Consider the following 72,089-nt stretch of genomic DNA (forward strand, 5'->3'; position numbering starts at 1 on the left):
ACAATGCACAACCCACCTTCACAAAAAGATGTGTTATTAAATTGTGAGTTCAGGCATACAGAACTTCACCTCTCCATCCTAAGCCTATGGGAAGATAGGCTGGAAACATATTACACAGCTTCCCCGTTCTGTCCTATAGGCAAGATGGCCTTTCAACAGTGAAAAAAACGAAATGGAGAGTATTTCACTGTCAGGACATGATACACACCTCAGAACATGTCCTACCTTTCACATACATTGCACCCTGCCCAGGGAGTACCCTGGACCTACCATAGGAGTGTCTGATGTGCATAAGTGCATAAAAAGGGAAGGGTAAGGCCTGGCAAGTGGGTGCACTTGTCAGGACAACAAGGCAGTTCAACAAACTGTGTGCAGGCACTGCATTGGCAGGCCTGAGTTCTCTCTTCAGGGCTACTTGTGTGGGTGGCACATTTAGTGCTGCAGGCCCACTAGTAGCATTTGCATTACTAGTCCTGGCACACATAGTGCACTTTACTAGTAAAACAAATATACCAATGATGGATAATTAATTACCATTATACTTTATACAGGGAGCACTTGCACTTTGACACTGATCAGCAGTGACCAAGTGCCCAAAGCATCTAAGTTGGCAACACCATGTCAGAAAAAGGTCTAGGGGGAAGGCAAAAGGTTTAGGGAACTTGAGCCAAAAAGGGCCAAGTCCAACAGGGGGGCTATACCCCATATCCCCTATGTGCTTGACAAATGCTCTGGGTTTGAACCTCACACTCACCTTTTGGTTACTGCAGTGATGGGGGGTTATACCGCATATCCCCTATGTGCTTGACAATGCAGGGGGTTTGAACTCCCACACTCACCTTTTGGTCACAACAGTGATGGGGGTTTAGGTACATCTTTTCTTTATGTGTCACTATTGCAGGCAGTTTACACACAAAACACAATCTTGGCATGACAGTTGTGGGGGAGTGTTCTGCCTCCAGCCCCTGTAGGGTGGACAATACTTGTACAGATGGACATCCACCCCCCATGGGGTAGACATTGCTGGTAAGGATAAACATCCACACCCTATGGGGCGGAGAGTGATATTAGGGATGGACATCCACCCCCTATGGGGTGGACAATGCTGGTAGGGATGGACTTCCATGCTGGTAGGGATGGACATCCACCCCCTATGGGATGGACAGTGCTGGTAGTGATGGACATCCACCCCTATGGGGTGGACAGTGCTGGTAAGGATGGACATCCACCTCTATGAGTGGACATTACTGGTAGGGATGGACATCCATCCCCTATGTGGAGGACATTGCTGGTGGGACTAGACATCCACCCACTACGGATGTCTTGCCTTTCACAGGATTGTGACTTTTTTGTGTGTGGTAGGTGTCTGACTTACCGTCTGTGACAAACGCGTCGGTCATGGTTGTTGATTCGACCATAGGTGTACAGTATATGGATGACCTGTGCGATCGGATACATGGCTGCCTCTTCTTGTACGCGGTGTTTGTGTTGTGGCGCGAATCAGAGCTGAAATACAGCTCTTCCGGATGCTGTGATATGCTGGAGGTGGCGACCTGTTTGGCACGTAGGAAGTACGCACCGTACTTGCCTGGCGTAAACTGCTTTAGAAATGGTCCCGGACGAGTCCATTCAGCGTTTTTGGAGCCGGCTCATATGGAAAATGTCACTGGATTCAGAGCGTGTGTGTCGCTCGGGAATTAGACATATTTGTGCATCATACGTTGTTGTTTGGATGGCCCAGCTCCCCCAACGAGTTGCTTGGAAGGTAAGGCTACGGATGGCTCTGGGAGGGCCATCCGAGTGAGATTGTTGTTTTTACCATGGACAGGGTCCGTAGCCCATTCTTGAGTGCAGGGTTCCACGCTGACAACTCAGCAGTGTTAACTTCTGAATGGGATGACTAAAACGGATGCTTCAAGGTACTGAAAGAATTGTGGCAATATATTTGACTTAATGCTTTGGTCGAATTATTGTAACTTTTTTAGTAAAAAGTAAAAAGAGAAAGTTGTCACTCTGTTGCTCAAGTTTCCAGTGGCCATTTACGGTTGCTGGCCATAAGTCAGCTTTTTGCCCTGCCGGGGAGGAGTGTGAGTGACTCCTGGGAAGGAACAAGAAGGGCCAGCCAAGGGAAGAGGTGCAAATCTCTTCCTGGCAGGAAATCCAAATAGGTTGTGAGCCCAAAAGGCAAGCTACAAAGAAGTCACCTTTGAAGGACAGAGTGTACACACATGAGGAGGGGCTGCTCTCTTGTTCCAGCAGTCAAAGTAGTGGTGGGGACAGAGAGGGGCCAACAGCTGCTAAACTTGTTTTTCCGTGAGCATGTAGCCTCCTGGGCGCTTCACCTTTATCAAGCTCCACACACCAAGGGAAGAGTTCCACCATCTTGGAGTGGGCAGAACATTGCACCCTAAGATTGCTATAGGCCACACATTGCAGGAAGTTGTCATCAGGCAGGAGAGGCCCAAGTAGCTCATTGGCTAGTGATCGCCATATCCAGAGGGTACTTTCAGGGCATAAATGTGACATTCATGGCACTCAGACTTAAGATCACATCTGGACAGGAGAGAGGACTGAACAAGGACAGCCCTGCTGTTCCAGGGACCTGGCAAAGAGAGGCTGCACTGAGTACAGCACTTGCTTATCCTTGGGCTATCAAAGAGAGGACTGCATCTGTGGTACCCAAGCCCTATACACAAGAGGGGCTCCAAATGTCATTTGACTGGCATTCTGTTCTCACCTACAGGGCCATAAAAGCTGAAGAAGCCAACCTTAGCTACTTAGAAGCCACAATCGCCTGATCGCCACTGAAGTTAATGTGCTCCCTGAAAGGCCGAGTCCTAATGCTCAAAAGTTGCATCAGAGTCGGCTAGCACCAAGATAGTCCACTGCATGCAGTTTGGTAGGCAAGAAGGACACTAGCCTCCAACAAAGGGAACTGATGGTTTTGTTGTGACTGGAGATCAGTAGTCCAGTGGCAACTGGACTTTTCCTGGACCCCATGAGGACTTCAAGGGACATCTATACCTGTGGCAAAAGTCTCCCTACAAAGACAGTGGGCTGAGGTACTGTCCCAGGAAGCCCCTAGTCGACCTCACAACATTCTCAGCATCCTACAGCATCCTCAGAAATATGTATCCCTTGTATTAGGACCACTCCATTGATGTATGTGTTGATTCACCTGCAGAGCCTGGAGTAGGACAATGTAACTGTTCTACAATTCTTCACTGGCCCCCTTGACTGGCTCCCTGCCAGAGTCTGTCACTCAAAGTAGACTGGAGATCCCAAACACAAGTTTATTTTTCACTTTATTATTTATTCGGCAAATGCTGCCTGTGATGGTTCCCCGCGGGTCGCGAGCCCCCTACTCACCCCACCACGAACATCACCCCTCCTCTCCTCTCCCTTCCAGTACACAGTGAGGAAGTGCCGCCCTCCGACTGACAGGCAAACCGAGCCCACAAGAACAGCGTCCGTGATAAAGGAACACCCACCTCCCTCTCTGGATCGGGACCCAATCAGAGGCGAAGACGGACCGGAAGGACCTCCTCCTGACCCCGGAAGTCCCGCCTCCCTGCTGACAGCAGGACACAGAAAAGACGGAAGACGAGAAGCAGCCAGGGTCGGAGTATCGTGGCAGGAGATTTCGACTGGCGTTGAGACGGAAGGAGAAGACGGGAGCGGAGAAGCCGAGGAGTGGTCGGAAGACTGGTGGAGTCCCACGGAGGTGGCTGAAGAGCGGCCGTAACTCGGAGGAGAGTTACGGCGGAGCGCGTGAGTACCAGCTTCCTTCCTTTAGCACGCTAGGTGCCTTGTATATAGTACGTCCCCCTCCCATGTAAATACCCCTTCTTCATAGACACGTCCACTGTAGTGATAATCCACATTGTATATAGAACACCGCACTGCGCACTGTACAAAGAACCCCCCCCTCACCGAGCCTTATCGAGCACCCTTCCTCTTTCCTCTGACTTCGTCGTCCCTCCCTCCCCCTTCCTCACGGTCATTTCTACCTCTACACTCTGGGTTACGGTGAATGGTGCCTGGCCTCTAGCCCCAGTAGGACTAACGGCTCCTTTCTTTTCTCTTACTGCCCTCCGAGGTGCCTTCCCGGTTATCTACGGACATCTACACCCAAGACCGGGAACACCGCTGGAACCCCGTTCTGTCCGGAGGCGACTGAAGAAGACGTCACAGCCCTTAAAAACCTGTACTTGTGTTCCTACTCCTGTATTAAAACCTTTTCGGTGCGCAATAAAAGAACACTATTGCCCACTATATCCGGCCTCCTCGCCTGATTATCCAGACCGCCGACAGCCCACGTTTAAACTGCCATAAAAGCACACATAAACACAGTTCACATGAACACTTTAAAACAATAAAATCTTTAAAGCCATGATAAAAGTCATTGATGGACATTTCTTGTATAGCAAATTGATGAAAAACAATACTAGCCATGGGATTTCACAGTGCTACTGAAGCCAATGACTGTACTTCTAGGTTCCAATACCACCTCATTAGATAGGGTCAATAAATTAGAGGGTAGGGACAGAACTGTGTACAGATCACCAGAGAGCAACAATAAATAATATAATACAGTATTCAAGGCCCAACACTACCCTGTCTGATTCTGCATACTCCCATTAAAAAACGGGATAGATCAAACACAGTCAATGGTGTTGTGTCGGATCTAAGGATTCAGGAGACAACACAGAAGTCCCTAATCCCCATACTCTGACAGAGTGAAAATATTCACTGCTTTCTGTTGTAAATAAAAGATTTCAAAGTTTCAAAAGTTTCCGCTAACTATGGCATTTACCAGTGCGTGTCTGTGTTTCTAATGAAAAGCTGTGATTTATTATTTGCCTAAATATTTATATCTCCGGAACCCTCCAGTCGATTTTTTTAATTTGGTGTCTAAAACGTCTTAAAAATAAGAGCTATTTTTTTTATAAATTGTTGTCGTAGTTTTGTGTGTGATTTTCTCATTTCGTTGTTTTCGTACTTCTAAAGGCTTTGCACTTGTTACTTTGTTTAAGCCAGACTGCTCAAAGTCACAGCTACCCACAGTTGAGCTAAGCTTTTACAAACTAACCTGATGGGACCCAATACGGTATTATGAGTGTATTAAATGTTGAGGTGCACAACCACACAATATAATATTATTTTACTCACTCACTCACTCACTCACTCACTCGCTCACTCTATCACTCACTCTATCACTCTCACTCTCTTTCTCTCTCATTCTCCCTCTTCTGGGATCTTCTCTCTAAAAGTGGCCAAGTATTTAACTATGAGTCTTGTCTTATGTCCCCAGGTGTTTCAAGTGTCAGGGGACCCACTCGGTGTTCCTTTTTCCCCATTTGGAGCCAGGAGTTTACCGCGGATAAATATAAGAAGAAAACACCGGTAAGTATAACGGAAGAGCCCTAGTGTCTCTCTTTTAAAATGTCTTCTCCCTTTATAACAACTCCTCTCTTGCATTATCTTTACATTTTCCTCTAAGATTCTAGAGTTCGTTTTTTGTTCTCTCCCATCTTTGGCTTTGTTAATAGTCAAAGAAACAAACAATTAGCAACCTAAAAAAGTAAATGAAGAACTCTGTATTTGATTTTATTGGTCAGTATTTATTTTTTAAGCTGTTTTTCTCCTCTATCCTTTTTCTTAGCGAATATTCTTTTCACTGTCATTTTCTTTCTCTTCTTTCGTTCTTCACACTCCTTCCTTTATTAGTTTATCTCTTCATTGTTTAATAGCCAATTTTCCACCCAGACTCCCTCATTACAATTTCAATAATCTACCTTGCGTTGTCCATTCTTTTCACTACTACAGAGGTTGAGCACAGCACTAGGTCCTGTTTTGCCATGGCTTCCAACTATGTCTCACTCTTCCTTCTCCATTGGTCTTTCCCTGTCTGCCACACAATTTTCTTCCTCTTCCCACAGGTCTTCTGAAGCATTTGCCTCTGCATCCTCTTCTCCTGCTGCGCCCATTGCTCTGGGTTTATTGCAGGTAATCTTGCAAGTATTCTTGTAGGTTGAGTATCCTGCATCTTCTTCCACTCCCCCTTTCTGGTTGACTATTTCCTCTTCTTCCTCTCTCTTTTCATGACATCCTTCTTCTCTTTTTAAAGGTTGACCTGGTCCTGGGTTACTGGAAGATGGGCACCGCTCATGAGGGTTTTGTCACCTGACGACCTTTATATCCATTGCACCAAGGGACCTTTTCCAAGATTTAAGTTTAGCATTTGCACTTTATTAATGTAAAAATAGATGATAGATAGATAGATAGATAGATAGATAGATAGATAGATAGATAGATAGATAGATAGATAGATAGATAGATAGATAGATAGATAGATAGATAGATAGATAGATAGATAGATAGATAGATAGATAGATATGGGAAGTGGGAGTGAGGGGAATATAGGGCCAGTTAATCATTAAGACACCTCTCACAGATGATTCTAAAAGAGTAAAGGGACAACACTCGTTCTTGCGAACCACACAACTCTGCAACCCTTCCCTAATGGATCTTCCCCTGCCTTTAGTGGATTGTGCTTTGCTGCATCAGGACGTGGAGCTCTGGGGGATATGTTTAAGTGGTTGGATCTTTTTGTGCGGCTATCTAATCCATAAATTAGGCACTAGTTCAGAATTTTTTTTGTTTTTAGGGATCAGAGGTAGCTCTCACTATTGAAAAGGTCGAGATCCCTAAATTAGACAGTAGCTCAGGACGTTTTTCATGTATCAGAAGTAGCTCTCACTATTGAATAATTTAAACTGTGTTAGACTGGCTTGCCTTGATTCTAAAGAGGTACAAAAGGGGGTGGTGATGGACGGAGCTTATGAACCAATCATACACTCACACCCAGTCAACAGATCTGGGTTTAATCCATCACCGTTCGTTAGCCCACTCTGCCACCCCAGTTCTGACATGGCCATATGCAAATCAGTCTGACCCTGTGCCTCATCGGAACAGTCCAGCCCGAACTGCCAAGCCATGCCTTCCCTGGACCGGAAACAAGCTTCCTAGGACCGGTTTCTGGCATTTCAGCCGTCTTCAGCCAGGCTTGCTTGAATCCAGTGGCAAAGTGAGCAAGGGACTCACGTCTGAGCATACCCTGCCAACTTATGATTCTAAAGAGGTACATTGACTTTGGAGGGAGTTTGGGAAACATTTTGAGGGCATTAGGCGACCAGTCAATGTACAAGGCAAATTGAGATAATGTTCACACCAAAAATAAAATTGCTTAAAAAATATACAGTAAATCCCACAATTCAGATGGAGTATAAAAAATGTTTTTATGATTTGAGGTAGGAAGATATAGGCTGCATTTCAGAAACCTGGCCCACTCCATCTTTTTTAGATCCCTTGCCTTCACCACTACAGTACACAAACACACAGCAGGGTTAACATTAGAAATCATAGAATGGTATTTTGAAGAGCTCGACATTACTGTGTGTGGATGGAAAAGCCATCTGCATAGTAAGAGACATGTATCCCTGCCCTGAATGCCCAACTCTAATGTTGTCTGAAACTCTAATTCTGATTTTTGGTCATATGCAAACAAGGTTCGTGCATGTGGGCTTTGTCAGGCCTGTCTCACAAAATTGCAGTTTTGTTAGACTGGGAGGGGTACCCAAAGTGCTACCCTCATAGTGGTAGAAGGCTAACACCTACACTAGGAGTTAAGCAGCACAAATGTGGTGGTGGTAGCATACTGTGTAGTGATCAGGAGTTGTGAACATGTTCTTTTTACCCTGTATCACTGAAGTGAGGCCTACATGAACATTCACATGTTCAAAGTTTCTCTGCTGTGTGCTTAACTCATCCTTTTCCTATATCAGAAAGAAGTGTAGGGCTGCGCAGCTCAGAAGTAGTGACTGTGACGGATGTATATGTGCCTGAAAGGGAACATTATAGGGATAGAGCAGGACTGTGCAGTATGTGTGTGGTTGTGTGCCTGTGAGAAATACCTAACATGAGAGATGTGGTGCTGTACAGTGTGTGAGCAATGAAAACATGTGCTGGGCGTATGTCTGCTTGTGAGAAGCACAACACATGAAGTGTGGAGTGTTGTGCAGTGCTCTCATAGTGAGTGTGTGTTTGCAAATAGCACACTAGTACAATACAGAAAAGCTATAGTACTGAATAGTGCACGCAGAGAGGATGTGTGTGTTGAATGCATGTGTGTCCTTTGTGCCACAATGCATGGAGGTAACAGAGTATATGTGCTGTGAAATTACACTGAGTGCAAGAGTGCCTGCAATAGTACATTAGATGGAGGACCCTCTGTTTATTTTTGGGAAGCCCAGGCCTGTCTGGTGAAGACAGAGGAGTAGAGGACTCCCTTCAGGAACAATTGCTTATTGCTACATTCCTGTAAACTGGGTGGGACATACTGGAGGAAGGGAGAGAAAGAAACTCCCCCTTTACACTACAAAAGGTTGATCTTTGATTCAGCTATATATTACAAGGCAGGGCCTGGACACATTTCAGAAAGGAGATGGGGCTGTTAAGGGAATCATAAAGAGTGGGGCTGGGAGCCCAGGATTACCCTTTTGATGCACAGATCACTGTGGTTGTCGTCCAGGTGTGAACTCTAGTCACTCTCATGGCCTGTGTTGTGGGACTATCAGTATCAGAGTCTCTCCTGCTCTGACAGACAGCCATTCAAGAGGAGAGAAGAGATGGAAAAGTGTATACTTCAAAAGAAGCCGAACCCAGATATAAAACTTCAAAGAATAAGGGCCTGATTTAGATCTTGGTGGACGAGTTACTCCATCACAACAGTGACGGGTATCCCGCCCGCTGAAATATAAATCCCAAAATCCTATAGGATTCATAGTTCGATGGATGGGAAATCAATCACCGTTGTGACAGAGTAATCTGTCCTCCAAGAAGTAAATCTGGCACTAAGACTCTAAATGATATTTGGTTTTAAAAATTTACTATTAGAATGGAATATTGAGACCCCAAAATATGAAGATGCATGCTTTCTTTACCTGTATGCCTTACCCTGGTAAGTAAGCAGAGACCTCCGCCCAGAATACAGGGTTCCTGTCTCCTTTATGGAGTTCTCCAATAACATAGAGAAATGGAGAAATCTAATACATGGGTGGATGAAATAGGAATAATAGAAAAAAACTGTGGTTTTCAAAGTATCTGTAGAATTTTACAAAATGTAAATTAAAACAAATCTATTAATTTATATTTAGAAGAGCATGTCTGCGATTATGAAGCTGTGTGAATGCAATCCTAAATTTCTTTGTCCATATACTATATGTGGAGTGTGAGGATAAGATTTGAAATTGATGTGTATGTGACTGATTAATCAAGCCATAAGATGGAATCTATGAATAAATGTGTGAGGGAGGGATGTGTTAATGAATGCATATCACATCGAGATGTACAAGTGTGGATGTAACATCATAGTGTAGCAACAGTAGTGTCTCAGGATGGCATATGTAGATGATGACATAGTCTACCATTCATCATTGATTCAACACTGCCCAGCAACTATATTGCAGCAACAACGCTAGCAGGTCATTAGAAAACTGAGGACACTCATCCGTCACACAGCTCCAAACCCTGACCTCTATTCTGTGTCATTAGATCAGAGGTAAGAAGTATATGTTATCCATTGTGCCTGGCAATGTTGTGCAACATGTTGTGTAATATGTAACAGGCTCCGGTAATCTTGCACAGTACTTCAGGGAAGCACTGGAGCAACCCTCTGTACTGTCAAGACATCTGAATTGCACTTTTAGGATATCAAAAGTGCTGTCAATGGTGTCTCACATACATGTGTGTGCTGTGTCACACCTCTGTTGAGATTGAATGTGACATCAGAAGGCAGATAGGAAATGGGGTGGGGAGAGAGGATATACCTAGTATCAGCTGCAGCAAAGAAATGCTGCATCATAACATGCGACATCATAACATAATATGTTTTGTTGTAATATGGTAACTTAGAGGATGACGCACGCAGGGCCCGATTTACAGAAGTAACTTAAGACAAAATCCTAAACGTACTACCATTTTGGTATTCACAAAAGGCACTTACTCATTTTGGTATTCACAGAAGACACTCACTCATTTTGGTATTCACAGAAGTTAGGAGTCCTAACTTTAGGACTCCTAAATGCCTTCTGTGAATACTGAAAGTCTTAAAGTTAGGATTTTTCTCAGTTTGGGAGTAGTAAAGTTGGAACTCCTAACTTTAGGACTCCTAAATTCCTTCTGTGAATAGCAAAAGTCTTAAAGTTAGAATTTTTCTCAGTTTAGGAGTAGTAAAGGTAGGACTCCTAACTTTAGGACTCCTAATGGTAGTAAGTTTAGGATTTTGTCTTAAGTTAGTTCTGTGAATCGGGTCCCCTGTGAATATATTCCTGTATTCACCTTTAGTGTTTTGGATATCTATTGTGATGGGGTGAAGGTATGAGTGAATGTGTTTGTGATGCCATTCTCAACATACACATGCAGTGTCATTGTGATTTGGGGAAACGTTCCTAGTAAGCATGTCACCAAAATACCCAGCAACCAATTGATATGCAAGAGGTAACTGCTCCACAAATCTAGGTGTCATGTGTACACCCAAGAAAAGCTATGAAGTCCCTGCTCTGGCAGACAGCAGACAGCTTACATGTTGATGCCATGAGCATCTGTTGTAGAAATTGTGTTCGTTATGTTGTATTGGCCAAAGTACTATCTGCATGTAAATGATAGCATTTAATACATAAGGGAAGTGGTTAATGGCATAAAATTCCTATGCCACTCAGTGCCTTCCCGACAGCCACTACTGCATTCGGCTGGTGATGCAGTGTGATTTGTTTGCCTGTGAGATAGATGCACACTGTGTCTCCACAGACATTGAGAGACGATCCACTTGCCAGGAAACGGAGTGCAGCTTGTATTTTGATTTGTGAAAGTATGGTATGGGAGCGTGCTGTAGGTGCTCCCTGTTTGCAGCCATGTCGGGATCACATCTGGAGAGAAGCGGTATCGTGCAATGACTGCTTTCTTGGCTATCACAAATGTGGTGGTCCTCTGCCTGTAAATCCGGAGGGGCAATGCAAAAAATATATTGACTGACACAGGTGACATTTTTTTTTACCTGTGGCTTCCTTATTCATGTGAGAAAGCTCTTTGTGATTGATGGATGTAGTAATAAATGTCATCTGTTGATGGGTGTCTTGTAGAGTCTTGACTGTACGTTCTTCCCCCCCTTGCAGTAGCAAGTCCGTTGAATGTGAAAGAAGTCTTCTTGTAATATGTGCTGTCTATTTCCTGAAGATAGACTTTCTAAAGAATATTTTTTAATCTAAATAATAAAATCAACATATATTTTCAACGTAAATATTTACTTTTGTGTTCCTATTTTCCTGTATGTGTTTTTAGTGGTACAAGCTATAGGTCATATGTTGGGGTGATTTATTATAGGTCCCAGTTGGAGCAGATTAGAATCTGTTATGTCTGTGGTACTACTGGAGTAAATGAGGGGTTATGTTTGGTGAATAGTAACAGGCTTTTAGTATTTGAACGTTCCTCCCTGAACCCCTTGTTTATTTTCCCATAATTCTACTGTGTAGAAGTAGATATTCTCTATTTACATACCACCAACACTTACCTCTCCCACGTTTACTCTTAAGCATGGAACTCCATGTGCACACGACTCTGCACTCCTGGCAGAGAGCTCTGCACATAAGAGATAAGGCAGGCTTAGGCAGAGATCTCCACCCAGATGTTAGTGAATAGCATTTGTGAGTATGTAAAGAAGCACCAGTGGAGTACTACATCATGCGCTCATATAGAATTTCATTATTAGGTCTCACTGTTTATTCATTGACTTTAGAATGCTACTCCCTTTTGATCCTCTGCAGTCTTTTATTAATAACTTATTTTTGCATTTGAACATGCCATACATAAGACCATTCAACATTTCAGAGTATTAACAACAGTGGAACATCTGCACAGTCTTGAACTGAGTCAATGTTCTTGATTATTCATTCATACTCATAACACAGAAACTGAATTCAACAGATAACTCAGTAGAGCCATGAATAATGGTTCTCTGAAATGTACTTTGCAGTTCACTTTCTTTCATTCTACCATTCAATTCAATTCAATTTCAACTTTATTCGGTTTCAACATATAAAACCATAAAAGTTATCAATACATCAAAATTTCATAAAATATAAACACAGTTCATCACAAACAAATTTCGATGGTCCATAATAATCCACCACATTAGGAGGTCAATTAGATACAAATAATCTTAACCCTTAATTTAAGAACCTGCCAGCAGTGTAAATTTATCTCAGGGCTTAATCGTAGTTGACATTTAATCAAGACAAGCCCTGGCCTTCACCACAGATTTCAGGTAACTAAGGACAAAAAAATTAATTCATCCTGCAGAAGTTGAAAATAAAGGAGAGCTGGGCAAGCATGCTTAAATATAATCCTCTTTAAAATCGGGGCAATAAAACACTTTTGAGGAACCTAATAAAATTTACAAAATAATACGCAGTGTAGCAGATCCTGTGGAGACTCACCGTCGCAGCCACAGGGTGCTAACAACTGGCCTCTACTACTCCCCCTAGGTATGGCGAGCAGGAGGTTAAAGAGACACAGGCAAAACCTGGTTAATAGAAAACTTTCATAAATAATTAAAAACCCCAGGAGTTAAGGCTCAGCAAGTGGTGCTGTCTTTAACATTAAACATTTATGGACGCTGGGTTTCCGCAATTCCAGCTCTTCCCTCTCCAGTTTCCTTAGACTGCTAAAGGACTCCCTTATTAACCCCACTTCATTTTTAGTTATTTGTTCAGGGTTGGAATATAATTTAACTTGTCCTAAACTTTCGAAGCTGCTCTTAATATATCTAAGCCAAGGTATACGGAAGGCATAGTCAAGGGTCTTGCACAACCATGAGGTACACACTTCAGTATACGCTTCAAAAATGTATTCTCGCATACCCCTGTTTTTTAAAAGGGCTTTATCTAAATCATTGATGTGAAGATCTAATAAAGAAGGAGCCAAGATACACTCTTGGCTCACACCTCTTCTTCTGACAAAGTTCCACGACACACGTAGCTCCTGGAATAATCAAACTTTGCCCTTGATTACACTGTATAGGTCTTCTAAAAAATGAACAATGTCCCTGTCTACCCCAATATCTATCATGGACTGCCACAGTTTAGCCCTATTCACGTGATCAAACATGGAAGACAAGTCCATAAATGCTAGATAAATGGTGCCAGAACGTGCAACCATATATTTGTTGAGAATCATGGTAAGGTTAAGGCATTGGGTCACGGTGGACCGGCCTGGGCGGAACCCGTACTGTACATTTGATAATATATAATTTTCCGCTGCCCAGCTGGTCAACCTGTCTAAAAGTATTCGCCCCAAAACCTTAACCACCAAATCCAACAAGTAAATTGGTCTATAGCAATGTGTTCTACCACGTCACCCTTTTTAAAAACTGTCACAATAGTCGAAGTAGCCCAGGATTTAGGGCATCTGTTCTTAGCCGCAGCATTAATTAAGTCAACAAGGACCAGGGCCCAAAAGGAAGGATCGGATTTGAAAAGGTCCGGAGGGATACCATCGAGTGCCGGGGCTTTCTTGCTTGCCAGCCCGGCGATACACTCCTCGACCTTCCCCAGTCCAAAAATCAGATCGGGAGTGACTTCCTCTCTACCTGCCTGACAATTTAGCTCAGGTGGGCTTTCAAACATAGTTTTAAAATGGAGCACCCATTCATCCTCAATGATATGTGCACCTACTGCTCTACCTTCATCGCGCCCTAAAAATGGGCTATTAATAATGCTCCAGAATCTAGAACTATTCCTCAGAGTGCTAGCCTCAATCAGCCCCTTCCACACTTCCTCCTTGAGAGCAGACTTGCGTTTGGCCAGTTTTAATTTGTAATCTTTACGACACGCTCCGATCAGGGTATGACTTCTTGGCCTGCTATTTAAGACTTCCTGCAGTTTTCTTGCCGCCAGCGAGCAAGAGGAGACAGACCATCTAGGGGTCTGAATGACTGTGCTATAGACCGGGACACTAAATAGGTCACCTACTTTAGTAGAAATAATATTAAAAGCACTGATAACCTCCCCCGGGGATGTATGCGGTGAGATACACAAGGCTAATTCACTGGCACATGTTTCTGTCACTGACTTATAAAAAGCATCCGGGGAAATCTGTGCCCACTTTAACCGTCTTCTGCCATCTGTTGGTCTCACTGTCCCATTGTGCTCAACTCCTCTTTTGCATGTTAGCAAGGGCCCACAAAATTCAACACACAGGAGGTTGTGGTCACTATGGGTGTAGGAAGGTGGATACCTGACTATGGTTACCCCAGATTTTTTGCCTTGTGTTTAGCTGGTTTTCGACTTAGTTGGCCTGGGATTCTGCTAACTAGGGCCCCAGGCTATCTGCTCTCTCTCTAAAATGGACTCCATGTACCTTAGGTACGTATCTAATTGGATTTGGGTCACTCTTATGAGTCCCTGTACAGTGTACTATAGGTACCAAGGGCATAGATGTACACAAGGCCTACCAGGGGCTGCAGCATATCTTTTGCAAACCCTGGCTGGCCATCCAAACTGACACAACTGGCTGATCACTCAGCTGGGGCAAGGTTGTGTAATCACCCCTTGCTTAGATATAGTATTCCTATGTCTAACCTTATAGCTAGACACAAATACACCTATAAGTCACTCCTATGGCAGGCCTTAACAATCCTGAAGGCAGAGTGCTTGATGTTATGTGAGGTGGTGCTCTAGCATGAGCTGAGCCTGTCTGCAGCTTTCGGAACCATGTCCTTATAGCTGTTCTAGGATATTGCCATACCATATACTCTTTAGTGCATTATGAGCCTCGCGGTCAGATGCTAACTTTGGTTTGGCTTTATTAAAACACGTCGTGTATTGTGCCATATGCTTTGGAATACTACCCCCTCGCCAGTTCTGGCGACGGGGGTAGCATTCCACCCTTCTAGAGGGGGAAGACATGTTACTTCCAATAATCCCGGTTAAAGTTAACCAGAGCCTCAGCATCACAAAATGGCTGCTGCTGCCACAGACACAAGTCTGACCTCCTGCTACTGGGAGTCCTTTCAGCGAGGGAGGCTTGGCCAATAGGTTTCCTGTCACAGGGAGGTGCTAGCACCACCCCAGACAGGCTATAGTGTATTGGGGCAGGGAGGGCTGAATGAAATGAGACACTGCCTGAGGCACACAAGGTGTCCCATGCATATTCCAGTTCAAACCGGTGCTGAGGCACTCCAGCCCCAGCTCTGGCATGAAACTGGACAAAGGGAAATGGGTGTAACCACCCCCTTCCTGGGTCCCACCCATAGGAGGGACCTAGCAGGTAATCCAGCCCCTAGATTTGGTATATAGGTAGGAGCTGAGTCCCAAGACTTTAGATTTATCCTGACTGAAACTCTGATATGAAACTCTGGACCTTCAACATCCTACTCAACGTAGAAGACTGAAGAATCTCCCTTGTGGTCAAGGAGTGACCACCCTCTGAAAGCAGGCACCATCAAGCGCTCAAAGGTTTGCTTTGTTGTTGCTCCCGCCAGAGCCCGAACACAGACCCTGACAAGACCCAGACTTCCAGACTTCCAGACTTCCAGACTTCCTTCAGCCCGATCCACAGCCACAGCAAAGCTGAGACCCGTGGAGGCGACGCGAGACGTGGGACCAGCCATCTTAAAAAGCCAGCAAAACGCTTTCCGTGCAGCTTCTGAGGCAACCCTCGAAGTTATGCATTGGGGGTTGAGAAGCCCCAGCCCGAGCATCAACTGCACCAAAGATCACTTCTCCACACTCATTGAGTGCTGCGTGGGGCCCTTTTGCATTTTCCTGCTCAACGCATCTGTCCGGTTACTTGCCCGTTGACTAGTGGCCTCTGTGACAACGAAACCCAAATTCTACACTGCTGGTCCAGTTGCTCCAAACTGGCCCTTGCTTCCCTGTGAAGGAGAAGCCCCTCAGTCCTTGCTGTCCTGAGTAAGAAGCCCACTTTGAATCCTGCATGGGTTGCCTTTGCCAATGCTTGTTGACTCCAATCCGGAAGCCGACACCGCCGACAGCGAGAGCCTTCGTGGGACAGTCTGTGCCCAGCTCCTGGTTGTTGTTGACACCTCCTGGTCCACGTGGCAGCAGAGATAAGCTTCACAACATCGCCTGATTGCTTCATGGTTCCATCCGAGTCACTGGCTACTGACCCAGACTCTGTCCCCTCTGCTTTCAGGTACTCCACATCCTCGATCCGCCCTTGGATCCAACCGGACTCTTCTCTCCTGGTCGCCTGCAGCATCTTTTCTCCACGGCTCCATAGGAATCCACGATGAAACCCGACACACTTTGGGACCTATGCACCCGCTTCCTGTGGGTGAGGTAATGCGACTACTTCGGTGCTCCTGTGAAGATTGACTATCCTAGTGTCCTAGTTTCAAGTGGTTAGTTCCTAGTCTAGTCGGAAGACTCCTAAATCTTTAACTTTCTAACTTTACCCACCCATTGACTCCTATGTGTGCACGCGTGTGCATTTAGACTCTGCACACGCATCCTGTGGGCCTCCTGCTTCCTAACTACTGTTAGTCCAGTATAGCCCCAGCAATTCCCAAAGCCCTAGGCCTTCCAACTGTTCGTGACATGGTTCTTATACCACTATTTTAGTATATGGTTTAGCGGGCCACAGGGGCCTATCCATATTGTGCAAATTACTGTATGTTATATTGAGTTACTTGTTATGCGCTTGTGCCTCTGACCTCATAAAGAGTTCAGAGGATTGATTTAGAAATAAATATATATATTTTGAATATATAACCTGTGTGGTGTCCTTTCATTTGGTATTAAAGGGATTGCATATGATAAAAAAGCTGGCTTCACATGCCCTCTTGAGTTTAGCCTAAGACTGCTTTTGCCCTTGCTACCACTAGGATACCTGGTCTATAAGGCTGACTTTACAACCATCACCATGAGGGTTGTCTGGACTGGTGCAAGGTGCTCACTAGAATAGTGAACATCATATACCAGGCCAACCTCTCACATTGGTGTGCAGCGGTTGGGATTTGAGCTTGCTGTTGTTTTACCAATTGTAATCTTGGAGATATCATTTGAAAGATCACATTAGGTACCATAGGTACATATAAAAAGACTTATAATGCATATGTTCTACTGAACTTAGTTGTTGTAGACCAAAGGGCCTAGCACACCCTGACTACAACTCCTTGAGAGGTTCTAGTAGAAAACACTTAGTGTAGGTAGGTGCACACACCACACCTCACTAGAATCATGTCTACCACAGGTGAGCCAAGTATGACTCTTCCTGCGGGGAGTGACCCTCCCAGGGCACCCTCTAGATATGAAATGCTCAACTTCCAAGAGATGAGACACTTGAGTACCTCAAGGAGATTGAAACAGGGTTCCAACCCTACCATTTCCCACCTAATAGAACTTCTAGAGAGGGCTGATGCTGAGAAGGCCTCTAGACAAGGTCCCTCAGTTCATAGAGAAGAGGTCTTACCCTCTACAGATGATGCATCAGACCCCACTGTCGTAGGTGAAGAAGGGGATGAACAAGAGGAAGATAGCCAGGTCCAAGTTGGGAGACTTAGCCAGTCTAACCTAAGCCTACATGGGGCTGAGATTGGGCTAGCCCCATACATACCTATTAGTAGACTTAACCAGGGGTATGAGAGGAGAAGGTCCCACTCCGGTGAGTCCCTCCACTCTAATGCCTCTAGGGGATCCAATACCCCTGCTCAGAGAAGGATGACCTCTCCTGAAAAGAGAGAACATCAGGCTAGGATGAGGGAAGCTAATCTAAGGATTGAGAGGCAAGAACTAGAAGTTGCCCTTCCCAAAGAGAAACTTGCCCTAGCTAGAGAGCAGAAATTGAGTGGGTCACAACCCACTGGTGGCAGCAATATCCCTAAGGATAGGGACAGGTCCTGTAGCAACAATAGACACCTGAGTAAGATAGTGCCCCCCCACAAAGTTGGGGATGACATCCACAAGTGGATAACTGCTTTGGAGAGGGCCTGCAAAGTACAGCAGGTACCCCAAAGTCAGTGGGCAGCTATCTTGTGGCTCTCCTTTGAAGAAAAAGGTAGAGACAAGCTCCTCACAGTTAGTGATGGGGATGCTAACAACTACACAGTCCTGAAGAGTGCTCCGATTGATGGGTTTGGCTTAACCACTGAACAGTACAGGTTGATGTTCAGGGATACCCAGAAGACACAGACTCAGGACTGAACTGATTTTGTAGATTGTGCTACTAAGGCTCTGGAGGGCTGGTTATTGGGCAGCAAAGTACATGACTATCAAGGATTGTATAATTTGATTATGAGGGAGCAGATCCTTAATAATTGTCAGAACCAGCTTCAACATCAACACCTGGTGGACTCTGATCTGATCTCTCCCCAAGAATTGGGTAAGAAGGCAGACAAATGGGTCAGAATCAGGGTTAGGCCTACAAATCAGGGTGGTGACCAGAAGAAAGATTCTACCAAGCCTCAAGAGAAAGGTGGGGATAAATCAAAAGACAAGTCCTCCACAGGGCCCCAAAACTCCAATGGCGGGGGTGGGTCCCAAAACACTTCCTCTAACCCTAAGAAACCTTATTGCCATGTCTGTAAACAGCCTGGCCACTGGAAAACTGATAGCAGTTGCCCAAGGGCCAACGATAAGGAAAACATTCCCCCAAGTAATACTCCCAAACCTCCTGTTACTATTAGTAGTAATCCCCCAGGTGGTGGTAGTGCCCCCAAGAATTTGGCTGGGTTTACTTTGGGAACTCATGTGGACTCTGGCCTAACCAGGTCCCCTTCCATAGCAACTCTTGTCTGTGAAAATGGCATGGGGTTTGCCAACTTCACTGCTTGTCCCAACACTTTGGGCAAGTACAGACAGGACCCCCTCATCAATGGTCAGAAAGTGGAGGCCTATAGAGAAACTGGGGCTAGCATCACTATGGTGACTGAGAGTCTAGTCCCCTCAAGGCAACTTTTACCTGGTGCCACATACCATGTGACCAACATTGATGGAGTACAGAAAGATCATCCCATGGCAGTAGTTAATCTCATCTGGGGAGTTGTCACTGGCCCCAAGAGAGTGGCAGTGTCTACAACCTTGCCTGTAGATTGACTACTGAGAAATGATCTAGAGATCTCAGCCTGGGCTGAGGTGGAACAAGAAACCCATTCTAAAATGGTAAATCTCCATGGAAAGGTTAGTGGGGCTGTGATGGCCACAGCCCCAGCTCAGGATATCCTCCCTGAAAAGGTTGGTAGGGCTGTGCTAGTCTCAGCCCAATCTCAAGCAGACTCCTTCACTAGACAGATTGACAGGGCTGTGATGGTAACAGCCCAAACCCAAACAGAGTCCCTTCCTGAAAAGGTTGGTGGGCTGTGATGGCCACAGCCCAACTCAGACAGATGTTAGTGTTGTGAAGCCTGAAACTATGGATCACTCCACTCAGACAGAGAGCATTGGGGAGGAAGACATGTCTCCCTCCCACCAGACATTAGGTGAGAGTCAGCCTCCTCAGGGAACTGACCCTACCCCTTGTGAAGGAACTGCCCCAGAGGTGGTCAGGCCTCGCCTGGCAGAGCATTTGAGAAAAACAAGGACCCCCTGAACACTGGTGTCAATGAACTCCTAGGGCAGGGATAACAATGTGTGAAAAAAAAACCCAGGCAGTCAACAAAATCAGCAAACAAGTAATATAAAGTGACAGCAAAAAAATCATACATAGAAAATTAAATTACAAATAATCATGATTTTAATGAACATAAATAAAAATCATACAAGTAACTGGTGTAACCATTACTGTATGACAATAAAAATCTGTTAAAAAACATACAATTCATACAATTATTATGTCATCATGTATAGAGCATTCCTACAAATTAATGTCATTAGTATCAAAAAGGAAACAACACTGTGGTGAATGAAACTCAACGCGCGTTTCGGCGTGGACAACGCCTTCTTCAGGAGACACACAGATATCTGAAACATATATCTAGAAAAATTCTATTACAATATTTTCCCAAATAATAACCCAAGACATATATCAACCACATATTAAAAAACATTCTATATGTAAATATAAAAAACACTTTTTATAAAAAAAAGGGAAACATTTTCGCTGGAAAAGGCAATTGAACGAAGAATTTTGGGTTAAAATTCTACATAAATCAAAGCAGAAGAACAGCTCTAGTTTTTGGAAGACCATCCACAGGCTTCAACAGCCAGACCACAACGGCATCAACTCTGAAATACCGGAATCCGACTGGGCTAACTATTTAACAATTCATTTTAACACAAGCAACCTTGCAATGAAGAAAGTTAAAGGGGCTGACTCGGAAGAGATAGCTCCCCATCAAATGGACATAACTGCCACACTCACCAATAATGCAAACCAGGTGCTCAAAAAGGAAACAACCGGGACACACACCTCAACAGAGGACGAAGCCAGTCCAGTGACAGCTAAGCCTAGAATAATCGAGAATGAACCATCAGACCAGGAAATAGCAGACACTATTCTTAAACAAATCACCAAGGGAAAACTTGAGGGGGCTCCAGGACCAAACGGGATCCCTCCGATACTATATAAACAGGACCCAGCTTTTTGGAGCATTACCTTGACTCCAGTATCCAATGAAGTAAGGGAAACAGGAAAAATACCAACATCTTGGAGAGGCTCGATAATTAGCCCAATATACAAAAAAGGCGCTAGGATCGACCCACGCAGCTATCGTCTGATTGCCCTGATTGACGTAGAGGCAAAGTACTACGCAGGCCTCATCCTGAAGGACCTAATAACATGGGCAACAGAAAAGAACATCATCCCAGCTACACAGACGGGCTTCCGGAGGGGTCAGGGCACCCTAACAAACATCATGGCGCTAACCCTATTGTTCGACGCAGCAAAAACGGTAAAAAGCTCCCTATTCGTGTGCTTCATTGATTACAGCGCCGCATTCGACCATGTAGATCGGCACAAACTATGGTGGAAGCTGAGCTCATGGGGAATCCCTGGACCCCTCCTACAGCAGTTGGTAATGTTACACACCGACACCTGGGTCCAAATGAAACTGGGATCAGGCACATATCTATCAAGAAAAATAAAGACCAGCAAAGGACTAAAACAGGGCTGCGTCCTAGCCCCAATGTTGTTCAACCTCTTCCTCGCGGATCTTCCCGAAGAGCTAATGACAGTTACATCACATGCACCTCGGCTAGGGAATATTACGCTCTACGCAGACGACCTGGTCCTCATCAGCCGGTCTCCTATTGGCCTCCAAAACCTTCTGGACAGAACCAACGCATTTTCAAAAGCAAATTCGCTAACAATCAATTTGAACAAAACCAAAGTCATTCCAATGAACCACAACAAAAAACGGAAACCTGCATGGTTCCTGGACAATCAAAGATTAGAACTGGTGACCTCATATAAATACCTAGGAGTTATAATAGATGGCAATGGCTCCTTCAAACAACAACTAGAGGCCATTCGCCGGAAGGGCATGACCTTTCAACTATCAACAAGGCCCCTGCAGAAAGCTCTCCCTGACAGGACATTAGCGCCACTCTTACAGGTAATAAAAGCTCGCCTACAGCCCATGCTCTCCTACAGCAGCGAATCAATGCGAGGCAAAGATGCAAGTACTCTAGACAATACAATTAGCCGTGCAAACAGAGCAATTTTCCATCTTCCTAAAAACTCTGAACCCGCTCAAATTCGTCTTGAATTTGGACTGCAGAAACAATCTGTGGAGAGGAAAGGCCAATATATAAAAAGCTGGCGCAAAATGAAAGAAGCGGAGCAAGGATCCTTAAACGCCAACTTATGGATTGAACTTACCGCCAAAGAAACTTCACCAGCAAGGGCCTACCTAACTAACTCACTGGAGAGTCTAGGACTAAAAACGCTCTGGGAAACAAGAACAGATTTTGGGACCTTTAAAAAAGCAGTGTCGAAAGTCATCAAACTGGTCTCCTCACTTGAGGATAGAGCCACCCTATCCAAGAGAGCGCATGGATGGGTTGTGCTAGAAGGGTACAGAACCACAAAGCCTCAAGAGTATCTATCAACGGGCCTCACACTAGTCTCATAGTATGTATTTTAATACCATATTGCCACGAGTGTGCGCGTTTAATGAGACAGAGGTATGGTTCAAAGGTATGATTTAAAATAAACCTGAGAAGTTTTAACGTGGTACCGTTATCGCTAAGCATAACAGTCATTTGTATCTACCATCACTAAGTTTCCCTGTACACAGATATAAAATCGTACGTCCACGTACCTGATATATAAGGAACGGAGTAAACGGTAAAGCCAAGGATCTGATGGTATCCACGGTACCGATAGGTTTTATATTAAGATTCCTACAGGGAAATTAAGGAACAACCTATTTAGGGCCAAATGAGCCTAAAGAAAATAAGAACATAACGCTGCCCTAGCGTGAGAGGGTATACCTTATAAAGTAGAGCCGTGTTCTTTATACATCAGCATACTACAGTCACACGTTAATTAATGGTTACAGAACATCGATCCTTTTAATGGCCTCCTCCAGGTGAACAAACTAAGCACAGGGGAATAAAGAAAGATGGAGGCCATAAGCCATGCATTTTTATTGAAGGGCAGAAAACAATTAAAGCGATAAAGGCTCGTGGACCGGGAATTATCTTAAAATCTTGCCACAATGTAAAAATCTCAACGATGCAGGCAAGAAATCGTCTCGCGGATCGCTTACCTTTGAATTTAAAATAAAGTCAGAGCAGGATAATGCTCTCAAAGTAGCAGAATCACGACGTGTAGATCCGTCACAGAAACGGAAGGGCGGAGAGATGATCAGAGTTGCCGTGCTCGACCGTTCGTTTAAATACTTCATCTAAAATTAGATAAATGTCTCCACCTGATGAGGTAATGGAAGTCGAAACGGGACTAATAGCCTCGATGTTATGGAGTTACTGGTGTTACTAAAAGACGGACATTTACTAATGTGGCAATAGATACAAAGGAGGGACCTTCCGATGTGTCCTCGGTAAGAATAAGGCTATTCCAATGGTCGTGTAATTGCCGAACAGATTGCAAAGCAAGTTGTAAAAACACATTGCTATGTATATAAGCAGTCAGTATTTGGAGAATATAAAAATATTCTATAATTCTATTCTATAATTCCGGAAAACGGGATTCAATGCTCAATCAAAAAGTCACCTTTTCAATTTAGAGGACTAGATCTAGTTAGGAGGACAGATCTAAAAGGTATTATTAATGTGACGACACAGAAGAGGGACTATCCAATGTAACCCTCGAGAAGAGAAGGCCACTTCAATAACTGATCAACAAGCCGAACGATTGAAAGGAACAATTAATAACGACAAATTATCATGTATACAAATAGTCGATGAATAGAAAATATTATATATATAAAGATGTCCTACGTTTCTAGAAAGGAGGATCAATACCCAGTCAGGAATTCACATTGTTTCTATTCAAAAAAGGGGCTAGATCCAGTTGAAAGGAAAAATCTAGTGAGTATTTTTTGATGACCTCGTACAAAATAAATAGAGGTCATGAATAGAGGTCAAGGATATCTTTCACTAGCATCTAGTAAATACACTACCGATTTACTAATATATATAGCTAATCCATTTCAACTAGAAAGAACAACGATTCAGAGTCATATGAAAAAGGCCCATATTATTCAGGTAAAGAGATACAAGTTAGAGAATTGCATTCTCCCACAGGATCTCACTATTTAACCCGTTTTTAAAGGTGCCCAAACTGAAAATCCAAAAGACTTCTCTCTTTTTTCGAACTTTACAGTCGCCTTTATTCTCTGAAAGCCTGATCTTTTCTATGATACGCCATTTAAAATCGTCAGGCTTATGTTGCTTTTCCTGAAAATGTTTAACTAGGGGTGCTGCAATTTTAATGGTACGTATTGCTGAACGATGTTCAGTCAGCCTTGTTTGGATTGATCTGGACGTTTCGCCAACATAGCCAGGATGACATGGGCATAGAATAAAATAGATGCAATTGGCAGTCTTACAGTTCCACTTATCATTAGCAACCATGCGACATCCATTGTGTTCGAAAGATTCACCTCCCAGGATTGTACTACATGATTTGCAAGATGAGCATTTTACAGTACCTTTGACTGGAAAATTACCAGACATTGTTCTTTGAACAAACTCAGACTGGATATTCTTGTTAGCAAAGCGTGAGTGCACTATCAGGTCTTTCAAATTCTTATTTCTCTTATAGGCAAATAGAGGCTTAGCCAACTTTCCATTTGCTGTGGGATTGGAATTGAGAATATGCCAGTTGGCATTAATGATTTGTTTTACTGTACTATCAAGAGTCGAATGTTTAGTAATGCAAACCAGTTGGTTATTCTCTTTAGGCGGTTTTGTTCTCAAAAGGTGATCGCGATCATAAAATCTGGCTCTCTTAAATGAGTCCCTAACCAACCTGTGTTGGTATCCTCTATTGAGGAATTTCTGTCTCATTATAAGGGCCTGTCGATCAAAATCTGCTAAGTTGGTGCAATTCCTCCTTACTCGTAAAAATTGGGAGAAGGGAATGCTTTGACGCTGACTCCGGGGGTGGAAACTATTAAAATGGAGTAGCGTATTGCGTGCTGAAGGTTTCACAAAAAGATCAACTATTAGATGGTTATCCTGATGTTTAATTAATAGGTCAAGAAATTCGACCTTGTTCTCATCAAATTGAGCTGTGAACTTTAAATTTATATCCGTCAGATTGATCCACTCTAAGAAATCCACAAGGGAGTCCTTCCCACTGGTCCAGATAAAAAAGATGTCGTCAATATATCTGGAACAGTGGGAAATGGATTCAAAAAATGGTGCGACCTCATTGTAGATAAATTTTGTCTCAAAAGCCGCCATATAAATATTTGCAATGGACGGCGCCACAGATGCCCCCATGCTTACCCCTTTCACTTGGCGAAAAAGGGTATTTCCTAACTCGAAAATATTCTCTGCCAGCACAATTTTCAAGAGTTCAAGGATAAATTCTTTGGGGCATGTTATCTCAAATTTGTCGATAAACCAACTCGTCGCACTTACAGCTTCCATTTGGGGAATGTTGCTGTAAAGCGCTTCGATGTCCATGGTTACTAAAATATCTTTTCGTGGGTCAAAGGGAAGATTTTCTACTTTTTTTATCATTGCGCCCGTATCTTTAATATAAGATGTAATCATTGATATGTGTGGGCGCAAGTAGGAGTCAATGAATTTCGATAAAGGTTCAGTATTTGTTCCAATTGTAGATACAATCGGTCTATATGGGGGATCAGTTTGATCTTTATGGATTTTGGGCAAGCCATAAATACATACTGTCTTGCCATGATTAAAATTCAAGTATTCAAAATCCTTCTGATCAATTTCCCCTTTTGATAGAGCCTGCTCAGTGAGATGTTTAATTTTTTTGGATACCAGATTATGAGGATTAGATCTTATCTTAGAATATGTGGTATTATCAGCCAACATATTCATAATTTTCTGTTTGTATTTTTCTGAGTCTAATAACACAATACCGCCGTCTTTATCGCAGCTCTTTATAACTAAGCTGTCATTTTTTCTCAAAGTCTTAAGGATTTCAGATTCCTCTCTGTTCAGATTGTATATAGGTTTGGGTATATAACGTAATGCTCTTTCTAACTTTTGTAAGACAACTAGTTCAAAGGCAGCCACTTCTGGACCTAATTGGTCCAGAGAAGGGCTAAAAGTAGAAGGTAGAGCTAGTCGTCTAGGACTGTGTGGTATTTCATTTTGATCTATATTTGAGGCAAATCATTTTTTAAGTCTTATCCTTCGAAAGAAGGAAATGATGTCCTGCTGTAGCTCAAAAATATTAGCGTGAGCATGTGGAACGTATGATAAGCCTTTAGAAAGAAGAGATTCACAAAAAGGCTCTAGATCTCTGGAAGACAGATTGAATATGGGGATTACATCCCCTGTCTCCAGTATTGGTGATTTCGTGTTTCTCGAACAAATTGGGGTTCTTGCTGTTGATGTTGATGGTGCATTTGTTGGAAATTCCCCCTGTTCTGAGTCTGAAAATGTACTCTCTGGCGGCCTCGCCGTAGGCCCCGGTTGGATAAAAAAGGCTGCTTTGGGCGGGCTCCATTATATTGATTAAAATTTCCCTCGGATTCATAATAAGTATTAGCACCTTCATTTTCAGAGTCTGAAGAGTCAGTGAAATTGTTGACTCTTTGTGGCACTGATCTATTAGTCCCGTTTCTACTTCCATTACCTCATCAGGTGGAGACTGTTAGACCTGTCTGCCTCTGGGAGTGTCCTACCAATTATTATTTATTTTTGTCCCCCTTGGCTTCCTGGTGTTTCCTTCTTTTCTTGGGTCTACCAGGATTCTTTTTCAATGTTGACAGGGGGCTGGGTGTTCCTTGGCTATGATGTTTTTCTTTTCTTACCTCTGAGGCCTAGTCAGCCTCTTGAAAATCTAGGGCCGCCTAAAATGGTGCCCAGTAACTGTCACAACTGTCACCGCGTGAGGTCACCCCATTGGACTTCATGGGGAAAGTTCTGGAACCTCCTAGTAGGTTCTGATGGTCAGAGGCTAGCTTATAAAAGGCCGGTGACAGAGCGGCCATTTGGTGTAACAACAGGAGTGACCAGTGAGGAGGGAGGCAACTACAGGAGGAGGGCTGTGCACTGGTGGGGACAAGATCGACCCGTGGGCCGGCTGTGAACCTGCTTAGATGTGACCACTCTTGAGCTGACCAAACCCCACTGAGGCAGAGATCCACTTGTGCACCAGAAATCTATTTTAGCACCTTAGAAGCACTGAAAAACCTAACGGTGTGAAACCAGAGAGCAGCGGGGGAGTTAGTACACCTCAGGAACCCCCCCCGACCAAAAGTAAACTCGTTCTACCCCATTGGTGGAGGTGCAGGAGAAAGGACCAAGCGAGCTGTGAGCGCAGCCTGGTGAGACCAACTCACTGTGGGAAGAGCAGCGGAGACTGCGGCAGCTAACCTGACAGAAGTTGGCCATCGCACTTTGTCGTCCCTGAAGCGGCATTTTTGGAGCCGAGGCCCAGCTGTTCCGCGGTGACGTCGTGAGAGGAGACGGACCAGCGTTGGAAGAGGCCGGGTGAGAGGAGGAGCGTCCGTCCGGAGGTATCGTCAGCGACAGGGAAGAAGGCGGGTCCACGTCGAAAGAGGCCGGGCGAAGGCAGGACTTCCTGTGGTGATCCCCGCGGCTGAGGTGAGAGCAGCGGGCGCTGTGCCGCGCCTCCTCAGCATCGAGGGAGAAGACAGCTGATCCGAGCGAGCCAGCGACGGGGAACCCAGACCACTTCCAACCGCTTCCTCAGTGCAGCGGCAGATCGAGACTTCAGCAGAGTTAAAGTAAGCTGGGTCTTGTGCGGGCAGAGGGTGGAGGCAGCACCAAGGGAGGCCAAACTTTGGAGGGTGTCAGACGTGGCCAGAGCTCATTTTCCAGACCATTGATGACTTTAAAGTGCCTAATGACATACGAATAAACAACCTTCACAATGGAACTGAGTAACTATTGAACTGCCAAATAAACGTAAGGGAAAGCTAAACGTGGGGAGTAACGGACCACAATTAGTGAACAGTCTGGTAGAGACAAGAGAGAACCAGGCTGTAGTAGGAGTTCAGGGTGGCATGAAGAAGAGAACAAACCAGGCATTAGCGTGTTACTAGAGCTGTCCAAATCTTATTCTAGAAGGAGGGGAATTTAAGTAGGGTTAGAGGAAGTGAATTTCTAACCTACTTATTCTTTTCTAGTGGTGCAGCTGTGAAAAGTACTGACAGAGTTAATGATCTTTTAGCCTGTGTGTGTCCCTGCACGACTGGGGTAATGTATTGACCAACTATCGTAAAGGAAGCTTCGAATTGAATAACTATTGTGCATTAAATATTGTTCCACTCTCATTAGGCAGGGGGAGAGGCAAATTATCTTGTATTGTGACAGGGAAATGTTCGGGATGGTGATGTAAGAATATGAAATGTGATCATATTGTACCAAATTGTAAGGGGTTGTACTTAAGTGAAGCAATTATTCAGAACCACAAAGAAACCAGATGCAATTTTGATAAAGTACGAACCGTATTTTTCTAAGAACTGGTGTGGAGTCTTTATTTTAGTGTTGAGTCATTGAGTTACTTGGAGTGGTTGTTAAGCATTACACGCCAGCCTTAGGGGTTTTAGCGACTCCCCGTTCTGTGCCAGGCTACCCTATGTAGTCTAGGTTTCCTAGGTCTAACAGAGACATTTATCTAATTTTAGATGAAGTATTTAAACGAACGGTCGAGCGCGGCAACTCTGATCATCTCTCCGCCCCTCCGTTTCTGTGACGGATTTACACGTCGTGATTCTGCTACTTTGAGAGCATTATCCTGCTCTGACTTTATTTTAAATTCAAAGGTAAGCGATATGCGAGACGATTTCTTGCCTGCATCGTTGAGATTTTTACATTGTGGCGAGATTTTAAGATAATTCCCGTTCCACGAGCCTTTATCGCTTTAATTGTTTTCTGCCCTTCAATAAAAATGCATGGCTTATGGCCTCCATCTTTCTTTATTCCCCTGTGCTTAGTTTGTTCACCCGGAGGAGGCCATTAAAAGGATCGATGTTCTGTAACCATTAATCATCGTGTGACTGTAGTATGCTGATGTAAAAAGAACACGGCTCTACTTTATAAGGTATACCCTCTCACGCTAGGGCAGCGTTTTGTTCTTATTTTCTTTAGGCTCATTTGGCCCTAAATAGGTTTGTTCCTTAATTTCCCTGAAGGAATCTTAATATAAAACCTATCGGTACCGTGGATACCGTCAGATCCTTGGCTTTACCGTTTACTCCGTTCCTTATATATCAGGTACGTGGACGTACGATTTTATATCTGTGTATAGGGAAACTTAGTGATGGTAGATACAAAATGACTGTTATGCTTAGCGATAACGGTACCACGTTAAAACTTCTCAGGTTTATTTTAAATCATACCTTTGAACCATACCTCTGTCTCATTAAACGCGCACACCCGTGGCAATATGGTATTAAAATGCATACTATGAGACTAGTATGGTGTAGATTGTGACTGGGTTCTAAGACGTGATTTTTAGCAGTGACCCATAGATTATTTAAATCAAATTACAGAATTTTGTTAATATATTAGACAAATGCCCTATTTACATGGCTGATAACTATGGTTCTACATGCTCATTAACTATGTAGTCATGCGGTATCCATATTGTTGGGAAATTAATGTTGTCCTCACATTTGATGGGCTGCAAGAATAGGATTAAAAAGTGAATTTGGGTATTGTATATATTTTAGGATTGTATCCATTGCGGCCATTGTTCTGCCGAACCTGCAGGATTTAAGGATTTAATTGTTTGTTTTCCTGTATGCAAGTCCTATAACTCTTCCCAAACAGTGAGTCTAATTTCATAAATATGAATAAAGCTTTTGAATGCGTATATATAAATAAATTGTTAACTGACAAATCCTATGAAATGTTATAACTATCAAAATACTAGTTAGAGTATCTCTTTGCTGTAGGAAATCATGCCTACGTGATGATTATTAAATGGAACACTGATTGTATCTCCTCTTTTGCTCTTTAGTTTAGTTTTGAGTACTGCACAATCTTTTGATTTATGGCTTTATCATGTATGCCGTGGAAACAAGATAAGATATGAAATAATTTGACAGCGAAAATGTTTCCCTTTTTTTTTATAAAAAGTGGTTTTTATATTTACATATAGAATGTTTTTTAATGTGTGGTTGATATATGTTTTGGGTTATTATTTTGGAAAATATTGTAATAGAATTTTTCTATATATATGTTTCAGATATCACTGTGTGTCTCTTGAAGAAGGCGTTGTCCACGCCGAAACGCGCATTGAGTTTCATTCACCACAGTGTTGTTTCCTTTTTGATACTAATGACATTCATTTGTAGGAATGCTCTATACATGATGACATAATAATTGTATGAATTGTATGTTTTTTAACTGATTTTTATTGTCATACAGTAATGGTTACACCAGTTACTTGTATGATTTTTATTTATGTTCATTAAAATCATGATTATTTGTAATTTAATTTTCTATGTATGATTTTTTCGCTGTCACTTTATATTACTTGTTTGCTGATTTTGTTGACTGCCTGGGTTTTTTTTTTCACACACTCGCCTGGCAGAGCCCCTGATGTCAGTGGACCCTTTCAAGGTGGGACCCAGTCTGGAGCAGGTAACCTGCCCCTCTCTACCCTGCCTCAGTCAGCCCAGGGCTGTAGAGGTCAGGGAGGCCAGTGGACCCCAAAGGGCCCCCTGTCCACAAGAACACCCTCATCAGCAGATTAGGGGCACCAAAGCTAGCAGCCCTAGCAAGGTGAAAATTTCTAAAACTCCTGAGGGATCTCCCTTACACCTAGTTAGGAACCTCCCCCAGATGGACACTGTTGGGCACAGCCAAACATGGGACCCAAAGGCACCAAACCTGACCTGTCCCTCCAGTAAACCAACAAAAGGGACCCAGCCTCCAGCTGTAGGGAGCCAGAGGTTGACCCTGAGAGCACAGTGCAACTCAGTCATGGAAAGAAAGGCATCCATGGTGGATAGTGATTGGAGGAAGCTGAGCCCTACATTAGTGGAGCCTCACTTCAGTACTCCATCTCAACACCAGCCTTTTACTTTGCCAAAACACACCACAGGTAGAGATTCCCTATGCTGGAGACCCTCTGATACCCCTAGGGTGCGGGATTGCTTAGTGGACCATGAGACAGGGGGTAACCATGCTAGTGCAAGTACTTCCTTATATGGCCACTTAGGCAATATAGGCTTACCTGGTCAAGGATAGCCTTATCTCTTTTCGTTTGGGGGGTTGTGTGTGTAGGAAGGTGGATACCTGACTATGGTTACCCCAGATTTTTTGCCTTGTGTTTAGCTGGTTTTCGACTTAGTTGGCCTGGGATCCTGCTAATCAGGGCCCCAGGCTATCTGCTCTCTCTGTAAAATGGACTCCATGTACCTTAGGTACGTATCTAATTTGGATTTAGGTCACTCTTATGAGTCCCTATACAGTGTACTATAGGTACCCAGGACACAGGTGCACCCAAGGCCTACCAGGGGCTGCAGCATATTTTTTGCCACCCCTGGCTGGCTGTCCAAACTGACACAACTGGCTGATCACTGAGCTGGTGCAAGGTCGTGTAATCACCCCTTGCTTAGATATAGTATTCCTATGTCTAACCTTATATCTAGACACATATACACCTATAAGTCACTCCTATGGCAGGCCTTAACAATCCTGAAGACAGAGTGCTTGGTTTTATGTGAGATGGTGCTCTAGCATGAGCTGAGCCTGTCTGCAGCTTTCGGAACCATCACCTTATAGCTGTTCTAGGATATTGCCATACCATATACTCTTAAGTGCATTATGAGCCTCGCGGTCAGATGCTAACTTTGGTTTGGCTTTATCAAAACATGTCGTGTAAGGTGTCATACGATTTGGAATACTAACCCCTCACCAGATCTGGCGACGGGGGTAGCATTACACCCTTTTAGAGGGAGAAGACATGTTACTTCCATTAATCCCGGTTAAAGTTAACCAGAGCCTCAGCATCACAAAATGGATGCTGCTGCCACAGACACAGCTGAAGACGGCTGGAATGCCAGAAACCGGTCCTCGGAAGCTTGTTTCTGGTCCAGGGAAGACATGGCTTGGCAGTTCGGGCTGGACTGTTTCCATGAGGCACAGGGTCAGACTGATTTGCATATAGCCATGTCTGAACTGGGGTGGCAGAGTGGGCTAAAGAACGGTGATGGATTAAACCCAGATCTTTTGACTGGGTGTGAGTGTTTGATTGATTCAGATGCTCTGTCCATCACCACCCCCTTTTGTACCGCTTTAGGCCGCCATAAGTGGGGCAGGGTATGCTCAGACGTGAGTCGCTTGCTCACTTTGCCACTGGATTCAAGCAAGCCGGGCTGAAGATGGCTGAAATGCCAGAAACCGGTCCTCGGAAGCTTGTTTCCGGTCCAGGAAAGACATGGCTTGGCAGTTCGGGCTGGACTGTTCCCATGAGGCACAGGGTCAGACTGATTTGCATATAGCCATGTCTGAACTGGGGTGGCAGAGTGGGCTAAAGAACGGTGATGGATTAAACCCAGATCTTTTGACTGGGTGTGAGTGTTTGATTTATTCAGATGCTCCGTCCATCACCACCCCCTTTTATACCACAGACACAAGTCTGACCTCCTGCTGCTGGGAGTCCTTCCAGCAAGGGAGGCTTGGACAATAGGTTTCCTGTCACAGGGAGGTGCTAGCACCACCCCAGACAGGCTATAGTGTATTGGGGCAGGGAGGGCTGAATGAAATGAGACACTGCCTGGGGCACACAAGGTGTCCCATGCATAGTCCAGTTCAAACCGGTGCAGCGGCACTCCAGCCCCAGCTCTGGCGTGAAACAGGACAAAGGGAAAGGGGTGTAACCACCCCCTTCCTGGGTCCCACCCATAGCAGGGACCTAGCAGGTAATCCAGCCCCTAGATTTGGTATACAGGTAGGAGCTGAGTCCCAAGACTTTAGATTTATCCTGACTGAAACTCTGATACGAAACTCTGGACCTTCGACATCCTACTCGACGTAGAAGACTGAAGAATCTCCCTTGTGGTCAAGGAGTGACCACCCTGTGCAAGCAGGCTCCATCAAGCGCTCAACAGTTTGCTTTGTCATTGCTCCCGCCGGAGCTAGAACACAGAGCCTGACAAGACCCAGACTTCCAGACTGCCTTCAGCCCGATCCAGAGCCACAGCAAAGCTGAGACTCGTGGAGGCGACGCGAGACGTGGGACGGGCCATCTTGGAAAGCCAGCAGCTTCTGAGGCACCCTCGAAGTTGTGCATTGGGGATTGAGAAGCCCGAGACCCGAGCATCAACTGCACCAAAGATCACCTCTCCACACTCATTGAGTGCTGCGTGGGGCCCTTTTGCATTTTCCTGCTCGACGCATCTCTCCGGTCACTTGCCCGTTGGCTAGTGGCCTCTGTGACAATGAAACCTGAAATCTACACTGCTGGTCTGTTTGCTCCAGACTGGCCCTTGCTTCCCTGCGAAGGAGAAGCCCCTCTGTCCTTGCTGGTCTGAGTAAGAAGCCCTCTTTGAATCCTGCGTGGGTTGCCTTTGCCAAGGGTTTTTTACTCCAATCTGGAAGCCGACACCGCCGACAGCGAGAGCCTTTGTGGGACAGTCCGTGCCCAGCTCCTGGTCATCGTCTACACCTCCTGGTCCATGTGGTAGCAGAGACAAGCTTCACAACATCCCCTGATTGCTTCCCGGCATCGCCTGGTTCCTTCTTGGTTCTATCCTGGTCATTGGCTAGTGACCCAGGCTCTGTCCCCTCTGCTTTCAGGTACTCCTCATCCTCGATCCGCCCTTGGATCCAACCGGACTCTTCTTCTCTCCTGGTCGCCTGCAGCATCTTTTCTCCAAGGCTCCATAGGAATCCACGACGAAACCCGACACACTTTGGGACCTATGCACCCGCTTCCTGTGGGTGAGGTAACGCAAGTACTTCAGTGCTCCTGTGAAGATTGACTATCCTAGTGTCCTAGTTTCAAGTGGTTAGTTCCTAGTCCAGTCGGAAGACTCCTAAATCTTTAACTTTCTAACTTTACGCACCCATTGACTCCTATGTGTGCACGCGTGTGCATTTAGACTCTGCACACGCATCCCGTGGACCTCCTGCTTCCTAACTACTGTTAGTCCAGTGTAGCCCCAGCGATTCCCAAAGCCCTAGGCCTTCCAACTGTTTGTGACGTGGTTCTTATACCACTATTTTAGTATATGGTTTAGCGGGCCTCCAGGGCCTATCCATATTGTGCAACTTATTGTATGTTATATAGAGTTCCTTGTTATGCGCTTGTGCCTCAGCCCTCATAAAGAGTTCAGAGGATTGATTTAGAAATAAATACATATATTTTGAATATATAACCTGTGTGGTGTCCTTTCATTTGGTATGAAAGGGATTGCATATGGTAAAACAGCTGGCTTCACATACCCTCTTGAGTTTAGCCTAAGACTGCTTTTGTCCATGCTACCACTAGGATAGCTGGTCTATAAGGTTGACTTTACAACCATCACCATAAGGGTTGTTTGGACTGGTGCAAGGTGCTCACTAGAATAGTGAACATCATATACCAGGCCAACTTCTCACAATGGGGACTTTCTTGTATTGTATAACCCCAAAATAAGGATTGTAAAAACGATGAAATTAATATAAAATCAATAAAAGTACCACCATCTTTCCCTTTAAATGAGGGGAGAGCCGACCTGCTGCAGGGATCAATTATTGACATAAGGGACATTAGAACAAATTTGTGCAGGAGATAATTTAGAGCATCAACCTGAACAGAATGCTCAAAATTGATTCCCGTCACACATGGGCAACCAAGGTCAGACAATATTGAGACCCTGGGGTCTCCACATGGTGGGATGTTAAAGTCCCCAGCTGACGTACCATACAAAATAACATAAAGAGCCATACCTACCAATAGCCAAAATACCATTACCAAATAACCAGTCAGTCGGCAGTGAAGAAAGGTCAATCGTTTATTAAGCAAAAATACTCTATAGAGGAGCCTCTCCAACCCTCACCCATCAGGTGCGCGGGGAAAACTGCTGGCTTACATTTAAGACTGCACATATATACTTTCAGTTCAACACATGAAGTCACAGTAAATGGAAAAACACCACTTGGCTCTTGGGTCCCGAGGAAGAACCATATATGACACACATGATTAGTTCAAAGCTTTGCTTAGTTTTTACGGGGGAGGTCAGGAGGGGTGACTCCCTTACGTCCTGGTGCCCAGGAGTGTAGGCACGGCACCTCCAGGAATGCGCTTATCGCACCCAAAGCCAGATGCGACCTTGAGTCCCAGGACAGAGGGATAATGGTTTACTTTCAGCTGCTCTCAGTAACTCAAATGAACTGGGACTTGACAACTACTGGAGAGTAACACGTGATCACTGCTCGGGTCTGACACAGGCAGGGAAAAGATGGCGTCTGTATGCTCTCTGCCTGCTCTATTAGTATGGCACAAACAAACAGAATAAACCTTTTTCCTGCTAGCTAAAACAGATAGAGGGTATGCAATGTGCATATTATGCATAAAGGATATATAGATACATCATGCTAACACAATATATAGGTCTGATACGTCTCGTATAGGGGAAATCTAACTTTTATCCCTCAGAACAGCCCTTTTAGCATGACGTAGCTAACTAAAAATAGTTTCAGTCCTCGAAAATCCCTTCATCAATCTGCACCATATTTCTTATTTCTTGTTGAACTAATTGGGCTTTTATCCCTGCTGGGGAAGGACTAGTCACAGAGGAGGTGAGTTTAGCAGCACAGTAAGAGCAGCATGCAGGCCCACATTGTATGGAAAGGCAACAGGTGAATATGATACCGACTATACCCGCCAGTACCATCAGAATTTTCCATCCCCATGTGGGCAACAGACCCCAAAACCAACCAGACAGGGACCAGGTACCAGTTTCGGTGTGTACTTCAGATGCCAAACAATGTAATTTTTGAATGGCCAAATGAACAGAGGGGGGGAGTCAGGAATATATACACAACAGGAACTGCCGATCGCGTGGCATGCTACTCCTTGGACAGCCAGAATGACGTCTAAAACCATTCGATTCTGAAGCAAAACGAGTTTCGTCGCTTGAGGCTCTACAGTCAAGTTGATCAATATACCTGCAGTAGTATTGATCACCCTTTCGACTACTCTAGACAGACGCCGCACTTCCTAACTAGTAATGATGGGTCCCCAAATGGGAAATACTCCCTTCACAATGTCAATAAAATGCTGCTCAGGAGTATCTGTTTGGTCTATGTCAGTAGTATCTATCTCTCTCTTATCCCGGGCAAGCGGCGTACTCCGTTTATCTAGTCGATGATCCTTGTGATAATTAGAAGGGGCTATATAAACTGGAGGGTACAAGAAAGACAAATAACAACAGCCAGCCCAGCCACGGGGAAGCCAGGTATAAGCATTATCTCCACAGACAAAATATACATTAGGGGGAGTCAACAATGGAGGGCTACTGAAAGTGCGTAACCGATAGGTATAATTGCATCGACTTTCTTCTACCGATATGTACCCCACTCCCTGAATACAAAATGCAGAGGTACTGTTTAATATAGGCACTGGAATTGCTCTATCATCTGTAACATTTCTTTCCTTAAACTGTTGATATACTGAGTGAAATTGAATTCTTCAAAATCCAGGATTTCGTTTTTTAACCAGGTGATGTTTTCATGATCCGTATACAAATTCATACGTGCATTCGGATCTAAGGACCCGTCCCCGTCATTTCCCTTTGGGTCAAAACCTTGGTGTACCTCTATATATGCTAAAATCATCTCGTAGTCCTCCGAATATCTTTGAGTACCGACAGTATAATGCATGTACATCATAGATAGTAATCTTCCATTTAACTGTAGGTCCCTGCTCTCCCCTTGGAGTGGTCTGACCACTTTGCAGTTCAATTCCTTTTGACACCCACACAGGCTGTAAATAAAGGCGGCCGAGACACTCATGAGAGTTTCCGACGTTGGGGTAAGCTTGATATTGATGAGCTTAATGCCCTCTTATCTAAGAATTTGCTGGACACCAGCTTGTCATTACCCTCGTTCGATTCGGCTGTCTCGAACTGGCTTAATGCTGCTGTTAATACCCTTCTTCCTCTGGTGCCTAAACATTCTTTGCCACATCGCCCCCCAGTGCCGTGGTTTACAGAAGATTTAAAGGATATGAAGTCTAAATGTAAGGCCTTTGAGAGGAAATGGAGGCGCTTTCATTCACCTGCCCGTAAAGTGGACTATAAACGTCCCCTTAGAGAATATCATAAACAGTGCAGGTTGGCAAGAGCCACCTATACTGCCAATACCATTACACATCCTCAAAATTGCTCACGTACGCTCTTTACAGTAGTAAAGAAGTTAGAAGGCTCTGATAGTGTCCCTATCCCCCCGACTTTAGATGAGGCACAATGTGACTCAATTGCAGAATTTTTTATAGCAAAGGTTGAACTTATCTATAATTCTCTGGGTTCCCCGGTTTCTCCTGGGGAATCTATTTTGCATTTTGAACATACCCATAGTAGAGCGCCTGACTCTGCAACTAAAATTACTGTCTGGTCACCTTTTGATGATGTATCCTTTGCTCTTTGTTTGGAAAGTATTAAATCGGGCTCTCCGTGCGACCCTTTGCCGATTAATATTCTGAAACAACTTGGTCCGGACTCTTGTGGTGTTTTAATGGAGCTTTTGAACTCTTCTCTGAAAGAGGCTTTTGTCCCATTGAAGTGGAAACATGCAATGAAGAAGGCTGGAGCTGACCCTTCCGAATTGTCAAACTACAGGCCAATCTCGCTCTTGCCCATTTTATCGAAGATATTAGAAAGGCATATTAATACACAGCTTACCCACTTTGCGGAAAGCTCGGGATTTTTACATCCGTCCCAATCAGGTTTTAGGGCTAATCACTCCACTGAAACAACACTTTTGGGAGTCACCGAGAAATTGCGTCACTGTATTGATCGCGGAGAAACATCTGCACTCATATTACTTGATCTGAGTGCGGCCTTTGATACGATGTCACATTCCATCCTCCTTGCATCACTTCGATCTTTAGGAGTTGAGGGTCCTGCTTTGGCATGGATGGCATCTTTTTTAAGTAACCATACCTTTCAGGTTTTCTCTGCAGGGGCCTCCTCCAAAATTTGCTCCTCAGCGTACGGTGTTCCCCAGGGGTCTATCCTGAGTCCTCTACTATTCAACATTTACGTTAGACCCCTGGCGACTATTGTGGAGGAAGCTGGTCTTACTCTATTCTCGTACGCTGACGATACGCAAATTATTTTTTCCTTTTCTAATGCGGAAGATGGAAACACTTCAATCCTTAAACAAGGACTGATTAAGGTCTCTGAGTGGATGCGAAGTAACTTTCTAAAACTCAACGGAGATAAGACCGAGGTTGTTATCTTGGGCACATGACCCATGGGGCCCTCAACATTGGCCTAAAGAAATGGGTTTTAACCCTAAACCTGTTGCCCAGGTGCGCAACCTCGGATTTCTCATAGGCGAGAATCTCTCTATGCGGCAGCAGGTGGTAAGAGTGGCATCTGTCTGCTTTACCATTTTAAGATGGCTCCACAAAATTCTCTGGATGCTCCCTGCTTCTACTCAAAAGACGGTGGTCCAAGCATTAGTTGTTTCCCGCCTGAACTATGGCAATGTTCTTTATTTGGGAGCTGATCTAGGAACCTTAAAAAAACTTCAGGTTGTGCAGAATGCGGCTGCACAACTTTTATGTCATGTTCCGCGGAGAACTTCCATCTCTCAATCACTCTATGACATCCACTGGCTTAGGATTGCCAGTCGTATCAAGTTTAAGGCTCTCTGCTATGTATTTAAGATTAAACAAGGCACGGCCCCTAAATATCTACAAGAACTTATTCAAGCCTATCATCCTACTCGTTCCCTCAGATCTTCAGGTAAAGGTGATTTTGTGACCCCGAGATTTAGGTTGGTGAAGATGGGCGGTCGCTCATTTTCCCACCTTGGTCCTAAGCTCTGGAATGTCCTGTCTGTTACATTAAAAACTGAAACTAACTTTTTCCGTTTCCGCAAAGGACTTAAGACCTGGCTCTTTTGGCAATGATCTACGGCTGCCCTCCTCTTCCTCTTTTAATCTGTCCCTTGGCGCCGGGAAACCCACTATGGGTAGCTGCACGCCTTATAAGTTAAATAAATAAATAAACAAATAAAATAAATAACTTAAACCATGCTTCACAACTTCCTAAATAAGACAGGGGCAAAGAGATAAATAGATCATGTTTGTGCATAACAGAGGGCAGAAGGCCACAAACCCAACAGTTCGTAGTATTCGTAGCACTGTGTGTTTGCTTAAGCATTTCAACAAATACATTCTTCGTATAAGTCTGACAGTGTCTTTCCTTATGTGGGGCTAAGGTATAGAATATATGTTCCGGAGGCGGGGCAGTGGTTCCTAAAAGAGTATACACAGGGTGACGAAATTCTAAATATATAAACACACTCATTAATACTATTAAGAAAATCGCTAATGTGACCACAAATGCAATTTTAACACGCTGTGTCCAACTCGAAAAGGCAAGCATATAGACAGAGTGATAACGTGGCGCAAGAGGACATTCCTCCTCATGAACGAAATGGGCAAAAGGGTACATGCTAGCTAAAAGTCCAAAAATAAACTCGGGCAATGCAGTCCAACCTGCCAGAGGGTGCTTCTTTCCTGTGTCCGTCCAGAGCCTCACAGGCAGGCTCCTATCGTTCATCACAAAGAAAAACCAGACCAGACCTTTATGTTTGGAGTTATGTTCTCACACAACCCTTGAAAAAAAATCACAATCTGGGACCCTTTCAAAACAGGAGATTCAGTCTTTCTTTCTGAACAGAGCAAACAAATGTTCAAGGCTCTCAACATGTTCAGTCCAGTGTCTCGCTCAGTACCCCTGACCTTTTTCTGGCAAACCCTATTACTCAAGTATCTCCCTATCTCCTACCATCTTCACCTGGGGTACCGTATTGTTTTCTGGGCCGCAGATTGTATCGAACATGGCCAGGCGTTTCCTAATCAGAAAACAAAACAGAAGATGGTGAATCCGTAGCAACCAGAGTATTAAACGCCTTTTGTTCAACTGCAAGGACAACAGAATCCGGAGCAATCACTTGCGTAGATGACAAAACCCCTTTCGAGCCCAGTGCTCCTTCTCCTTGCCCTTCTCCAACTTCCAGGGCATCAGAAAAGGGACAAAGCGAGGGGCTCGTTCACTCTCCTGGGTCAAAACTCCTTCCTGGTTTCGCTGATCATAGGGAAGTGGGAGGGGCAGCTTCTTGACATGAGACACGTGTAGCCAATGTCACTTACTGTTCACCTTCACTGCCGTCCGCGTGGCCAGTAGAATCTGATGAGGCTCGGACCAACGAGGGGCCAAGCTGGATTTCCGCTGATAGTTGCGGACCAGGAACCACTGTCCTGGCTCCAAACGATGTCAGGGACCCTCCGTTAGGGGCTGCAACACTGCTGAAACCTGTTGATGAATGGAACGAAGATCTTTAGTCAAAGCATACAGATAATCTGTCATTATAGGATATTCAATATCTCAAAACGTTCTGGGCCTCGGGACACCCCAAACATTGGCAGGGCGCCCAAAGACTACCTCATAAGGTGACAGGCCAGATCGAGAAAGTGGGGTAACTCGTATTGACATTAATGCTAATGGTAAGGCATCGGGCCACCTTCACCCAGTACTTTCTTGAATCTTTGCCAGTTTTAATTTCAGTATTCCATTACACTTCTTGACCAGTCCAGCGGACTGAGGGTGTCGGGCCGCATGGAATTTTTGCTTAATTTGTAACCCATTACAAACATGAGTGATAAGATCTGCATTAAAGTGCCCCCAATATCACTCCAGATCACCCGAGGCAATCCGTAGCGTGGGAAGTACTCCTTTATTAGAGCCTTCGTGGTTGCCAGAGCAGTATTTTCTGTAGTCGGGTAGGCTTCCACCCATTTACATAAGGCGCACACCACAACCAAGATATACTTTAGATTGTTCACATGTTCCAGTTGGATATAATCAATTTGGAGGACCTCAAAAGGCAAAGATGGTGGTGCAAAATTCCCACTAAGAACAGGTTCTCTGCCTCCAGGATTATGTCTTAAACAAACCATGCAGTATTGAACCAAATGAGAAGCAGTCCTTGGAATATTAGGATTATTACACACAGGGTCTAAAAGTGCACAAATGCCCTTGGCCCCTATGTGTGCTGAGCCATGTGCCATGGTCACTACGACAGTGGGGAAGTGTGGCTCAATGGTCAGAGCGGCAGACCCTGATGCAGAGGGCTGGCCCGGACCAGGGTTCAATTCCCCCCTCGGTGGGTCTTGGGCTCAATTTCCTCGGACCTGATAATTCTCGCTTGGTGCCTATTCTAATCATGGGTCTCACTTTGCAACTCTGGGCAATAGCTTGCTTAATCTCCACAATGGCCCCAACATCGCTAGGATGCCTGGCTTCACCTTGGGGGTGCCCAGGAGTGGGCACTTCACAGGGAAAAATCAGGAAGGGTTCCACAGCGGTATGCGTACAAGCGCCTTGAGACCCCTTCGGGGGTGATACGTGCGCTATACAAGTACAACATTTACATTTTACATTTACTAATGCATTGGGCAACAACCATCTCTGTTTCTCGGTCAAATCAACCCAGCAATCATTTTTATCTAATCTCCCCACTTCCTTTTCCGAGTGAGTCAATTCAGCAGAAGTAGCTTCATTCTGTATCTCTCGGACACTTTCCATAGTGTTATCAAACATTTCCGTCTCTGCCACCCGCCTAGCAGAAGTAGTCATGAACATTGAGGGCATTTTAGATTTGGCCGTTTCTTTAGCTATCTGATCAGCAAAAGCATTACCCTCACCTACTGCATCCACCACTGTCTTATGTGCACTGCATCAACTACAGTCACCTTTTCTGGTAATGTCAATGCGGTCAGTAATCGTAGAATCAAAGGGCCATGTTGTATTCTCTGACCATGGGAAGTAAGAAAACCCCTTTCCGCCCACAGTCGGCCATAACTATGAGCCACGCCGAAGGCGTATTGACTATCAGTGTAAATATTTACTCTCAATCCTTCACTTAACTCACAGGCCCGGAGCAACGCCACTAACTCAGCTGCCTGTGCTGACTGATAGGGTTCTCGAGAAGCCTCAACTACAGTGTGAAGAGTCGTAATCGCATATGCAGCTGTCGTCGTGGCATCTGGTAACTTGAAACAAGAGCCATCCACACACAATTCCCCTTGGGGGTCAGATAGAGGAATGTCTGTGAGATCTACCCGTCCCTTCGTCTCTTCCTTTGTCCGAAGTATACAATCATGTACATCATTATTCTTCTTGTCTGAAGGGAGGGGTAGTAACGTGGCGGGATTCAGAGTGGCACATCGCTTAATTGTAATATGGGGAGCAAACAAAGTCAATTAGTATCCAGTAAAACGCGCACTCGTAAGGTGCTGGGTCTTCGTTTTGTTCACTAATGTATCCACAGCGTGCGGTACCATCACTGTGAGGTTAGTATTCATAACGAGCCCTTCCGACTGTCGAATGGCCACTGTGACTGCAGCAGTTGCCCTTAAACAGCTAGGAAGCGCTCTGGCGACATTATCCAACACAGCAGAGAAATAGGCACAAGGTCTCTGCTTACCACTAAATCCTTGTGTCAACACAGAAAGCAAGCAACCGTCCACCTCGTGTACATAAAGCACAAAAGGTTTTCGGTAGTCAGGAGTACCCAAGACAGGTGCAGAGCAAAGCGCAGATTTCAAAGAGTCAAAAGCTTTCTGACACTCATCAGTCCAAGGTAGGGGTGCATGCACCTCTTTATGTGATGTTATGTTATGTTATTTTATTTTGTATAGCGCGCAGATGCCGCAGCCAAGTGGCGTCCCGGCGCTTTAGGAGATGGTAAAACACAACACAGCAGGAATGACCAGGTAGAAATGGGACTAAACTGTGGAAAATAGGAAGGTTTTTAATGCCTTCCTGAAAGGGAGCAGATCAGGGATGGAACGGAGAGGAGCAGGTAAAGAGTTCCAGAGAGCTGCCGCCAACACTGAAAAAGAACGACCACCCATTCTAGCTCTTTTAAAGCGTGGCACGATGGCAAGATTTAACCCTGAGGAACGGAGGGCTCTGGAAGGGACATAGTGAAGGATTGTCTGCGAAAGGATAGGGGGGGAGGCTGACTTAAGGATTTTAAAAGTTAAGCAAAGAGCTTTGAATTTAATTCTTTGCCCGACAGGCAACCAATGCAGATCTTGAATAGTTCGACGGGCAGAGACAGACTTCGGAAGGCCGACCAGCATCCTGGCCGCAGCATTTTGCACCCTCTGAAGGCGAGCTAGTTCTGCCTGATTCACACCCAGAAGCAGAGAGCTGGCATAGTCCAATCTGGTAAGAACCAGAGCTTGGACAATGATCTGTCTGGTGTCCGCATCAAAAAACTTGAAGATAGGTCGAAGGCACTGAAGGGCACCAAAACAAGTACCAGCTACACGTTTAGTGTGGGAGGTGAAAGAGAGTTTGTCATCAAGCCAAACCCCAAGGTTTCTAACTTCGGCCACCGGGGTGGGAACAAGGCCCAGTTCAGATGGCCACCATTGATCTCCCCAGAGCCCACTTTCCCTACCAAAAATAATGACCTCGGTCTTAGAGGCATTAAGTTGGAGTCGATTATTCGCCATCCAACCTGCCACAGCTTTAAGGGCGGACTGAAAAGTAGGAACATCCATGTTGGAGTCACCATTGAGCGCCAGCGCCAGCTGTGTGTCATCGGCGTATGACACCATGGTGAGACCAAATCTATGGGCTACCTCCGCCAGCGGCTGAACATACAAATTAAATAAGGTAGGGCTCAGGGCCGATCCCTACGGGACACCCTGAAAAATGGGGCGAGGAGCAGAGACAAAGGGTGGTGTGGATACTTTGAAGGTTCGATCTGTGAGAAAAGATCGGAACCACTCAAGAGCTATCTCTCCAACTCCAACCTCTTCAAGACGGTGCAGAAGGATCTGGTGGGAAACCGTATCAAAGGCGGCACTGAGATCCAATAGGATCAGTGCCGCCGTCTGACCCTGATCCAGCATCTTCCTGATGTGCTCTACCACAGCCAAGAGAGCAGTCTCGGTACTGTGGCCCGCACGGAACCCATTCTGAGAATTGTCCAGTATATTAACTTCCTGCAGATGAGATGATAAAATGTGATTAGCATGTGATTCTGCTAATTTAGCTAGCCAGGGGAGAAGGGAGATAGGCCGATAGTGTTCTGATTTGGTAGGGTCAAGGGCAGGCTTTTTAAGGATCGGAATGATGGTAGCCTGCTTCCATGCTCTGGGAACACTGCCAGTGTTAAAGGACAGATCAATAAGACTGTGCATAGCAGGGTAGCAGCACTCGGCGAGTTCCCGGAATTGAATGGGTCTCATAGGGTCATCCGGTGAGCCAGATTTGACTTTAGTCGTCAAGGCTCTGAACTCCTCCAGAGTAGGACTGGGGATAATTAACAGTGGTGTAGAGACCGTTGGTGCAGTAATATTCTCCCTGATGGGGGACTGAGAGAATGACCTATAGATGGCCTCCACCTTTTCAACGAAAAACGAGGCCAGATCCTCACAGTGAGCCAAAGAGGCTTCACTAGTAGTAATATTGGTCTTTTTACTTGTGAGTTTCTTGCATACCCTGAAGATCACCTTGGTAGGATTCGTACTGTTCTTTATCTCCTGAGAGTAGAAGGCAGCCCTAGCTGAACATATGGCCCAATGGTACACTCTAGTGCAGGCCCTATAGGCCGACTTGAGGTCAGCATCATAAGTTTTGCGCCATGCACGTTCCGCTTTATTGCAGGAAGATTTGAGCGTTTTAAGGGAATCGTCATACCAAGGACTAGAGGGACTTGATTTGGTCTTACTCCACCTGGCCGGTATAAGAGTATCTAATGAGTGATCTAGCCATTCACAAAAGCTATCATAGCCAAGAGAGACTTCAATAGGGGGTTGAGGATGGTGTTTCATCAAAAGCTGATGAAAATGTTCAAGATTCAAGTTTCTCCAGGGGCGTTTGAGAATGTCAGAAGTATTGTTTCTAGGGGAAGGAATAGAAGTAATGATATGAGTTTCGATCAAATGGTGATCGGTCCAGGCCATAGGTCTAGGTTGGAGCACTGAAATATTAGTGGCGAGATTCGTCAAGAAGGGGTCTAACAGGTGTCCACCTATATGAGTCGGTAGTTGTACCAGTTGGCTTAATTGAAATGCTTCGAGATCCGCTAACAAGCTATAGACCGAATTGGTGAGTGGAGCATCCATATGCAGGTTGAGGTCGCCAATAATCGTGAAATTAACAGTTTTCAAGACTAAAGAGGAGACCACCTCCAGGAGGCTATGACGGAAGGCGCCGTCGGGACCGGGAGGCCTATAAATTAGTAGTCCCGAAAAGGTAAAATGGGGATTCACTGTGATGTCAAAATGCGCGCTCTCACATCCTGCTATGATGATGGGTTTCCAGGCGCAGGGATAGCAAGTTTTTACCGCCACTGCGATGCCTCCGCCTCTAGCATTACGGTGGAGAGAGTGCATAGTGTATCCCGCAGGGAGGGCTAAATTAATGACAGCCATAGATTGGTCATGCAGCCAAGTTTCGGTGAAGAAGAATATGTCCGGATTGTCATCTGTGATCAAAGAAAGTACTTCTTGATGGTGGGATGTCAGCGATCTGACATTCAGATGAAAAATTTTACCGCCTACAACAAAGTCAGGCTTGTGGACACAGGGAGGTCTAGTTTGAAGACTTAAAATAGGCTGCGGCTTGGGAATTTTAAAGGAGCAGGTGGGACACTGAAAGGGCCCACTAAGAGGATCCAGGGCGCCATGAAGGCAGTCTGTTACCTCATGGCGCAATAAATGCAGGTTCCCAGCAGAGATCATCCTGAGGAAGCCAGAGTCCCCTGCCCTAGCCCTGCCTTAGCGCTGACGGGCGCAGACGGGCAGGACTCTGGCGAGACTCAGGCGTAGCGAGGGCGCGACCGCTGCGCTGGACCGCTACGCTCCAGACGAGCATTAAGTAGGCGAGTGGCGGTGAAAAGCGCTAGCGCGCTAACCCCCAGTCAAAGGAAGGAAACAGCCTTCCCAAGATGGCGTCGTCACGTCGTAGTCACGTGACCCAGGAGCCCCGGAGCCCGGACCCGCAAAATAGCGGTGCTTGAATTTGTGATTATATGCGGTAAGGGCCAGTGGGGGATTGCGGCATCACAATAAAAACAGGGGGAATAAAAACAAATAAACACAAATACAAAAATAGGGTGAGGTTAAAAACAGAAGCGCGAGCCACAGCACAGCGCTGATCCAGTAAACTCTGCAAACACGGTGGTCACCTTCTCCAGGCTGACCCCTAGTCAAGGCTCACCTTAAGTAGGCGAGTGGCGGTGAAAAGCGCTAGCGCGCTAACCCCCAGTCAAAGGAAGGAAACAGCCTTCCCAAGATGGCGTCGTCACGTCGTAGTCACGTGACCCAGGAGCCCCGGAGCCCGGACCCGCAAAATAGCGGTGCTTGAATTTGTGATTATATGCGGTAAGGGCCAGGGGGGGATTGCGGCATCACACTTTAGTGGTTATGTACAGGAGAGGTTTAGTAAGAAGTGAGAAATTAGGAATCCATTGGTGACAGTAAGAGGTTATACCGAGAAATGCATGAACATCACGCTGAGTACGAGGACAGACATGTTAGAAATGGTAGTCACACGCTCAGGGGTTAGTCTCCTCCCATCTTTCGACAGAAGATGACCAAGGTAGGTCACCTCCTGTCGACAATATTGAAATTTGGAAAGGGATACCTTATCACCTTTAGCAGCCAAATGAGACAATAATGTAATAGTGTCCTCTTTACAACCTTCCTCAATATCAGAAGCCACCAACAGATCGTCAACATACTGGAGAAGCACATTACCAGGGAGCAGGGTCAAATCATCCAATAATGCTTTTAAAGCCTGACTATAAATGCTAGGACTTTCAGTGTACCCCAGGGGAGCACGGCAAAACCGGAAGCTGCGACCAGATAAGGAGAAGCCAAAAATATGATGGCTATCAGGGTGAATTGGAATGCTAAAGAAAGCATTTTTTAAATCAATAACGGAAAAATACTTAACAGTGGGAGGGACCATAGTGAGAATAGTAGTGATGTCAGAAACCACAGGGTATTGCGACACCACTATCTTATTAATTTCTCGCAGGTCAATTACAAAACGTAAGTATCAACATGGTCAGGGTCACTTTCAACAGGGGCCGTTTTCAAAATCGGCAATATAGGACTATTGCATACATTGGCAGCCGTTTCTTCCACCACACCCTTATCGATCAAATCTTGGATAATGGAGAGTAGAGCTTTCTCGCCTGCCGGTGAAATTTTGAATTGAGGTATACGTGGTAAACAAGCATTTTGTTTCAGAGTAATAGAAACAAGCGGACTCTTTAATAATCCTACATCTGTATCTCCGGTGGCCCACAAAGTGTGTTTGCCAGGGGATTGTATAGTAAGATAATCACCGTCCTGGGAACAATGAATCTTTGCATGCAATTTCTTTAACAAATCCAACCCTAATAGATTTTCCACGCAATGTAAAGTAAACAAAAACGTAGAGTCCACTGTGACCGGAACAATTGTAAACGGAATAGGTTGAGAAATGGGGCTCACCACCGGAATTCCAGAAAATCCCACCAAAACATTATTTTGCCCGGACAGAGCAGCCACTGGGACCACTGAATGAGAAATAGAACTATTCATTGCACCCGTATCAACTAAAAAATTTCGGATGTCCCCATCAACCGCCCTCGCACATAAGGACCTTGCTGATCAACGGGTACTGACACCCGGCCCCCACTGTGTCCTTGGCTGTCCTATGTGTAAGCATACCCTTTGGTCCCAACAATCACACAGTCTTTGTTATTTGTACTGACTACCTCTCGGATTATCGAAGTAATTCTTTTCAGATTCGCCGTGCGTTGTCTCCTCTCTTCGCATATCACTCAGATCCACACCACCTCGACCTCTTCCTCTCCCTCTTACGGCCCCATTCTGAGCCAGCAACAATAGACACTGAGCTCGCCAATGCCCTTCTTGTTTACAACAAGCGCATTGGTTTATTCCCAAAGCAACAGCTGATCCTCCGCCTCATCCTGTTCCCGCCCCCTCAGGACAAACCCTCTACCACCCCTCTCTCTGCCTCGTCCCCTGATGACTTGCTGTAACAACACCCGCTTCTTGAGATCCTTTGCTTTTTTTCCGTCTTATCTTTACTCTCATTTTCCATGTGTTCATAATACTGAGCCATGATCAGTATAACTGACGGTGTAGAAGTGGTCCAAGTACTCTCAGCGGCTTGCAGCCGCGTGGAGACTTCAGGTAACATATTTGTCACAAAATGATTAACAAATAATCGTATACCACCTTCCACCAACAAATATTGCCCACTAAAGTCAATGAATACACCCTCAAATCTAGTGAAGAAATCAGAAACACTTTCGTCCTTCTTCTGCTTACACGCTGTCAATTTGTCCCAATCCACCTTACGAGGTGGAATTAAGGAGTGCATATAGGTAATAATCCGACCCGGTAAGGCCAATATTTCGGGTTTTGGTTTATCACCAGGCTTTCAATCCTTGTCCCAATCTTTGATTTGATCCCAAGTCCCTCCCAACTCTGCGGCATGATTCTGATCATGTACCTGACGCCAGACATCAACTGGGACTAGCAAACCGAAAAATAGCTCTATGTCAGCTAACGTCATAATGGCTGAGGAGGCCGCCTCTGTAAGCTCCTTATAATAAGCCGTTCGATTTTTACGAGGTTCAGGGAGTTGCGATTTTAGTGAGAGGACCACACTCCTTTTCCTAGGGGTATAAACCCATTGCTCTTGAAATCGTGCCCCTACACGAGGTCTAGTTACTTGATTCTTGTTGTCTCTTAATTTGGCATTTCAGGATGGTAAATAGGATGGACTTCCCGCATAGGGTGCTGAGAGTCCCAGTTTGGACATTTCGAGTGCAGCTGCCCTCGATAATTCAATAAAACCTCGACATTCCTGTACACTTCCTCTAGTCCTAATTCAGACTTATGAGCCCTGTCCCGAATATCATACATCACTTGAGGAGCCTTCCCTCCCGGGAAACACTGCTCCCATATAGAGATAAGATGTACGGCCATGTGCTCCAGGGCATGCTGCTGCATAACAGGCTCATAGTCTCGAAGTGTACTCCATATATCAGCCAAAGTATAAATAGGATTGCGCATCCACTGGGATGACTGATCCGCAATCGTCTACTTCTCTTCCAGTCCTATCGCTGAACGAGTAAACAACCTTTGTGTGCCAAGATCCCCCAGAACACGGGAGGGGGTAGGGTCAGCTAGGGTTGGGGTCATGCTTGAGGACTGGGACGCCCAGGCGGAAGTTGGGGGAGACAAAACAACTGTGGACATAGTGGAGGACGGCAATGCATCGGGCCATAAAGTGGCTGATCCAAATGCTGAGGGGGACAAAACAGAGGACGTTCCCAGAGGCGCGGGGGAAGAGGAAACAACAGGAGCGGAAGCTGTTGGAACTGAAGCTGGAAGTAGAGGGATTGCAGGATATATTTGTTGGGGAGCATAAGGGGGAGGTGGACGCGCATCCAATAAATCCTCTTTCTCATCCTTTGGCTCGGTCCTAGTTACATAGCTTTTATCTACTTGCAATCTAAATTATCTATCTGTGCAGTCAATCCCCTTCTCAGTTTGAGCTTTATCATAAGCTATAGCTTTCTGTGTGATCGTCTGACCACTTTTCATTTTACATAACTTCTCCTCCCTGATGCGTCTACGCTTTGCTTCTTTTTGCCACATATTTAAAGAATCAAACATAGCCTGCAGACTTCGTTTGGAAAACTATTGTTCCTGCAAGAAATGTATCTTTTTCTCATCAAAAGACCCGTGAAAGGGCCACTATAGTTCCACATTGTCCTTAGTATATTTATGCCATAATGCATTGAACAGAATGGGTGAAATACCATGTTTAACATACATATCATAACTTGGGCTGCCCTCTGGCGCGGCAGGCTGACTTTTATCCAAACGCGTGCCTTTTCGGCGACAACAACATCCAAAACACAATTTACTAAGACACGGCATTATTATTATTGACAGCTAAATCTCGTTCAGGAAAACAGTCTTTCAAACATGGCCATGTTCATACATACTTAACATTCCCATTCACTCTTCAAAATCAAAATTTTAGACAGAACAATACATATATAGATACATCAAGAAAAAAATTTAAAATCGAAATGTCTTTTTCCAAACAAAGGAACGGAGCCCATCGACTCCCGTTCATGGAGAACTAACCAATTCAGATTCCAGACTAACAAAATACCAAATCAAGCAGTCCAAAGACTACCAAGAGACCGTCGGACAGGTGTTTAACCACAGACTGTCCTACAGATCATCCCGAAGTCTTCCTGGATCACCCTCAGGACTATTCTGACTAAGCCCGTTGCCTTAGCGGCGCTTCAGAGGTGTCCCAATGGCTACCCAGGTACAACTACGGGCCTTTCCGAGACCAGTCTGGCCGGGTGTGCACCACACGTGCCACACCACCAGGGCATCCGATCAGAGTCTCTTATTATTCACCAGACAAGTCCATGGAGCATCTACCCGTGCAGCCACAATGCTGCCCCGCCAGACCCCAAAAGTCCTCCGTGGTACATCGACCACCAAATCCAATACAGTTAACTGCTTTAAAGCACCGCTCAACTGCGCGTTCCAAAAGACACTAAAATCAATTCACTCACCTAGTGCACGCAGGTACAATTGCGTATTCTCCACTGCCAGCCTCTGAAGACCAACAGGGTCAGTTCTCGGCTAACGCCCGTAGGACTCTGGTTAAGGATCACTAGCAGCTGGGGCTCCCTGATCACACGAGCGGAGTAAATCAGAATTTTCGGTCAGCCACACCCACTTGACCAGAGCTCACCCTTCGTTGTCCTTTCTACCCAGTTACGGGAGGACGAGCCTATCGCGGAGTCCCACCAGAGTCGCCAACCGGCGTACCAAAAAAAATAACATAAAGAGCTATACATACCAATAGCCCCAATACCATTACCAAATAACCAGTCAGCCGGCAGTGAAGAAAGGTCAATCGTTTATTAAGCAAAAGTACTCTATAGAGGAGCCCCTCCAACCCTCACCCATCAGGTGCGCGGAAAAGACTGATGGCTTACATTCAAGACTGCACATATATACTTTCAGTACAACACATGAAGTCACCGTAAAAGGAAAAACACCACTTGGCTCTTGGGTCCCGAGGAAGGACCATATATGGCACACATGATTGGTTCAAAGCTTTGCTTAGTTATTACGGGGGAGGTCAGGAGGGGTGACTCCCTTTCGTCCTGGTGCCCGGGAGTGTAGGCACGGCGCCTCCAGGAATGCGCTTATCGCACCCAAAACCAGATGCGACCTTGAGTCCCAGGACAGAGGGATAATGATTTACTTTCAGCTGCTCTCAGTAACTCAAATGAACTGGGACCTGACAACTACTGGAGAGTAACACGTGATCACTGCTCGGGTCTGACACAGGCAGAGAAAAGATGGCGTATGTATGCTCTCGGCCTGCGCTATTAGTATGGCACAAACAAACAGAATAAACCTTTTTCCTGCTAGCAAAAACAGATAGAGGTTATGGAATGTGCACATTATGCATAAAGGATATATAGATACACCATGCTAACACAACATATAGGTCTGATACGTCTCGTATAGGGGAAATCTAACTTTTATCCCTCACAGCAATCACAAGGTTTTGAAGGACAGCTGTACAATGTTGCCTTATGAAAGACTCTAACAGGGTGATATTACACCCATCACTGAGACATGATACAAAATTGTAAAAATTATTAAGACACAGTTTATTTGAGCCCTTGCTTAATTTCAGAGACTGTATACATGAACTCATTGTAGGCAAGCCCTGTATGTGGCATTCAACCGCTAGCGAAATATAAATAACAATATCAACCTTTGGTCTACCAGCCAAAGAGGGGTTAGCAGGGACAAAAAAGGACTTATAACCCTCCAGAAATAGGCTACGATCCGCCAACCATGTTTCCTGCAAACAAATCACCCGAAATTGTTTCAAAAAAGCAATCCACAATGGGTCAGAAAACTTATTGGCTAGACCTGCAACATTCCAGGAAATAACGTTGTTAACGTATTTGCGGGGACACCCATGGCTAATCCCTAAAGTGTCCTGCTAGGCTTTAGGATTCTCTGTGTCCAAAGAGGGAAAACTGCCAAGAAAATCACAAGCATCCATCGTGCCCAAGGAGGTGAACTGATTCCACAACTCCAATGGTGGTCCATGATTCTGTCGATGTACATGCATTTGGTTCGGATGAGCTGAAGAAGGAGGCAGATTCAGTTGAGCAGCCCTGATTGATGGAGCTATCAGCAACAGGCCACCGACACTTACCTCTCCCACGTTTACTCTTAAGCATGGACCTCCATGTGCACACAACTCCGCACTCATGGGAAAGAGCTCTGCGCAAAAGAGATAAGGCAGGCTTAGGCAGAGATCATCACCCAGATGTTAGTGAATAGCATTTGTGAGTATGTAAATAAGTACCAGTTGAGTACTACATCATGAGCTCAAATATAATTTCATTATTAGGTCCCACTGTTTATTCATTGACTTTAGAATGCTACTCCCTTTTGATTCTCTGCAATCTTTTATTAATAAATTTATTTTCCATTTTAACAAACCATACATAAGATCATTCAACATTTCAGAGTATTAACAACGGTGGGACTTTCCGTACATTCTTGAATTGAGTCAATGTTCTTGATTATTCATTCATATTCATAACACAGAAATTGAATTCAACAGATAACTCAGTAGAGTCATTAATAATGGTTCTCTGAAACGTACTTTGCAGTTCACTTTCTTTCATTCTACCATTCATCAAGAGCAACAGAAACTGGGATTTGCATGTGAGTATTACCTTGTCATGAAACCCCCATATTTTTTTGGGGAGAAGGGGGTGGGGGAGGGCGTGAGGACCACTAGAATTCCTTAGCTTCCAAACACAACTTCTGCCGCTGTAGAAAAAGTTATTTCTCACCCCCTCTGAGTTGTACTTACAGGAGTAAAGGTGTGTTTATAATAAGACAGGGCTTCCAAACCACAAGAATAAGTATATGAAAACATCTGAATTATGCAATGTTTAGTATTTCGTATGTGCTAATCTATGTAAATGATGTGAATAAGAAAGTCATCCTCATAGTGACTAACTCAGCCATACAAATATTAGCACAAATAAAAGTCCCGAAAGCTGTTACTCTAAAAATCCTCATAATATTGTGCAGTTTGTTGCTGAATTATGTAATACCAATGCATACCTGCAGACAGGAAACACCTCTACATGGGATTCAGGTTCAAAAAATGTATTTGTGTGCCCGGGGTTATATGACTCAGTTTTGAATATGAATTGGGAAGCATTGATGAGGATGGGAGTGCAGCAGGTATGTTCTTTTGAAAATGTAATCAATTGTATTTTATTTAAATTTTAATATCGGACAATGCTGTTGACTTCATTGCTAAATATGTGCTTCTACCTCTTTTGTACACAACTTGCCCCTCTGTTCATACACTGCCCTCTCCGGCCCCACCTCCTCTACTCGAAAGTTGTGAGTGATATTTAAAAGTTGTAGGGTGCAAAACCTGTCCTGAATTCAAGTAATAAAGAGAAGTGAGTGAGACAGATTTCAAGTTTCACATACATTTGCAAAAGAGCTATAGGGTCTGAAAGGCCACACATGAAATATTGCATTAATTTCATGGTGTCCATGCCCGAAACGAATCCCCTTTTTTTGCTAAATTTCCGATTGGCTCAACGGATATGTTCGAAATTGGCTCCCATACCAGGGCCAGAAATGTACTAGTAGTAACCCCCAGATGTCAAAATAACTTCGAGTATGCCAGGACAATACTTTTGTCACGGCTCCCATGCCCATATGTATGTGTACCCAATGGCAAGAAGTCCTTACAGTTTTCCATTAATTTCTGTTGTGCAAAAGTTATGTTTTTTTGGTAACAGTGATTTACCCTTTGGGGTGAACGTGTTTGTATGAACATGACAATTAATTTTGATACAAGGGACGAGGCATCACAGCCTGGTACAATGTAAATGTCAATTGACATCCATGAAGTCTATATGATGGGTGCATGTTGGTGAAAAGCTATTTTGGGGTTTAATAACACATGATCTATTTTTCGACAGCTTTTATACTCTGATCATGAATTTCAATAGACCATGAGATTTAGGAATTCTTGCACCCTATGAGACATTGTATTACATATAGTAAGAGCTTAATCGATGTGCCATTTGAGCTAGTATGCTTTTTGCGATTAAGCCTTATGGATGTGTATCGCCCAGTCATTTTATATTTATTGAGGTTTGATTTTAAAGATCCTACACTTGATTAAGGTATTTTAGCGGAGGTCTTCACTATCTAAAATGTCAAATTGCAGTCACTTGACTAATTGCATTTGTATTATGGTATGGTTGTCAAGCAGCAATAACGGAGTCGTTCAGACATATTTGTAGATTTGTAGAGGGCAGAGACATTGGTAGTGTTTTTCTATGTTCATGCACATAAACTATGGCATTTTATAAAATGTGGAATTCAATATGGCGCTCGCTGCGTGTGAAAAAGTCCGGTCTCTTGGTTGAAACACATCCATGGTAAAGCACGGGTGAATAAATATGCGAAATGAGATTCTGTGCTCTGTCGGGCATATTCTTTCATTTTGGAGCAGGAATTGGAGACATTTTTCCAGTGCCACAATTTTGCAGTGGATCATGCAATAGACCATGGGTGACCACGTATGCCAAAAACTATCTCCAATATGTAGCATCCTTTTTCCTGGGTGCCCTCGCTTATGCCAAGCATTATCACCAATATGTCAGCATCAGCATTGTGCCACTGCGCCATAGATGCCTGCATAAGCTAAGAATTATCTCCATTATGCTATGGTCTGCAATTTAGCATAGCCAACAGCCCCCACATCATGTCACCCGTGCCATCCCCATAAGCCATGAATTACATTTGTGATGCCCGAGGCACAATCTCAAGCTTTATAGGTCACACATACACACTCACAATATCACATGCACCCATAAACTCTGTAACATACACACCCACAGTACTGCTCACATATACTCACTCTCCCACACTCACAGACTTTCATTCTCAGCACACTCTCACACACTCTTATTCAAACAACCATGGACTCGCATTCTCTCTTACATATTCATATATCATCACAACCGCTCACTGGTATAGTCTTCCAGAATAACAAACATACACACTCCTGCTCATTTTCTTATTCACAAACATACCCACACTGTCTCTCACACTCTCACACACTCACTCTCTTACTCTCACACACTCATTCTCACATACTCTCACACTCACTTGCCTGGTCCTTCACTTTCTCATACACGCTCATATTGTCTCCTACACACTCTGTCACTCACTCTTATTTTTCCAATTTGCTTACGGTGTGTTAGCTAAGTTTTTACTGCCGTTGTCCATGCTGTAGCCACCTTGCTCGATAAAAGCATTTTTTAAATACAGTGTTTGAAAGCAAGAACAAATGACATTATCAAAGCGTGTTTTTATGTATGATGTGAATGAAATACTGCACTTCCTTCACATAGGTGAACAAGGTTTATATTTGTTTTTACAAGTGAAACAAGAGGTAACAGAATTGAAAATGTACTTCACAACTTTGTAAAATAGCATCCAAGTGATCTTATGGCATCCAATGCTTCGGGCATTGTAGCTAGCAACACTTTGCATGTTGAGATTTTCAGCACCGACTTACAATATTGAAAATCGGTGTTTAGACAAAATATTGAGTTCACCAATATTGAGACACATTAATATCGGAAATAAATGTTGGGATGCAAAAATATCGTGGTGTAGAATATTGTTGTCAAGAATATCATTTTTTGTGCAAGCAATATAGTTTTAAAAAATATTGTTGGGTTTAAAATCATTTCGTTAATGTAGTTATAAAAAATATATTGTTTATTATTTTAATGTGTTTAGTTAACAAATACATTTTATGTGTTACTATTTTTGATATAAATCTTATTAATTTTTTATTTTGTGTTTTTCATTCACTCTATTAGTAATTTAGTGTTGTAGCGGGTTCTTGGATTTGTAGGTGGATAAAGTGGGAAATTACTTAATTCAATTAGACATATATTTATGTTATTATTGTTTTATATTGTTCTTTACATTTTTAATTGATTACTTATTAAGCAAATCTTTTGTTATGATATTTTTTTGCTCTTGATGAATGACATAAAGGTGCAGGCAGCCAGCCTGTTATATGCCTCGCTCCTATGACTGATGTCTTAGTGGTTTGGGCAGAAGAGAAAGCCTGCTTTGCAGGACAGTAGCTATGATAGAGGCTGCAAGTGCATGGCACAGGGTCCCTGGGTGTGAGGGACCAACAAAACCCAAGTCATAGCTGTTTTTAGGTCAAGCAGTCAAGACCTCTTGTATATACTTTAGTATATACGTATATGTTTATGTACTTTGTGGGCTCTTGAGATCAGCCCTAGGACATATCTGCTTCCGCTTAGGGACTTTTTTTGTGTTCAACTGCTTCTATTTAACTATCTTAATAGAAAAAGATCAGTAGAGGTCAGTAAAATACCAGAATTGCTTTCTGCTGAGGAGCTTTATTTTTAAAAATGTTCTGGCAAATGCCTCTATTTAACTTTCTTGATAGAAAACGACCAGCAGAGGACAATAAAATACCAGAATCACTTTAGCATTCCAGTCCATAGAAATTGTCTTCCACAAGCACCCGTAACCAATAATATATTTTTCAAATCTTGAATTTCAGTGTTATGACCACCCAAGGTCCTGATTTCATATTAAAAATAGAGCTTTGGACTATACCATTTCCCTCTGAAAGGCAATATTTCTCTCCAGGTGTTGGCGTGCCACGCAGTTTGATGCCTAATTTCCCTCCATGTTAAAGAACAGTAGATAGTTCAGCACCCAGGCTAATGTGCTGCATAGTTAAATACATATAAGATCCCAAAGGCGAGACAAATTGCATTGCAAATGCTTGTTTATTGTTATAGTTAGTAATATTAAGTTATATTTTAGTAGCACATTTTGGGGTTTGTAGGGGTTTAGGGTGGGAAGCTAATTAATTAACAAAAAATTCATTCTTAATTTGTAACTGTTATTTATTGATTATTAATTAGGTAAATTGTTTCATACTGATTTATTAAAGTTACATGTTTATAGTTGTTGTTGGGATGTAGGGGTATAGGGTGGGAAGATAAATAAAATTAAATGTAGTTTAATCTAATGCTTTCCCTAATGTTGCATGGCATTAAGGGGCTGATTACGAGTCTGGCAGTCCACGGAATGCCAGTCTCGCAGGGACGCGGCAGTTGCGGTCTCCCAACTGCCCCATTATGAGATGGGCAGTGGGACCGCCACAGCCCAGCCGCAGCTGCCATGGAACTGCCATTCCCTGGCGGTATTGTGGCAGTGTGGAGGCACCCATATGCTTGGTGGGACTGCTGCTGTCCCACGCAGCATATTGGGAGTTCTTCCTCTGCCAGGGTTTACTTGGAGGTTCCTCCTCCATGTAAACTCTGGTGGAGAGGAAACAAAAGGGGGCCTACAGGGCCTTTTGGTGTCTCTGCACCCTGTGGATGCACACAGGGGGGAACATCTGCATGCACACAAGTTCCTGCACATTTCAGTCCATGCAGTGCAGGAACTGTTTTTGGTGTCCCCATTGCGGTGCCCGCTTTTAGAGGCACTGCCATGGGAACCCCCCCCAAAAAAACACCGGACAGGAGGAAACTCGTAATCTGGTGGACAGCCTCAGCACGAGTTTGGCAGTGAGGCGGCTGGCTGGACCCACACTGGCAAACTCGTAATGGGGCCCTAAGTGGAAATAGTAAATGTAACCCCTCCCAAGTCCAACATTTTTTCTACAGTTGGTTAAACTGGAGTGAAAATATACAAAAGGCAACGGAACTGTAGTGTGTGCTAAATGGGATGCACCAGTAAATGAGCCCTCAAAATCTGATGTAGCTCAAAGGCGCTCACACTTGACTAGACCCCACTAGTGAACGGTCACATTTCAGAGAAATCTAATTTCTCTTCTAATAGCAAAGGTAGTACCAAGCAGCACACTAAAATCTAAAGCAATTCAAATGTCAAGTACAATATGATCTTTTAAATCATGGCATTAATTAAACATATGTAGACAGGAGTCTTGATAGTTCTTGAATTCAGTTATGTTGCTTTTATTATCACAATTAGAAGAATGAATACATGCATCAGCCCACCCAATTAATCCGTAAAAGGACTTCATCAGGGTTAAAATATGATGTGGTATCAATACCAAGGGACAGGCCTTTCTATGGAGAATAGTTTTTATTTTTATGTTGTGAATCCCCCAAGGCGCGCTATCAATCACCCAAATTAATGCCTAAGTTCTTCAGTTGAGAAAAGCATTTACAAGAATGGAGTGATTCTTTATTGATAAATAGATGCAGTTGAATGTTACCAGAAACAAATCCTTCTTGATTAATATATAATGCCATGATTTAAAAGATCATATTGTACTTGACATTTGAATTGCTTTAGATATTATTGTGCTCCTTGATACTATCTTTGGAGTGGAAATAGTATATGTTATATTTTGTTTAACCCGTTCCATGCTCACGTCGGCCTGGCGGCCGACGTGAACACTACCTCGCGGGTGCTACGAACAACCGTTGACCGACGCAGCCCCACCCACTCTGTAAAATGCCCGCACCGTGGCGACGGGTTAACAAAAAGTTTATAATATTTTAACTTCATGTGTGTTTGTGGGCTTCTAATATTTTAATATTTTGTATATTGGTGAAAATATTTAAAATATTTTGTTATTGATTTGCTTGTATATTTTTATGTTGCTTGTACACATATATACGTGTGTGTGTATTTACATTTAAAGTGAGGTTTTGTTATTGCAGTAAATACTAATTAATTCTATAAAGAATACAAAAGATAATGTTGCAGCATTGTTACACATTGACAAAAACAGCATCGTCCTGTGGTGGGCGGACGTAGGCAGTACCTAGGCAGAACTGGGGGGGTCAATATATATATATATTTCGCTGTCTTGAGATCGGCAAGGCGAGACCACGCATCTTCCCCCTACCTTGTAGAGTGGCACATGTGCAGCACAAAGGGGGCCACTATCCACATCCAACCCCACTCCTGTGAGTGACTAAAAAAAAGAAAAAAGGAGGGGAGCACCTACAATCCTCACCCATCCTGACACTGTGTCCGATCAAGCAAGATTTGGTAGTGCATTCCAGCTTCCTGTTCGCTCTCTCCCGCCGCATCTGGGTCATCCTCTTCATCACGCTCACCTCTCTCCCCACCTCATCTTGTTGCTCATTGTTGTCACTGAGGGCATCCAGCATGCTCAACACTTCTCAATATCCTTCTCCGTATGTTGTCGGTACACACTTTCCTTAATCTGCAATCCTCGGTTACCGTCCACTCTCTCATGTCTGCTTTTCACTTAAGGAGTGCTGGTGGTACGGTGCTAGCCCAGTGTATATCTATGGGGCGGTGTACTAATAGTAGGCCTAGCTGGGCAAATTTACAATACATTTTTTTACCCTTCCTGGGGGTGGGTAGCAATCCCAATAGAGAATGAAGGATTCAACCTCCACTGCCACCCTCGTCACCCTACTCATTTCGCTACATACTTCACCCCAGTATGTCTGAAGCTGTGCACAGTACCAAGCCACATGGCAAAAATCTGCAGGCGTTGTTCCGTACCAAGCGCAACCCGGTGATTCTGCAGGATATGCTCTGTGAAGTCGGGTGGGGGTCTGATATGCCTGATAAATAAAGTTAAAGTGCACTAACTTAAAGTGGGCATTGCTTGCCACTTTGTGCACCTGTGTGCACGCCCTGCACCACAAGCACTCTGTCAGTTGGGGGTTCTACCTCCCTGTACCACGCCTCTTGTCTCTTGGCCATGACCATCATCCTAGCTGCATTCAGTGCTACATTCAATTTGGAAATAATGCCTTTATAGGAGCCCGGGTCTATAATTACCCCAAGAACATGAGAGCTCTGCAGCTCTTTTGGAAAGGTGGGCCATATCCCATGCACAGTGCGTGAAATGCTTGCATATTGCCAAAACTGTCGGTCGTCCACCACGCAGTGGGTCCCCATCTCCGCCAAGGCCATGAAAGCACCATTCATATACAGTTCCCCCTTTGCCTCAGATACCTCTGTAATCTAGTCCTCAACATTCACGCCCTCACGGATATGAAAGAAGGGCATAGCCAACAAAGCAGGAGAAGCGATTGGTGAGGCAAACCACCATGTCCCTGGCTTTCGTCACATTGGCAATGCTGAATGGGGTGTCCGGTTGCAGCTCCCTGCCATGCATCACCAACTGGGGAAGTTGAACAGTACACGTGGTCCTCAGCATAATTTTTCCCAATTTTGGCCTGTATAACACCACATTGCCGCATATTGTAGAACACCATCCAGACAGTACAAGTGCAGATCAGAAAGCCCTAGTCCACCCTCACCAAAATCCAACTTACGCACATCCAGTCACATCCTGCATCTCTTCCCTGCCCATACCAAATCCACTAATAACTTATTTATTTGTTTGAACATATTGGGAGGCAATCTGGGAGGAAGACGATACAAAATAAAGGTAACATTAATATAACATAATGTAATGTAATGTAATTAAGCATTTGTAATGTAATTAAGCATTTATAACGCGCAGCAATCGCTCCAAGGAGCATCTAGGCGCCCGATGAGGATCCAGAGATGTAGGAAACAGGTAGGAGGTAGATGAAGACTCATCCCACTGTTACACTAGGGCTCTAGCGCAAGTGTCCTGTAGCTTAAAAACCCAGGTTTTAAGACCCTTTCTGAAGTCTTTTTCCTTGTCTAATGCACGTAGAGGAGGGGGGAGAGTATTCCAAGCTTTAGCTCCAAGTACTGGGAGTGATTTGCCGCCTCTTGTGCTAAGTCTGAAAGTGGGGACCGACAACAGGTTAGCACTAGACGATCGAAGATTGCGTGTGGGATGGTATCTAGCAAATTTCTAATAACGTACAATAAATATTCCTATATATTTATATATATATCTTTATTTATTTTTTTTCACTGAAAAAACAAAGGTTACAGGGATGTTATAGTTAGCAAATAGAATTTAAAAACCTTAGAACTTCACTGAAAAAAACAAAAGCTACAGAGACATTAGGATTAGGAAATAGAATGAAAAAAATCTTAAAAATTCACTGAAAAAAGAAAGATTACTGGGACGTTATAGTTAGGCTCACTTTCCACTTGTACAAAACCAGAGAAATTCAGCAGTTAGGGCTAGCTGAGCTAATTTCCTCCCTTCCTTTGAAAAGCGCTCTGATATCCTACGGGATCTTGTTCGCACTGTATAAAACATTATAGGTAAATAAATAAATGGCTATAACTCACGCCCCCGCAATGCACTGCTTATGACCTCACATATTACATCACTCATGACATGGTCAATGACATCGCTGGTGACATCACTAATGACATCTCAAATGACATCGATGATGACATCATCCAGTGACGGTGAGTGTTTTTAAAAAGTTTATAAATGTTAAATATATATATACCAAGGTATAGTGATGGATGAGTGAGTGTATGAGGGCCTGTTTGGATGATTCAGTGGGCGCATGACTGACTGTATAACTCAGTGATTAGGTGTCTCAGTGAATGTATGGGTGAGTGACTAGGCTGTGTGAATGCCTGTATTAGTCTGTCAGTTGGTATCTAAGTGGCTGTATGGGTTGGTGAGTGGGCACGTGAATGGCTATAAGGGTGATTGATTGGTTGTCTGAGCAAGTACCTGTATGGGTGTATGAATCTCTTTGTGGGTGGGTGAGGGTATGTGTGACGGCCTGCATGGATGAGTCAGTGGGTGAGTCAGTGACTGTGTGGGTTTGTGAGTATATTTGTGAGGGGCTATATGGGTGATTGATTGTGTGTATGGCTGCGTCCGTGAGTGAATGGATGTGTCAGTGGTATATGGGTAACTGCATATGTGAAAGGCAGTATAGTTGAGTGTTGGAGTATATTTTTGTATATGAATTTAGGACTCTAGTGTAATTTTCCCGATTCATGCCCATATATAGGTATAAATCACCCTATCCTTATATAGGCATAGAAATCATAACCATATTTAGACGTAGCCTATGCAGTCCAAATACGGCATGGCTTCTTCCACTAGTTCCGAAAATCCACAACGATTTCTTGGAAAAACCCACCTTCAGCAGTCAGGGACTTCCCCTTGCTTGAATATTTATTTATCCAAGAACTCATGGAGTTTTTAAAAGAACTGAGTCCTTGATGACGTTATTATGTCCAACCTTACGTCAAACTAGGCACCTTGAAGGTATAAATATGCCCACACTTGCCCAGGCAAACACACAGTGGTTTGGAGCAGTTCGACTATCTACTTGCCCGACGCATCTTGCTGCAGCAAGTGCCGAAGGAAGCCGACCCTCCAGCAAACGCACTGAGAGAGACACTGTCTTTTCTCTTGCAGAGAAATCCAGCTCCAGTGTTTCCAACCTACCCTTGTGGGTTGTTGGGAAATCGAGTCCTAAGAGAGAGATTCCAGACCTCCTTCATTCTAAACCAAGGTACGGAGCTGATTAGACCATTAGAGAATTCTTGGATTAGATTCTTGGCAAAAGAATACTACAACTAAGCTACACCTCACTTACTTCTTCCCTTGTACTAGACCTAGGTTAGGTACACTGGGGTAGGCGTATTTTAGAAGCACCAGTTGAGTACTTTTTAGTCTTTATTTATTAATGTATGTATTCTATGTATTTTATGGCTTAGAAACCACATCATGCTTTTACAGTTTTATTTTATAATACTCTTTGTACTGTAAGCATTGTACTTTGCAACAAGTATTACGATTGTAGAAGTTCATTTCTTCTGCATGAGAAAGAAGACTGTTCAATAAATACTTTTATTGAAAACTCCCGTCTCTCTATTTCTCTGCACCTCTGGTGAAACGAAGCATGCACGATTGAGTAAAATAACTATCTATTGTTTCCGCGACTCTAGAGATACATTTCTTATTCTTGGGAAACAAAGTTGTCATGTTTATGCGGTTGTCAGAGACTAATCCCTTCTTGTTCATTCGAGAAAGTTTCTAGTGACCTCTGAGCTAGCTGGCACTCACAATTAAGCCTAGTATATTCGATAGAGACCTAGTAGACCTCATTCCTACCTCAAATCTATAGGATATATTATTCCAATGCGCAGAGCATATTCGGAATATAGGAACTACACTACAATATGAGTGACTGTATGTGTGAGTGAGTGATTGTGAGAGTGGCTGTATGGGGGTGTGTGCTTGTGTCACTGACAGTATAGGTGTGTGAGAAAGTGTTGTTATCTGTATGAATAAGTGAGTTGGTCTCTGTATGACTGTATAGGTGAGTAAGTGGCTGTGGGATTTACTCTATGGGTGACTGAGTAGTTGTGTGAGTAGCTCTATGAATGACTGACAGTGTGTGAGTGGCTGAATGGGTATATGCGTGGAGATATCAGTGGGTGTATTAGTGAGTGAGTTGGTGTATGAGTGGCTGTATGGGTGACTGAGTGGATGTGTGTGTGTAGACCTATGAATCAGTGTATAAGTATTGGTATGGGTGTGTCAATGGTTGTGAGAATGGTAGTGTGGAAGTTGGAGTGGGTGTATTAAAGGATATATTGGGGTGTGAATGGGTGCATAAAAGATTCTATGGATGATGTCATCATTGATGTAATTTGAGATGTCACTGACCATGTCATGAATTATGTAATATGTCAGGTCATAAACAGTGCATTGCGGGGGCACAAGTTATAGTAAGCTCAGCAGACTATAACTACTGAATTTCTCTAGTTTTGTACAAGTTAAATGTCAGCCTAGCTATAACTTCCCTGTAACCTTTGTTTTTTTTTCAGTTAGTTTCTAAGTTATAAATAAAATACTATTTCCTCACTGTAACGTTCCTGTAACCCTTGTTTTTTTCAGTCAATTTCTAACGTTTTTAAAATTCTATTTGCTAACTATAACATCTCTGTAACCTTTGTTTTTTTCAGTGAATTGCTAAGGTTTTTAAAAGCTAACTCCTAACTATAATGTCTCCGTAACCTTTGTTTTTTTTCAGTGAATTGCTATTTTTTTATAACTAGTAATCACATGTGCAGAGTGGTGGAGAAAGGGGGCTGGGCCTCAGACCAGTTCTCAGGAATCTCGCTATGTAGGACTTACAGGAGGTAGAAGGAGGGCATCTTGGCCCCTATGGTCCCCCAGGAGTAAAGTTGACTTCATCCCACAACCAGTAGTGTACCAAGAGCTGAGTCACATTTAAAGAGTGGTGGAGAAAGGGGGCATGGCCTCCAAAGACCTCTTATCAATCCCGCTGTGTGGGACTTACTGGAGGTAACAGGAGGGGTAGTTGGCCCTCAAGGATGTCCTTGGGGGCCAACTACCCCTCCTGTTAACTCCAGTAAGTCCTACTCAGCAGGATTACTGAGAGGTTGTCAGACACCAGACTCTCTTTCTCCACCACTGTGCAAACATATCTCTTGGCACACTACTGGTAGGGAGATGAAGTCCCCTTGGCTCCATAGGATCCTTGGGGGCCAAATATGCATCCTGTTAACTCCAGTAAGTCCCACACAGTGGATTTGCTGAGGGATGTTCGTGGCCATTCCCCCTTTCTCCACCACTCAGCAAAGGCACCTCTAAGCACACTACTAGTTGGGGGATGATGTCCCCATGGCTCTTGAGGGTCCTTGGGAAGCCACTACCACTCCTGCCATCTCCAGTAACACCCACACAGCTAGAATGCTGAGAGGTTGTCAGAGACCAAGCCCCCTTTCTCCACCACTCAGCAAAAGCGCCTCCTCACTAGGCCTGGGCGGTGTTTGCGTAGTTCCGCTACACAGAACTCTACACAGTGACAAAAAAACTCAGCGAAGTTCCACTAGTGGTGGAGTGCAGCGCAAACTGCCATTCACACTAATTTTCCTGCTGCTCGAGTAGAAATTCTACCCGAGAGGCAGCTCGCACTTCCCATTGCGCTCTGCACAGCGCAGAGTGCAGAAAACTCCACAAAGTCAGTGAAAGCTGCAGAGTTCACTGCCCAGGCCTACTACTGACGCACTTCTGCTTGAGGGAAGTAGTCCACTTTAGTCCTGAGGCCATTAGGAGTAAAGTGAAGTTCATTCCCCAACCAGAAGCGCCCCAGGAGGCATGTTTGCCGAGTGGTGGAAATGGGAGATAGACTTCAATTACTCTCAGCAATCCCGCTTTCTGGGACTTACTGGATGTAACAAGAGGGCTTGTTTACCCCCAAAGACCCTCAGCATTCCAGGGAATCTCATTCCCCAACCACAATTGCGCCAGGAGGTGCTTTTGCATATTGGTGGTGAAGGGGGTGCGTCCACCGGTGACTTGCCGGACTTACTTTTTAAATTAAATCTTTTTTTTAGGGAAGAAGGGCTGTGAAGTCCCCCTTTCCTCTGTCAATTTCGGCCTTGGGGACAACATCCCCCGAGGCCAGTCTTTTTTTTAAAATGGGGTCGGGGCCCGCTCGGCCTCCTTCCCCAGGACGATTACAGCCCCATCCCCGGCCATTTCCCTTAAATATATTTTAAATAAAGGAAGGTGGGCTGCATGGCCCCCCTTCCATGGGCCAATTTTGTCCCCGGGGACCCAATCCCCGGTGCCTACTTTTTATTTAATTTATTTATTTTAAATTGGAGGGGGCCCCCCTCCTGAAGCCACTTTTGACCCTGGGGACCCATCCTCTGGGGGCAAGCCTTTATTTATTTTAAAACAAGGGGAGAGTGCCGTGCAGTTCCCACAGGCCTATTTCGGCCATGGGGACCTCACCCCCCGGGGCCAGGCCTTAATCTTTGTTTTAAAAATCAGGACGGAGGCCCGTCTATATTGCCCTGGGGAGCCCATTGACGCGGTCCCTGCCATTTCCTCGCCTCCTGCTGGAGCCGGCATTCCTTTTGGCAGAGGGAGCTGCTGACATACAGCTCCCTCTGTCCAAAAGCAATACTTCTCCCCTTCATGGAAGCAAGATTATTTTGAAAGCGGAGCAGTGTTTGCTATGGCTTCGTAGGATTGGTGCTCCTGCCAAGCCATAGCAAACTGCAATGCCCCAGGGGTGGGCACCCCAGGACATTGCTGGAGCCGGCCCTGGGGGGAGGTGGTCCATCAGTGCCATCTACTACTCAATGGGGGGGGCCGCGCTGGCCCCTTCCAACATTAATTTAGCCCCCGGGAGAAGGGATCACTGGGGCAGCAGGGGCCATGCGACCCCTGAATATAATTGAAATACAGTTGCCCTAGGGAGGTGGCTGTCTCTGGGGCTATATGGGGGCTGGAGCCTCCTATGTATTATTTTTTAATATAGCCCCAGGGAGGAGGCGGTCCCAGGTGCTGCGGGGGTCACCCACGCATTATTTTCTGGAGATGTCATCAGTGATGTCATCAATGATGTCACTGACCATTTCATGAGTGATGTAATATGTGATGTCATCAGCAGTGCATTGTGGGGGCGTGAGTTGTAGTTAGCTCTACTAACTATAACGGCTAAATTTCTCTGGTTTTGTACGAGTGAAATGCCCAACTAACTATAATGTCGCTGAAACCTGTGGTTTTCTCAGCTAATTTCCAAGGTTTTTTAAATGCTAATTTCTAACTATAACGTCCCTGAAACCTATGGTTTTTTCAGTGAATTTCTAAGGTTTTTTAAATGCTAATTTCTAACTATAACGTCCCTATTAAGTCCCCTTGAATCCTGAGGGTCCCTGGGGGACCACTAGTCCACCAGGTACCTCCAGTAAGCGCCACAGAGTTGCGTTGCAGAGAAGTGTTCCGAGTACACGCCCCTTTTTACACCACGCTGCAAACGCGGCTTCTGGCGCACTGCTGCTTGGAGGATGAAGTCCACTTGTGTCCTGAGGACATTTCATATGCAGATGTTAGAGTTCCAGTTTTAATGTGCAATCTTTTACACTCCTTTAAAACAATGGGGCCTCCTATAAACCTGGAAGCACCACCACAATAAGATACACCACAAGCGTGTTCCCTTTGTCACAGCACCAGCTGTAAACCCTCCTCTTCCTGATGTCATGCTGTATAGCAGAAGCAGCCGCAACTGAACACATATGAGTTGAGAAGTTCATGATAGGCCACAGCCATCCAACCACGATCTGCCTACCATTGGACTCCCTCTATACCACAACAGACAATTACTTATAAAAGAAGCCAACTGGGATGAGGCAAGACCTGCTGTTGATTCCACCCTGATTCCGGTTGGTCCACTGTGTGGGAGTTTCTTGCACTGCAACCTCGATTGGACAAACCCTGGCATCCATCCCATGGTGTTCCGGCAACACAGGAAACAAAAACCTTTTTGTAGAATTCACCCCCTGGATCCCCAGCTAATTGAAGATCACTGCGGCTCTAAGGGGAGCGCTGCAGTCTAGCCGTGGTGTGACCAAGGGGTGATGAGAGCTTCCTGCTTAGACCAAGGGCTGCACAGAGGGAGTATCACGAAAGAGGAGTACGCTGTGCCCGAATCCCCATGTCTAATCCAGGATCGTGATTCCCTGCCAAGATCTGCCCCCCAAGCTGAACTGTAGCTGCGGCCTCAAATATACACAACCAGTGACTGCTGACTCCTTTCCATGAAAAAGAAGGCTGGGCTGATCCCATGAAGCCCTAGAGAGAGGCGATGGCAAGGCACCGGTGTGGGTGACTTTTTAACCCTGACGTGATGCTGCATTCTTTGGTCCTCTCTTCCTGCACTTTAAATCACCAACATTCTTGTGGGTCTGCTCTCAATACACCAACCAACTGCTATACTAGGGATAAGGACTTTCCCTGGGAATCCCCACAGGACTCCATTTTGAGACTTAGACAGGAGGAGCACTCTTCTTTGGTTGCTCCTCATCAATACTAAGTGAACAACAGGAAGCAAAGAGAAACTACCTATCTCATAAAGAGGCAGCCATCTTGGACTGGTTAACAACTCGCTACTCTGCACCCCTACATAACCCTACAGTCCCTTTCTGTTACCATAAGTACTACCCACAGAAAGGATTTTCATACCTAGCTTCCATTCTAATATCAATTACTGCATGTAGGTGGGTCAGTACCACCTGGACTGTGGAAGGTTACTAGGAGTCTCCCAGAGCTCCCACAACCGCGGCCATCCTAGACTAGTATATCACAAGTCACTAACCCTCAACCTCAGTCCATCCATACTAATATTATAAAGAGAGAGCCCAAACCTTTGAGACGGGTAATCTCATTAACCACAGCACCAATCACAACACCCAATACAGCGTTGGTAAGGGCAGTTGCAGCAGAAGGAGATAGGCTATGCAGACGGCCACCATATATTTATATATATTTTTTGCAGAGTTTTATATAGCGCAAACTTGACCAGAACTGAATCAGGTATCAGAGCGCCTTACATAGCACCAGTTATGTTACATGAGGACACACATTAATTTTTGTTAGGCACGGGGAGATTAAGTGATTTGCCCAGAATCACAGGATGTTTGGCGTCATTACCAAGACTTGAACCCAGATCCCCAGGTCCGAGGTCGAGCGCCTTAGCCGTTAGGCCAACTCCTCTATACATTTAAAAGGTAAAAGAACCGTGCCAGCAAAGTAGTCCCTTGTGGGCGTGTCTGCGTTGTGCTGTGGGCGTGGGCTGGGGGCATGACTAACGCTGGGGGCGTGTGGTACGGCCATCACATTGTGGGCTGTGGGCGTGTGCTGGGGGCGTGACAAACGCTGGGGGCGTGACAAACGCTGGGGGCGTGTGTCCACCCTTCATGCCATGTGAGTCGTACATACAAGCGCCAATGACGTTGCTGCACAGCATCAAGGGGCACGCTGGGGGCGTGAGAAACGCTGGGGGCGTGTGTCCGGCCTTCATGCCATGTGAACACAATTGCACCGCTTTAAGGGGCATCCTGGGGGCATGAGAAACGCTGGGGGCGTGTGCTACGTTCCGCCCTTCATGCCATGTGGGTCGTACATTAATCAGAAGATCGTCTGCTGTGGCCGTGTGCTGGGGGCGTGACAAATGCGTTCACCTGGAGGCCTGGTAAGTAACGTTACTGCAGCCTCTCCTGCGCGCTGTTACTGAACTCTCTCATTCAAAGAAATTACACGCGCCTGCTACCATCAACCAGGGCTCTAGCCGGGCTCAGGCGGGGGATCAGTACACTAATTACGCGCGCCTGATAACATCAACCAGGGCTGCAGCTGGGCCTCAAGCGGGGGAACACGCGCCTGCTAACATCAAACAGGCCTGCATCTGGGCCTCAAGCGGGGGAACACGCAAATGAGCGTGTCTGCGGGGACAATTACTGCAGCCTCTCCTACTCGCTGTCACTCAACTCTCTCATTAAATGGATTTACCCGCGGCTGATAACTCTCTCATTCAACGACATTACACACGCCTGCTAACATCAACCAGGGCTGTAGCCGGGGTCAGGCGGCGGATCAGTACACTAATTATACGCGCCTGCTAACATCAACCAGGTCTGCAGCTGGGCCTTCTCCGTCCCTATTCTAATGAAACAAAAAATGTTGTCTACCGCGAGATTTTAAAATAAATTGCCCTTGCCAAAGACACACATTACACACATTCTATTTCATACCCGGACAACGTCGGGACGGGCTTCTAGTAGTCAGATATTTGGGAACTCACTGACTAAGATCTTTTTGAAGGCAGTCCAAGGTGCAACCCAAGATGGAATGGCCCTGATGAACCAAAGCTATAAAGGTCTAATTTAGGCTCCCCCGTCCTTGGCAGCTTCCCAGCAGACACTAGGTCCTCTCTCCTCAATCCTCACCTATAGGTTTTGAGGCTCCTAAGTACACAGGCTAACCTCTCATGCCCACGAGTATCTCATATTATAAAAAAAATATGCATACCGCCTCAAAACCCCTATCACATTTACAACTAAACAACTTGAAACCAATGGCTCAAACTCTTTCTCCATTACCTAACCCCACAACATCTCAGCTTAGGCTACCCAAAACTTCAAACGCAGACGCAGACTGCTCAAACAACACCCAAAGCACTCATAGCTGACCTTTATTACAACACTTCCAAAGGTCAAAATAAAACCAATCTCATCTTCTACACTTCTACACTACCCACTCTGCAAAATGGAGGACTAACCTAGCGAACTGCCTACATATACCTAATACCTCTAACATCTCATATGGCCACAAACTATCGATCTCCAACTCACTCAATTGCAGAGGCAACACTACCATAACCATTTATAGAAATAGAAATATCATGACCCAAGACTATGACACCAACCTGTGCTCATTTGAATCCCTATTCCCAACAATACACAACTCCATATCCCATTCTCAAAACAATCAGGCCTCGACCCAACCCTGCCTTCAGGTCTCAACGCAGGGAGGAAAGCACCTGAGGCACACCAGGAAGTCTTTCTCCATATCTACATTCAATCTGCCCTCATGATCAACGATTCTGTTTCTGCTACCACTTTCTCCCAGGACTCTATCCCAATCCCATGCTCATTAGTAGTCGAACGCCCTGCCAACCCAAACTTAGCAGATAAACTACATCTATTACCAACGCCAGTCTCAGATCCCAACCCAACAACCCCATACCCACCCTCCTCCCTACCAATCCCTCCCAAACTCCCCATCCACTCTCTCTAACACCATGCAGGATAAAGACCAAGAGATACCTGCCCCTGGAAACCCCAACCTACTGTCAGCCCTCACCCTCACATTGGCTGAAAAAACACAATGCTGCACCCAGAACGTCTACCTTATACCCATAAGCACCAAGGAAAAAAACATGTGACAACTCAACTCTCACCCTCAATCACCTAAGCCCCTGAGCCAGGAACTTCTCACACACAACAACCCACTCACCAAGTCCTCCTCATGCTCGCCACTAAACCTTATGCCCTCAAATGACTCAACGGAATGCACAACTCACAGGGAAAGACAACTCAAGTAACTCTCTCACTAAATCTTATAGCAATGGCCGGCATAACTAATTGTCTAACTAGCATGACAAAACATCTTGTTAAGGTAACTCTGGGTATCAACAACATCCTTATGAACCTCATAACATACTCTACATTCAAACAACACTCACAACACTGCTCCTCTAACATCACCAATCAACCTCTATGTTTGTCTCAGACCCAGCCAGACAGCTGGCATACAACTCTTCTGAATATCCGCTCTCTTAGGTCGAAAGAAATGAGCCCCCTGATGTAAGTAAGCAGGCAAGCATCTAGTGAATTCGTACAAACTGTACGACAAGCCTGGTCACCCCCACCCCCAAGATCCATGTGATCACTGAAATTGGAAGAGACCTAAACCCTCCTTGGACTGCCAGGCCACCAGCCCAATACATTATATACCTATGGCACCTCCTTCCCAAAAGCCCATTAACAACAGCAGCAGCATGAACTGCATGCCCATAAATTTCTTTGTTTCTTTATCAGGTTTTGCATAGCGCACACTTTACCCGAAGGCATCAGATTGCTTTAAAGAGTTGGCAAAGTGGATCTTACATGAGTTACGTATGGAGTAAATACGATTACATGAAATAGATACAAATACATAGTCAGAGGGTAAACCAAAACTATGGGATAGACAGTTGGATATGTGAACGATACAGTTCTGAGGTAGTTATGGTAGAGTCTAGTGAGGGTGGAGAGAGTGGAAGTACTGTTTTCCCCGAGGTACAAGGTAGTGAAGTTCAGACTTATTTATAGAGTGGAGGTAGGAGCAGCAGGCCAGTCCAATGGCTTAGGGCTGGGGGTTTAGTTAAAGTTTAAGCTTCTTCTTAAAGAGTGGAATGATTCAATTCTACTTAGATCCTGAGGCAGCAAGTTCCGAAAAATGGAAGCATTTCAGGAGAAGGAGTGAGTGCAAGACTTTTCTTTCTTCAGTTTGGGTGGAATCAAGAGTAGTCTGCTTGAGTTACCAAGTAGGCTCTTTTGGAAGGCTTTGGATAGTTTGTTTGCAAGATAGAGTGTTATCTCCGTGTAGAGAGTTCTGTATGTTATGCAGCCAGTTTTGAGTATACCTCTTGACTCTATTGATAGCCAGTTGAGTTTCTTGAGAGTGGGAGTGGTATAGTCAAAGCGACTCTCCCCGACAG

The sequence above is a fragment of the Lissotriton helveticus genome, chromosome 2_2 (genome assembly GCF_964261635.1).
Source record: "Lissotriton helveticus chromosome 2_2, aLisHel1.1, whole genome shotgun sequence".
Taxonomy (NCBI): Eukaryota; Metazoa; Chordata; class Amphibia; order Caudata; family Salamandridae; genus Lissotriton; species Lissotriton helveticus.